We start from the raw sequence: 72,089 nt of genomic DNA on the forward strand, positions 1-72,089 counted from the left end.
CCCTCCCGTCAGCAGAGCAGAGCCCGGTGAGGGCCACTGGGCCTGGGACCAGCTGACACCACACCACCACACTCAACAGGCCAACAGTGCAACTTTTGTTGCAAACTATCTTCCCTCCCAACTTGAACAGACAGTGAGCTTTTCTGTTTAGCAGCTGGCTTTGACGCTTCACCTCTACCACTCCTTGTTCTTCTTTTGGGGGACACAGCCATGTTTGTACTGTAGTCTCTCTATGAGTTGTGGCAGTTGGGAAATAACAAACAACAATAAGATGGATGAATTATATCGGCACGTTGATTTCCGTAGCTCTTTCTAGTTGTGTTCAGAAGCGTTCCCATTCTGAAGTTGCAAGTAGTTAGTTTGTAATGTCACAAAAAACGTTTTAAGGCTCTAAATTCATAATTGATATATTTTCACTTCTTATAGTTTAGCTTCACAAATCGTGGACAGATGGACCACACACATTTGTAATTTTGATCTTATAAGCTAGCTAGCATGTCAGCACAACAACCAACATGTTTATTGTAAGTTTGCTTAAGTTTTTGACTTTATACAATTCATACATTGCTTCTGATGTCACTCCCCTACGTCTTACAAAGGCATGCTGTATCAAAGATGGTGGATCTCTACTGGATTTCTAATGGAGTGCAATTCCAACTGAAACTTAACCTACAGTGTTGCCAGCGTTTATATGAATTTATAAACTGGGTGGCTCCAGCCCAGAATGCTGATAGGCTGACAGCCGTGGTATATCAGACCGTATACCGCAGATATGACAAAACATTTATTTGTACTGCTCTAATTACATTGGTGACCAGTTTATAATAGCAATAAGGCACCTCAGGGGTCGGTGGTATATGGCCAATATACCGTGGCTAAGGTCTGTATCCAGACACTCTTTGATGCGTTGTAAGAACAGCCCTTAGCTGTGGTCTATTGGCCATATACCACACCCCCTTGGGCCTTATTGCCTAAGTAAGCTCTAGTGTAATTCTTTTCCCGGAACTGTTTCCATCAGGAGTGTGACACTAGAATCAAGACTTGAGACATACAGAATCAACAACCTCTGCGTCGTCAAGACAGTTGCTTTATGAGAAGGTGCTTTGTAATGTATTAACCGTGGAAGGTGCTAAAGGTAGACTCAGAGATAGGATGTAGATGCTGAAAGTAAACGGAATATTGGGTCAAATTCCGCAAACAACTTAGAGCGATGAAGCGCTAGCCTCAACTTCTCCCCCGTTTTGGTGCCCTGGCTACCATACTGTGAACAGTGTGAAGCGAACCCATGCACATGCACAAATACTGTGTGTCTGTGAGAGCGAAGTCTAACATCTCGCTCATCTCAATACTGTATCTGCGGTGCTGCTCGTGTCAACTCCATTTAGCTGAGTCTACCTTTAACCCACAGTTAGTCCACAGTTAGCCATTGTTATGTAAATGCCAGCTGAAAGGTACCAGTGGCCTGGCCTTGGCCCTAAGTCAGAACAGATCCACTGAGGCCATTGCCCACTGGGACACTGAAGCCATGCCGTGGAGCTGGGAAACACAAGCCACAGTGTGTTTCAACCTCATAAGCCTTTTTGGTAAATCTCTGGTGGAAATTCGCCATAATAGTCTCCGCCTACTACTGTGACTGGTTGGAGGGAACTTCCTCTGACCTTTGATACCTCCATCATAGAACACTCTGCAATCCTTATAGTTTATAGTTATACCTGTTCAAGACATGCTCTGGAACTTTGGCGGCTAATTAGTATTTTTTAAACCTGCCACTTTGGGCTGGATGTGTCAACGTGTCGTTCATAAATGCCTAATCTATGAGCAGAATTACTGTTTTGCCTCAATTAGACACAAAATCAGTAGTTTGAAAGCCACAGTTTCTCTGGAAGCTGTCCTGCAGCATTTTCCCTATGTTTATCCCACGTGGGGCAGCCTCTTAGCAATTCGAATTCTAATCAATGAGCTTCAGTCCCTCGCCATTTGAGTGACAGCTAGCAAGATGCACACACACAAAAGAGCGAGAGAGAGCCATACACAGTATAGCATTTTCATATCTGAATCTCTTTAAGGAATTAAGAGGTTATTATAAGTGCACGTGAAGAGGTTTCAGCCATTGGAAAGACACGTTTGTTACTTGTTAGGCAGTGTTTGAGGAAAAGGTCTAGTACTTATACTGACATCAGATTTATAGTCTACAATAAATCTTCTGTAGACATCTTACCATAGACGACTGGCGGGCTACACCGTGATTCTAAATCCTAGAATGGATTGAGAACCTCCAGCTTCAGACTCTTGCTGTTAATAGCTAAAACCTGGAACTGAATCGCGTCCCTCTGTATTCACTTGTGAGATGGCAGTGGCTGTTGTGAAGTGAGTGGTGGTGAGAGCCACATACGCATTATAGGAGGAAATTGTGAAGCCACATCTAGATTCCGGGTGTGATACAGTACATGTGGGAATGACTAACTAATTGCATCAGGCTGTTAGCTTTTGAAAAAAATAAAAAATAAACATCTACGTGCTATACTTTATCTTGTCAATCAGATGCCTGGAGAGGGAGAGGTGACCGATTACTTGAAATAATCATTAATCAATATTGTACATGCTCATTAATTAATGGTAATTAATGCCTCTTAAGATATCATGACAAGGACAATATTAAAATGATCAAACTGCTTAATTACTGTCATAATAAGCTATAATGGGTAATGTGCTTTATGGGCATGGAGAAGCTGATCACTCATGTTATTGTGGGAATCAATGGGATACTTCTATAGCTTTAGATGTGATGTGACATAGTGCCACTGATTAACCTGCCTACTTTGTCTAGAACGTAGAGTGCACATTTCCAATAATTTCATACAAAAGCATTCTAAACCATTTGGCAAATCTCAAATCTTCTTCCTGGATGAAAACGCAAACGAGGAGAGAGGGAAAAAACATCTCTCTGACGACGAGAACAGAAACAGCAAGAAGTTCTAACAAGGAAAAGCCTGCCAGGTGGCGAACTGGCTGCACCAGCAGAACGCACAATCTGTCTGGCTTCTCCTTCCAAACCATTGACAGCTGCCGTCACCAGCCTCGTACACTCACACTCAGTAGCTCCTCAGCCTCTCTACCCATCCCTCTTTAGTGTTTCCTGCTAACCCCAGAGACAGGGTCACCTGGCCCTCATGGATGGCCGTCTGGGGGCCCTGCTGGCCCCCTGGAGACCTGCCTGTGGTTGGGTGTGGGGCCCAATGTTGGGGCCACGACTCACAGAGGACCTGGTCCTGCATGCCCATGTTATTATATATACAAAGCAAAAGGAGGCCTTTGATCTGCAAACATAGCTTCTTCTCTAAAATGAAACACCTGCAGACCAAATGAGATGCATGGTATAGAATAGATTGTTTGGTGGAATCCATGATTTAATTCAATTTCATCATGAAAACTGAATCCACAATTATCATAAATGTCGCTTGTTGTTTGTCCATTTTGTAAAAATGATAGAAACCCCCCAATATAGAGTGCAAGCTTAGCCATAGAGAGCACACAGGCAACAAAAAAAAATACAGTTTTCCAGAAAGCTAGCATTGCAACTGGGCCTAAAAATAAAACCTTGGCAAAGTTATTCTGATCCCTTATTGGTCCCATAGTTTGATTTCACATTTAGCATTTTGCATTCCCCTCCGCGTAAACATTTCATTCTTCTCCTCCTGCGGTACAATGAGACTTGAGTGACTTTGGCAGCAGATTTTGGATCGGTGCTCCTGAATCCACCAGTGTATGTTATCAGCAGGTAAACAAGCTTTCGAACAAAGCCATAATGGAACTGCAAGCGGCATAAAGAGGCTCATCTCAAAAGCTATACAACCCATCAAAGCTGGTGTCATTTCCTCAACACTGCCACTGCAGCTGGAAAACGCATGGCTGTTAGTTACAGTTTAAATGACTATCTATTTTCAGACACTCCAAAACTATTTGTATAGATTTTTTACTTGTCAGTTACTAAGCAGCCAGATTACCCCAATAAAACAACAGATATTTAATGTTTACTGGCTTCTTTGCTGTTTTGTTTCGGGGGAGGAGGAAATGGAAAAATGGTGTCATGCACTGAAATCAATGGGATTTAGTGTTGTGTGTGGTATTTGAATAATTATTCTTATTTGCAACTGGAATAGTTCACTCTATATTTGAGAGGATTACATACAATTCTGAACTGAATGTGAAAATTACTTAAGGAGCACGTCAAATGCATATAGTATACTTTTTTATACTTTCTGTTGCACTCAAGATAAGAAAGAAATCTTGTTAACCACACGTTAGAATGTTACTTACCAACTTTTGCCTCATATTTGCCTTTAGGGCACAGCACAGCTACTCAACTATAAACCTACGCACTGTCTCTTCCTAGTGAGTGCAGGAGCCCCAAAACCTCAGCTTTCCTATGGTGAGTTATCTCTACGGTAGTAATTACGTACAAAACTATGCCATCAGAAGTACATTTGCAGTAGCAACACAGTAAATAGCAGTGTTGAATGACAAAATATCCATATTTATGTGAATATATGTTACTAAATGGTGACAGTGTTTTTTCTTCCTATGTGGTGGGTAGAAAATGTAGGATCCAGATATTGCTGCTTACTCCCTCATATTTCTCGCTCATTTCATCAGGTATTAAATCTGCACCTGTCTGGGTTTGTGCCTGTAGTCGAATGAAAGAAGGGACAATAAAGGAGAAGATAGGAGACATGCCTGTTTGATGATCATTCTGTTTAGGTGAAGTTCTCTGCTTGGTCTCTCCAGTCTCTGACAGCAGATGTATAACCTAATCTCTTTCCCTAACCCCATTCTTATATCATGAATAGGGGAAAATTTGATGGCATTAAGTCTATTTACTCCTTGGTTTGCAGTTTCAGCCTTTGCGATGCCACTGGTTCTTCTCCAACAGACCCGTTTCATTTAGATTTTGAAGAAATAAGATTGCTATAATGCATTCCCATTCATTTACCCATTTTGAGTTCATGCATATATTTACTCAGTGAATAATACTTGTTTATTTGCTGCCCCTCTATCTAATTTACAGTGTCAAAGATGCAAGAAAATCACATTCAACTTATGTATGATCTTGAAATAGAGAGACGAGTAACAAAGGGTAGAATCTAACAGTCTAAATATGACATTCATTGTGCGTGCTCTCTTTCACTTCATCTTTTTGATATGTCACTATAACTACAACATTAGAGTGTTTGAATCGCATCTGATGACAAGTACATAAAAGCCTGGAGGAAATAATTCTTCATATATGCCATTTAAAAGCAGGGGTAGTTGGTTATCCCTTGCATTTTACAGTTTGGAGTATCTTTGATGATTATTATTGTTCTTTCATACATGAGCAGAGTCAAGAGGAGATGCTTCTTTCAAATCAACTTGTTGCGCTGATGGTATTATTAAAGAGACCAATTCCATATGACAAGCTGCTACTATGTTATGCATAGGTAACATTCAGAGTATGATGCATGCGGCAGCGTAGCCTGCTGGTTAGAGCATTGGACTAGTAAGTGAAATGTTGCAAGTTCGAATCCCCGAGCTGACAAGGTACAAATCTGTCGTTCTGCCCCTGAACAAGGCAGTTAACCCACTGTTCCTAGGCTGTCATTGAAAATAAGAATTTGTTGTTAACTGACTTGCCTAGTTAAATAAAAAATGTAGCTATCTAAGGTTCTTTCTTGTATGTTTTTGGAAAAACAGGTTGTACATTTACTGCAGTTGTATAGTTTTACAAACAACTCTCAAAGTTCCTGCATTGCAGTCATTTTCTCTTCGTTCATATTGCTGTGGCCGACTAAATACTGTAGTAGACAACCACGGTCTCCTTCCTGCCTTCAAATGCCTCTCCACATACAGAGAACAATCTGGTTTTCAGACAGACAACACTTTCTTCCCTGCTAGCTACTTTGAGCTCCTCATTCGCCTTACAACTACTTGTGAGTTGTTGAATATTTTGTATGGTATAGCTCTATTCTGATGCATTTGGAGCAGCACAAGGCCTATTGACTTGAATAAAGGATAGGCCTATTTGGGGTAATAGTTTAGCTGATGTGTTGAGACACATTTGAGCGAGGTATCAGTCAAACTGATACTGATGGAACGACACTGAACAAAAAACTAAACGCAACATGTAAAGTGTTGGTCCCATGTTTCATAAGCTGAAATGAAAGATCACAGATTTTTTTTTTTAAACAAAAACCTTTCTCTCAAATTTATTTACATCCCTGTTGTTGAGCATTTCTCCTTTGCCAAGATAATTCATCCACCTGACAGGTCTGGCATATCAAGAAGCTGATTAAACAGCATGATCATCACACAGGTGCACTTTGTGCTGGGGACAATAAAATACCACTTTAAAATTAGCAGTTTTGTCATACAACACAATGCCACAGATGTCTCAAGTTTTGAGGGAGCGTGCAATTGGCATGCCGACTGCAGGAATGTCCACCAGAGCTGTTGCCAGAGAATGTCATTTGAGAGAATTTGGCAGTACGTCCCACCGGCCTCACAACCTCCACATCCGGCTTCTTCACCTGTCGTCCTCACCAGGGTCTTGACCTGACTGCAGTTCGGCATTGTAACCTACTTTAGTGGGCAAATGCTCACCTTTGATGGACACTGGCACGCTGTGATTCTACTGCACTGTTGGAGCTAGGAACACAAGCATTTCGCTACACCCGCAATAACATCTGCTAAACATGTGTATGTGACCAATAAGAAATGGTGCTGTGTAGGCGAGCGGTTTGCTGATCTCAACATTGTGAACAGAGTGCCCCATGGTGGCGGTGGGGTTATGGTAAAGGTAGGAATAAGCTACAGACAACACAATTTCATTTTAATCGATGGAAATATGAATGCACAGAAATACCGTGACGAGAACCTAAGGCCAATTGTCGTGCCATTCATCCACCGGCATCACCTCGTGTTACAGCATGATAATGCACGGCCCCATGTCACAAGGATCTGTACACAATTCCTGGAAGCTGAAAACAGCCCAGTTCTTCCATGGCCTGCATACTCAGACATGTCACCCATTGAGCATGTTTGGGATGCTCTGGATCGACGAGTACGACAGCGTGTTCCAGTTCCCACCAATATCCAGAAACTTCATACAGACTTTGAAAAGAAGTGGGACAACATTCCACAGGCCACAACCAACAGCCTGACCAACTCTATGCGAAGGAGATGTGTCACGCTGCATGAGGCAAATGGTGGTCACACCAGACACTGACCGGTTTGTATCAAGGTACAGTATCTATAACCAACAGATGCATATCTGTATTCCCAGTCATGTGAAATCCATAGATTAGGGCCTATTGCATTTATTTCAATTGACTGATTTCTTTATATGAACTGTAACTCAGTAAAATCTTTGAAGGTGTTGCATGTTGCATTCATATTTTAGTTTTTGTTCAGTGTAGTTTGAGTACAATCCTAAACCGCTGAATGTTAACATGGCAATGCTAAAATCCAATTGAGCCTGATGAGAGCGACTCCCTCCATGCCATGCTCAGAGGGGGGTCGTAAACATTTACACTAAGAGCCTATCCAGTGCACATGGTTGGTGTGTGCCAGGCCACCACGGTATCATCGAATGCTGTGTCTAGAGTCGCATATTTTCTCATTCAGGCCCGTCCTGAAAAAAATTGTAGGAATCACACCATCAATTTATGAAGAAGCCGTCCAAATGTGACAACAGGCTTATGCTTAATGGAGAAAATAGAGCTAAACATTGTTAAAACACCCCTAGACCCACATGGTTAGGGAGAGCTGCGATGCACCCTACTGTGATCTGGGAAAGTGATGTTGGTGTGCTTCCTCCTCCATGAGGGCCGCACCGTTCTTCCTGATTTGAAGCCTTTTTGAAGTCTGTTTCCTGCCATAGCATGCCAACACTACAACCACATTAGCTAATGCTTTCCACAAAAGGAAGAAATTCTAAATCAAATAAGATTTATTTCTTTATAGCTTGTGCGAACTTACATGGATTTACAAACCAACGATTTCGGAAACAACCGCTATTATCAAAATGTTACATATTTTCTTTTGTCTATTTGTACATTTTAAATTGAGCATACTGGGGGTGGGGGCGCTACACCATTCCATTAAAAATAAATCAATAGCAGTAAAGAGCCTTTTTCTTTGGTCTCTTAACGTTCAATGTTTTTGGTGTAGTACAATGAAAATCTCTAATTAAATGTTCTTAGATAGTGAGCATAGATATTGGCCTACTATATTTCTTGAAGAGCCAACAGGCCTGGTTTTTAAACAGGCAGGTGGTCACGGAGCATATTGAATGACTTGATTGTCCTTGAACTACAGAAGCAGCATTTCCTCCTATGTCCTTAATTAACAGCATTCCAAAGGCAGGCTCGGCTCAGTGACATGATTTACATAAATTAGTGTCCACTGAAATCCCCATATGCAGGTCATTGAGGTATATTCGATATATGATACTCTCTCCAATGCTGCACTTTGAGGTGTTGCTCATCGTGTTAAATGTGTCATATTTTTATGAAATATATTTTTTTTACTATTTTCCATATCTGTCCTGGCTTTACATCTTATATGTGTATATTTTGTAAACCACCAATGCTTTGTATGGGCAAGTATGTCAGTTGTGTAACTGCTATGTTGAAATAACTAAGTGCAGTAAAGTTATTTGGGATCAATCCTTTATTGTTTCAAAACTCTAAATTATTTTACAATACAGTCCTTTATTGTTACTTCCGTGATTTGAATGATGGGTAATGTACAATGTCATCCAATAATGAAACACAGTCAAACAAAGTATTCCTTTCTATATATCAATATTCTATGATAGCGGGAAGTTTTGCGCTGTTCGTTTTTTCTGTATTTATTTTATTTAATAGCACAATTCCTTCCCTTTTGAATGAACAAAAAGCATTGTTTTTGGAAAGTGCATTGTCAATGATTGCAATGATGACTGCTTTCGTCAGTCAGCCAAAATGTACATTTCAGTATTAACTGAGGGCCATACTGCGTCATGAGTAACAAACAGCATTGACTACACTTCCAACTACAACATTTATCTGGATAAGTAAAATCAAAGAAAATATATCAATATGCATGCCATGAACATTCATCCATAAACATTTACAATAAATGTATATTTTCATTTGAATTATATTGCTGATAATGATGAAGTATTTTCCACAAAGAGGACAAATGCTGATAATGAATGAGAACTAAATATATAAACATTCAAATAGTTTTTGTTCAATTAACACACAGGTATTAATGCTTTCTGACAGTGTTTAGGGCCATGCCCTAATAAAGAAATTGCGTTTGGTCCACAACAACAAATACTCTAGATTAAAAAGAAAGAGGGGGTTGGATGAGATGTTGAACTGAAGGCCAAAATAATACCATGATTATGATCTTTCTTTTCATTTTCAAGCTGATAAGAGGTCTATAAATGATGTATGATGTGAGTGTTTAAAACTTTATGCAATATAAATATACATTTCAGCTCATAACTTGGCTGTACTATACTTTCTTGTTCCACGGAACAGCTTTCACCCTGTAGAACTTGGTGCCCAAAGGAACTTTGAACCGGTTTTGAGCCTAAGGTGGGAAACATACACAACATACACGCTCTTAGAAAGTCACCCTTTGATTGTTCATTATTTTATTTCAATTATTGATTACTTGATCTCCTTTAATGACCATCTATATTAAGAAAAGCTACTGTGCTCTACTGCTAGACTATTACAATTCATTACCTATATACTACTATACTTTACCTTTTTCGCCTGGCAATATTCTTTCTCCATAACTTTTCCAAGAACCCACGGCCGTCTCGAGGCTCCTGATGCTGAAGTAAACATAGGATCTGTCAGTGATCGACACAATAAAACCAATGCTCAGTACACAAACTTTGACACGGGTTACTCAAAATCACTTATCTGTCCAAGTTAATAAATTCAACAGTATATACAGTTTGTAAAGAGATACCTGCTTGTTTTTGCACATAACTTGCTCAACAGAACCACATTACACAATAACTTAGTATAATTGTCTATTATATACAACAAAAGTGAAATTGTACATTTTTGTATATTATAACTTTATTCTATAATAACTTAATGGTTTTTAAGAATTGAGGCCTAGAATTAAAAGCCGATGGTGATTTTCTGACCTGGTTTGAGGTCCAATGCCGTGAGGGACTCAGAGTGGAGAAAGTACAGGGTGGGACCCACGGTGAATAGCACATAGTTGTCATGCCTTTCATCTAGGATGATCAGAACCAAGTCGCCAACCTGGAAACTGAAACGGACACAGCGGTCAACCTTCACACAAAATGGTGCTAGATTCTATATACAACAAAAAAAATGAACCCGATATTTAGAGATTAAATACAAATAAAATACTTTGATTTGCTAGAGAAAACGTACAACCACTGAGTCTATATACACTATACATCAGCACTTTTGTGTGTCAATCTTCGTATGCTTACTCTCTGATGGCAATTTTCTCAGAATGCCGTGATGACACCGAGGACATGCTTTGAGACATCTACAAAGAGAGAACGGCAATGGTTGTTAAGAGTGAGATGATAATCTTCTTGACACTGCTGGTCATGGATGCGTTCCTGGCCAAAATGTATACTGACTGATCTTTGCATAGCAGCCATCAATAGTACCGTATGTCGTGCGCCGTGAAATGCACTTGCTGGAACGGACACATATTGGCATGCATTGTTATGCTTTTGTTTAAGTATGTGAGCAATAGTGCTGCAATATGTCAAACTGCCTGTATAATTGTTTTGATGCCCCTTTATCAGAAGGTTTTTGATAGAGGAAGTTACTGTTGCAGCTCAGAAAGCTCCTAGGTCTGCTGAACAGGGATAGAAGCATTGATGCTATTGCCATCTAGTGGTAGTGGGGTAAAATAGCTTGGGGTACACTGACAAAGCCTGTCAAAAGCTAAATGAATTATATCGGCCTATACACCGAGTGTATAAAACATTAGGAACACCTTCCGAATATTGAGTTGCCCCCCATTTAGCCCTCAGAACAGCCTTGATTTGTCAGGGCATGGACTCTACAAGGTTTCGAAAGCGTTCCACAGGGATGCTATCACATGTTGAATCCAATGCTTCCCACAGTTGTGTCAAGTTGGCTGGTAGTGGAGCTCTAATCCTAATAGCTTGTTCCATCTCCTCCCACAGATACACAACTGAATTGAGATCTGGTGACTGGGCAGGCCACTGCAGTAAGCTGAATTCACTTTCATGTTCGCAGAACCATTCCTGTACAATCCTAGCATTATGGGCATGGGGCATTATCCTGCTAAAAAATTCACTGCTGTCATGAAGGGATGCACATGATTAGCAATGATGTTCAGACTTCCTGTGGCTTTCAAACTTTTATCAAGGGGCCCAATGTGTGCCATGAAAACACACCATCACACCCCCACCACCAGTCTGCAACGATGTCACGCGGTATGACGGATGCATGTACTCGTGGTTTTCTCCATACCCTAGTCATCCAATCAACATGAAACAGCAGGAACGGGGACGCAATTTTTAGTTTTTTGCTGAAAGAAGTGGAACTGTGTAAGGTCATCAGCTGCCATACCCCATTCATGTCAAAGCACGACGAGTTATGAATTATTTTATGGGTCTTTGTGCACCAATGTTGTACTGGACTGTCAGTTGACTAACTGTAGCCCGTCTGTTGCTCAGCACAATTCGTGTCAGCCTCCTTTGTCCTCTTCCATCAATGACAGCTGGATGTCCTTTGGGTGGTGGACCATTCTTGATACACATGGGAAACTGTTGAGTGTGAAAAACCCAGCAGCGTTGCAGTTCTTGACACACTCAAACTGGTGCACCTGGCACCTACTACCATACCCCCTTCAAAGGCACTTAAATATTTTGTCTTGCCCATTCCCCCTCTTAATGGGACACAAACACAATCCATGTCTCAATTGCCTCAAGGCCTAAAAATCCTTCTTTAAAATCGGTCTCCTCTTCAACTACACTGATTGAAGTGGATTTAACAGGTGACCTCAATAAGGGTTCATAGCTTTCACCTGGATTCACCTGGTCAGTCTGTCATGGAAAGAGCAGGTGTTCCTAATGTTTTATACACTCAGTGTATATCTAGAAGTAAACAATACACATGGTAACCATGTGAAAAACGAATGTAAAAAAAACATGTTCATTTTTTGGGGGGGGGGGGGGGGGGGCTAGAATGGTTGGCTTAAACAATCACATGATATTAAAATCAACATTTCCTCCTCCTCTAATCAGCCATCAAAGTTAACAAAAACCTACCAGTCTTTGACTGAGGCGCTTGTTTTCTTCTTCCTTCATATGTAAAGTCTGAAATATGACAGAAGATGTTACAGCTCAAGTCAAATTCTATAACAATCCAACCCCAACTTCATCAGGTTCCATTTCGATGTCACAGAGGCGTCTACTCACCCTCTCAAGTAACAGTATCCGCTGTTTCTCCTCCGACATCATCAGGATGTTATCGCTGATAAAGAGACAAAGGGCCAATAATCAGACCAATTTGGCGACAGCTTTTAACACATTTGACATTCATTCAAACAAATAGTTACTCTGAAAAAAAAAAAAAAAGATTCAAGAAGCATGAATATGAATTTAAAGTGACTTTTGTTTGAGATGGCAATGATGACTGCTAGCCTGCACAACTGTTAACAGAAAAACAATATAACTTACATTTCCCAATCCTAGCCTCCCTCGCTCTGTTATTTGTCCTCACTTTGTCCATCCATGTCTGGCCATCTCAAACAAGCACTTTCAACATTCCTTTTTAATCTTTTACACATTAAAACTGACAACATTCTTTGAAAGATTAGAACTTATATTCATAATTTATCTTCATTATCCAATAAGGAGCACCTTCAAAGTACTCACTGTCCTCAGTTCCACCAAATATGTCTCCATACTATATATGTTTAAACAATATTTTGCCAAAGTATACCTGTCAAAGCTTATTTCTATAAAATGACAGATTCATTGTGATGGGAGGGGGTTCTTCTGAAACACTGTTTATTGGACTGTTTATGTTTGGGGGATGCTTACTGCACAGTCACCATGCTGGCCTCCACAGCCGAGTCCACTCTGTCGTCCTCTCTGGTGGCAGCCACAGAGGCCAGTCTGTCTGGGTCAGGGAAGAGCTCTGAGGAGCAGGCTCCAGCCCCAACCTCAACTTCAGTCCCAGGTCCAGGAAATGCTCCAGGTCCAAGTCTAGCCCCGGCTCCAGTGGGCTCTAGAGCTAAGGGGTTAGGGCTGTAGGAGGCAGAGGATACCAGGGCTGTGCCGCGCAGCCGGTTCAGCTCCTCCTCCAACTGCTTCTTCTCCTGCATGACGATGGCCCGGTCCTCAGACAGCATCTCTATCAGACCTGAAGACACAAAATGAACATATCAGGATACATTTTGAATTTTTACCTTTATTTAACTAGGCAAGTCAGTTAAGAACAAATTCTTATTTTCAATGGCGGTCTAGGAACAATGCCTTAGTTCAGGGTCAGAAAATCACCTAACTGCCTTGTTCAGGGGCAGAACGACAGATTTTTTTACCTTGTCAGCTCGGGGATTCGATCTTGTAACCTTTCGGTTACTAGTCCAACGCTCTAACCACTAGGCTACCTGCTCTAACCACTAGGCTAATGAATGAACTGCAGCACGACTTACTTTCCATACAAACAACAAAATAACCTCTGAAAACAATAACAGCATAGAAAATGCTATCTAGTTCCACCACATCCAGCCCATTAAGTGTTCAAAAGGCAGAAATCATTCTGTTCTCTCATAGTGTCCTAGCTGTACGTGACTGTCGTGTACCTTTGTCCTTCTCCTGCTGCTGGGTAACCTTCCGCAGCTCCTCTGTCAGGTCACTGATGATCTGTTCCTTTTTCAGCTTCTCTCTCATCAGAACAGTGTTGAAGTTAGTCTGGGGAGGGAGGAGGGGGACATGAAGGCTTTCAGACACCTCCCAGGCAATAGAGCAGCAGTAAAACACAACGAGGCAGTCACAGAGGACAAAGAACTACCAGACAGGAGACAATTGCGGCTGAGTGAGTCAATTGAGGGTTGAGTCACGGCTCAGAACAACAGACCTCAATCAAGCCTGCTCGCTTTACCATAAGATCTTAGGCTTGGAGGATCACAGGGTTTTAGGCTGGTAGGATAACCTATGATAATACTAATTTATGGAAAAAAGTTACATTTCGTAGTAAATGTTTATATTTGTGGTGCCGTTTTCAATTTGAGAGGCAAAACATTGTGTTCTAACAAATTCCTCCAAGAGGGTCACATAGCCACCTGTATCACATTCCCATTTGGACTGCTCACCAGTAAGATGAGGTCATGAGAACACTGTGTGCTATAATTATGACATACACACACACTGCCTCACAGACCTGATTTCATTTAGGGTCTGACTAAGGCTGCCTCATGGGCACATAGTGGTAGTAGTGAGGTAATGGAGTATTTTTGGCATTTCAGTTGTTGGTCACTTGTAGTCAGTTTGTTTGCAGTTGCCAGTGAATCACAATTAGACCGCCTTAGAAGAAAGGTAATGGGACAAATGCTAAAAAGCTCAAACATTTAGCTAAACACTCAGCTAGAAGCTAAAAAAAAAAATAATGTAGGAAAACCAACTACAGTACAAAGTATAGGAAGTACATTATAGTGCATCTCGATATGGTGCTGCTACTAGATTCAGTGCTGGTCAATATTGACAGAAGAACCCTCTGAATAGGATGTGAGGACTAATCCAACACTGACCTGTTGTTCTGCGATGAGGGAGGTCTTGAGGTTCTGCATCTCCTCGTCCTTCCTCCTCTCCAGGAGCTCCAGCTGGGTGTGCAGGGAGGCTGTCTCCTGCTGCAGATGCTCCTGCAAGGCAGAGTCCAGGGAGAGAGGAGCTCCTGCTTCGGATCCCCGACCCTCTGTCTGCACCTTCGACAACCCTGCCTCTCTGCAGCACACACACAGAGATAGAAAGAGACATAAGTAACAGAGACAAGTCACACACAGTAGACATCAGGTAGGTTAACAGGTCAAATTAAATACTCTTCACAAGTTAGTTTAGGTATGATTCTTGGGCTAAGAAAGTTCCTGGTGAGTTTTTGTCTCGTCTCAGTGCCCATCATTTTATGTTCCCTTTAAATATCCGACAGCATGCAAGCTTGACAAAGCATGCAGTACATGTTATGGTTTACTTAAGTGTTCACCTCTGGGCCTTTTTCAGTGTATACTAAATAGCTATTTTCAGTGTATACTAAAGCTAATTGAAGTCAACACAAGTCTGTGTCATCTGAACTCAGTCGGGGTCTCAACTTACTGTTGAGTTAGAACGCACAAGGGAACATTTCTAATTTGGTTGTGTATCAGTTTTTCCTCTTATGTTAGTCTCTAGCTAGGTCTCCATTCATTTGGCAACCGATTTTCATTCAAATATTCTCAAATCTAGTGGGCAAAATCTAATTTGCAGCTGGGCTGGAATTATACATTATGGCTTTTCTCTTGCGTTTCAAAGATGGTACAAAAAAATACAAAACGTTTTTTTTTCTTCTTCTTTGTATTATCTTTTACCAGATCTATTGTTATATTTTCCTACATTCCATTCACATTTCCACAAACTTCAGAGTGCTTCATTTCAAATGGTACCAAGAATATACATATCCTTGCCCCAGGGCCTGAGTTACAGGCAGTTAGATTTGGGTATGTCCTTTTAGGCCAAAAAAAAAGAAAAGACAAAAATAAAAAAGGGGGCGGATCCTAAAGAGGTTAAGTTTGAAGTACCGAATAAAAATTTAAAAGTTAAGTGTTTCCATCGCATTTTAAACACTACCGATAGTTTTGTCACAAAAAAACCTTTGCGTTAAATAGCAAATGTGCCTACTCTGGTCGCAGATGCTGTGCGGGCAGGCTAGTCTACATGATGAGTTTATAATGGATATTTTTACTTGACAAATGGCAGGCAAGCATCGATTATCGTGTCATCAGAATAAGACCCTCGATATTTATTTTTTTAAAAGGAGCATCAAGTTCATCAACATACACTTTCACCACCCTGTGAAGATCATAACTTATTTCATATGTAGCCTAATAAACTGCATTTCCCGAGTCGTAGCGGGAGGATCACACACCATATCATAGACCCTCCAAGTTGGCCTCGATATGATGGTTATTATATCAATATTTGCACATAAAAGGCATTTTCACTGCCGTTTCTTGCATAATTAATCTTACAGACAAATAGATCCCACCATGTCGAACAAATAAATTCTGTCGGCATTTATAAAATTGTACCGAAACTTTCTGTTTCCATCACAGCTGTCGTGATTTTTGTATTTTTCATATGCAGTATTACTTTACTCGCATAAAAACTGTGGATGGAAACATGGTTAGTGACAGTCACTCAATTAGCCCATGTCAGCTAACATTTTGTAGATTGGTAAATTAGTCTAGCCAGCTATCTAAACTAAACTTGTAATCATGGACGAATCATCAACCGGTGTCCCCCCATTGATTTTGTTAGTCACTCTCACTCAGATATCCTATATAAAAAAAAAAATGTAAACATTTCTCTCCACCCTATGGCAAAATGTGTAGAATGACAGGAAATTAGCTATTAAACAAGACATTTTTCACTCCAGCGTATGGCAAAATTTGGAGAATGGACTGAAATTAGCTATAAAATTGCTAAATTATCTCTCAGCCCAATGGCAAAATGTGTAGAATGAACTCTAAAACTAGGCATCTTGTTCGTTACAAGGCTGATTAAATGTTTATTACAAATCACAGTTATCTGTTACCTGGTAACAGTGGTACATGCGTCTCTCTTACCTTTCTGAGGATTGTCTTTCCTGAAGCTCATTTTCAAGTTGTCTAATTTTGTCTAGAAGTCTTTTCTCCATCTCCTCCTTTTGTTGCTCAAAGTCTTTGAAGGCATCTGGTACTGCAGCCTTCAAGGACTCCTCTTTCTCCAAACGTTCCTGGGCTGCTTGGGTGTCCTGCTCTAATCTTTTGGTGAGCAGATCATTTTCTGTCTGCAAATCGCAGATAACAGTCCTCAAGTGTTGCTCCTGCTCCTCAAACCTCCTCTGCTGCACTTCCTTATCGTTGAGCAGTGCTGCCGTCTGCAGGTCGAGGTCTAGTTGGAGGTTCTGCAGCTGTTCTGCATGGCTCCTTCCTGCATCCTGGGCCTGCTGCTGCAGGGTGGTCAGCTCGCTGCGGTGCTGGTTCCTCTCTTCCTCGTGCCTTCCCACCAGCTCCGAGATGCACTGGTCTTTCTCCATGCGCATCAGCATCCGGAGCTCGGCCAGGCCCTTCTCGTACTCTTCGTTCTTAGCTTGCAGCTGCCCATTGACCTGAACTAGCTCTTCGTTGAGGGACTGGGTCTCTGCCTCTACAGTGGCCTTCCTCACATTGGCTTCTTGCTGCCCCTGCTTGGCCTCCTCGTAGAGCAGCCTCACAACCTCCATCTCTGACTCCTTCAGGGCCAGCTCCACCTCCAGCTTGCAGCGTAGGTCAGCCAGCTCGGTTGCCCGGGCCTCCAGATCCCTCAGCTGGCCGTCCCTCTCTGTCAGAGAGGCGGCGTGGCGGTCTGCGACCTCACTCAGCTTGACCCTGTTCACCGTTGCCAGGCACTCCATGGCCTCCTGGTTCTCCCGGGCCAGGGTGTCTAGCTGGGCCTGGTGCTGCTGCCTCATCCTCTCCTCCAGCTCCTGCAGGTGGGACTGCTCGGCCCCCTCCAGCTCCTGGCGGATCTTCTGCTGGCCGCGCTCGATCTCAATGTGGAGTGTCTCCAGCTGGCTGTACAGGGAGTCTCTGGAGGCAGCAACAGTCAGCACCTCTTGGGCCTGATCGCTGATCTTCTGCTCCAGGACCCTGAGCCTCTGAGTGTGTCCGCTCTCCGCCTCGGTCCAGCGCTGCCTCTCAGCCTCGAGCTGGGTCAGCTCCTTCTCCTTGCGCTCCAGCAGCCCCTCCAGCTCCAGCATGGCCCGCTGCACGTCTTTCACGATGTTCCGGTTCACCCGGTTCTCCTCCGTCAGGGCCTGAAGTTGCTTCTTGTGGTCCTGCTGCACAGAGAGGAGCTCGGCCTGGTGCTGCTCCCTCAGCTCCTCCTCCTCCCTCTTACGGATGGTGTCCACCATGTTGCGCACGTCAATGGTCATGGTCTTCAGGGCGAAGCCAAAGTCTCGCTGCTCCTTCAGCACCAGGCCTCTGAAGCGGTACAGGTCATCCTTGACGCTCCGCAAGTTGGCCTGGGACTCCTCGGCAGCAGAGCAGTACTTCTCGATGCTCAGCTTCAGCATAGCCACCTTGGAGTTTTCCCTCTCTAAGGTGGTGGTGTCATGCATGCGCTTGCTGTCGATGGCGTTGATGACCGACGAGTACAGCGACTCCACCATCATCTCTGGGCTGGTGGGGTCGCTGATGGGGGTGGGCGAGTTTTCGATCACAAACTCGTTGACCGCCGACAAGAAGTCTGACTCGGGGCTCTCAGCCAGGGAGTCCAGGTCCAGGGAGCCAGCCTGCTGCAGGACGGGGTCCATGTTGGGGTGGCCAATTGTCTCGAAGTCAAAAGTTTGGGCATCGATGCTGTCCGGGGACAGGTCCTCCAGGGCGGTGGGGCCAGGGAGGGGCTGGCAGGGGGGCCCCGGGAGACTGAGAGAAGAGGGGGTCTTGGAGGAGGAAGTCCCTGGGGTGCTGTCGGACCGTGGGGTAACCGCTGCCGTGGATCTCTGAGCACTCTGGCTGCACGACCCCTAGAGGAACAGAAATAAGAAGGGGAGTGAGTGGAGAATATGCAATAAAGGGACAGTGTTTAGTGTGCTTTTAGATAGCTGCCATTCCATATTCCACTGTAATTTGTTATTACCCTTTGTTCGCTCAGTAAATCGGTGATAGTTTGAGACATCTCGTCCACACTTGCAGCTTGAGAAGCAAGGACCAACTGCTGAAGCATCTCCACATGCAGATGCAAAGGCTCAAAATCACACAGTGTTGGAACCCTGGGGGAAAGAAACATGGGACTAACTTTAATCAATACGAAATGGACAGTCTCCCAGGGCTATTGCACTGAATATTGCAACAGAGAATACAGCCAAGTGCTCACAAGTAAACTAATCATACAGGTAGTAGGCCTGTTACAAGTTGGGATGCACACTGGAAATGATTATATTACTCAAATAATATCCTGACATTTTTTCAGATATCCGGATAGTAGAAATTCGAGAAAGAACGATTTTTGGGCTATTCACTCTCATAATGAAGCAAATGCACATGCCAGAGGTAAACAGTGGACATGATGCTTTTCTCAGGTAGTTTGGCTAACAGCGAAAGAGAAGTCTGATTTTCACCACGATATAACGGATTCTCTTCCAAAAAGGTTTTCTGTTGAGTGTTTCTCATTGATCTATGTCAGGTATTGTGGAAACTCCATTAGGTGAGCGCCTGTAATTGCTATTTGAAGTGTGGGAAAAAGCATACCGGTGTCAGGGCAGCCTTGAGGGCAGTAACTCAACGCACCGTAATAGAAACTACATTAACCCATTACACGCGTGGGAATTGGCCTATAGGGATAGGGCTAAATTTTAAAAAAAATCTTACAGAAGAAATATGAAAAGCATATGACTGTGGGAAAATTATTAGACCAAAGGCGAGGACAACAGTTCACCTGACACAAGACTGAATCCAAAACGTAACACTGTTGATTTTATGTGAATTTTAAATTTATGTAAGTTTCACCGCATTTGTAGATAACGAAATCTGAAAATACTATGGATACATTCCACAGCAGGTTGGTGGCACCTTAATTGGGGAGGACGGGCTCGTGGTAATGGCTGAAGCGGATTAAGTGGGATGATATAAACTACATCAAACATGTCTTCCATGTGTTTAATGCCATTCACGCCGTTTCAGCCATTATTATGAGCCATCCTCCCCTCAGCAGCCTCCACTGATACATTCAGTAACATGATAAAAATGTTCCTGGAAAATGTCAGGTAGGTGCAACATAAGACAAAAAAAATGACAAGGGTTTGAGTGAGAGGACTAACTGCTGTCTCCAAGTGGCCATACTCCTCTCCAAAGTGGACACAGTTCCTAAGTCATTTCAATGCACTTTTATGACTAAAAAGAGTCTTCAAATGTACGGTCCTTTTTTGAGCTCTCTCAGCTGTGCCATTGAGGAACTAGAGAGCAGACTTGTAGTTGTTTGGACCACAACCCTGCATTCCCACCTTCACACAATTACTGTTGTTGTTTACACAATGCAAAAACGGTCCATTATAAATTGCAATCTGGGTCAGGTGGGCATCATTTGAAAGCCTGTTCTACTGCCAACATAGCTAAACTATAAAATACGATATTACAGTGTTCGGCTTTAACAATGAAATTCAGGGAAACAGATAATTTTGGTGCGCATAGAAAGGAGTGATGAGTGCATAGAGGTGCGTGAGCAGGAGAGAATTTTCTTCACAAGAGACAAACGGGCTCATTCTGTTCAGAACAACCAAGGGTATGGCGCCATGTCATCTTGTAACTGTACATCAAACAGTAATAATAAACGTTGACAATGTACATGACATGAGTTTTTGATATGGAAATACGAAGTGCACATTTGGACTCAGTGTTTGGCATCAAAGCAGTATTTACTATAATCCTCAACATCTCATCTTTAAAAAATACATAGTCCTCTTCATTTACAGCATTTCCAAACTCAGACAAAACATTTGCTAAAATTGCCCAATTAAGCGGGAGGGATGGAGGCAACTTCTTGCCTCGCTAGGTGCTCAAGTTCAGAATGGCTGTCAGTCAAAGTCCATACAGCGCTGTGAAGTGCAGAGCTCTGACGTCATGTAACGCATGTTACTGTACAGCCACTGAGTTCCAATTTAGGTGTTTATCAGAGCACAAATCTGCCATTTTCAATATGTATAGGGGTACGAGTGTAAAGGTTTAAAAGTTTGTTTTATTAAATGTACAATTTAAAATGTCATGGCATAAGGTGAGGGAAAAAGTATTTGATCCCCTGCTGATTTTGTATGTTTGCCCACTGACAAAGAAATGATCCGTCTATAATTTTAATGGTAGGTTTATTTGAACAGTGAGAGACAGAATAACAACAAAAAAATCCAGAAAAACGCATGTCAAAAATGTTATAAAATGATTTGCATTTTAATGAGGGAAATAAGTATTTGACCCCTCTGCAAAACATGACTTAGTACTTGGTGGCAAAACCCTTGTTGGCAATCACAGAGGTCAGACGTTTCTTGTAGTCGGCCACCAGGTTTGCACACATCTCAGGAGGGATTTTGTCCCACTCCTCTTTGCAGATCTTCTCCAAGTCATTAAGGTTTCGAGGCTGACGTTTGGCACCTCGAACCTTCAGCTCCCTCCACAGATTTTCTATGGGATTAAGGTCTGGAGACTGGCTAGGCCACTTCAGGACCTTAATGTGCTTCTTCTTGAGCCACTGTGTTTTGGGTCATTGTCATGCTGGAATAACCATCCACGACCCATTTTCAATGCCCTGGCTGAGGGAAGGAGGTTCTCACCCAAGATTTGACGGTACATGGCCCCGTCCATCGTCCCTTTGATGCGGTGAAGTTGTCCTGTCCCCTTAGCAGAAAAACACCCCCAAAGCATAATGTTTCCACCTCCATGTTTGACGGTGGGGATGATGTTCTTGGGGTCATAGGCAGCATTCCTCCTCCTCCAAACACAGCAAGTTGAGTTGATGCCAAAGAGCTCCATTTTGGTCTCATCTGACCACAACACTTTCACCCAGTTGTCCTCTGAATCATTCAGATGTTCTTTGGCAAACTTCAGACGGGCATGTATATGTGTTTTCTTGAGCAGGGGGACCTTGCGGGCGCTGCAGGATTTCAGTCCTTCACGGCGTAGTGTGTTACCAATTGTTTTCTTGGTGACTATGGTCCCAGCTGCCTTGAGATTATTGACAAGATCCTCCCGTGTAGTTCTGGGCTGATTCCTCACCGTTCTCATGATCATTACAACTCCACGAGGTGAGATCTTGCATGGAGCCCCAGGCCGAGGGAAATTGACAGTTCTTTTGTGTTTCTTCCATTTGCGAATAATCACACCAACTGTTGTCACCTTCTCACCAAGCTGCTTGGCGATGGTCTTGTAGCCCATTCCAGCCTTGTGTAGGTCTACAATCTTGTCCCTGACATCCTTGGAGAGCTCTTTGATCTTGGCCATGGTGGAGAGTTTGGAATCTGATTGATTGATTGCTTCTGTGGACAGGTGTCTTTTATACAGGTAACAAGCTGAGATTAGGAGCACTCCCTTTAAGAGTGTGCTCCTAATCTCAGCTCGTTACCTGCATAAAAGACACCTGGGAGCCAGAAATCTTTCTGATTGAGAGGGGGTCAAATACTTATTTCCCTCATTAAAATGCAAATCAATTTATAACATTTTTGACATGTGTTTTTCTGGATTTTTTGGTTATTATTCTGTCTCTCACTGTTCAAATAAACCTACCATTAAAATTATAGACTGGTAATTTCTTTGTCAGTGGGCAAACGTACAAAATCAGCAGGGGATCAAATACTTTTTTCCCCTCACTGTATCCTTGTAGGTAAAAATGTCATTACAAGACATGGTTATTTCTTTACTATGCACATGAGGGAAACCATGGCCTACCTGAGGAAAGGCTGCACCTCTGTAGGACAACAGGTCTTTAAGTACTGCAGGTCACCAAGGGAAATATCTGGAAGCTCAAAGTCAAACTTTCTGGGCTTTCTTGTCTACACAATAAAAGAAAGAGACAACAAAAACAAGAGAGAGATGGGTTGGATTATAATATTTTGGAAATGAAATAGACATTCATAGTACACAGTAAGTGACTGACTACTTACGCAAAATGAAGTGGGGGGCCATGAGTCAAGTCCTCTAAACAACCGATTTCGGAGAAAAGATTTCCCTGCAAAGAGGATCACAAAGCTCAGCTGTTGGGTTTGAATTAATGTATGTTCATTTCAGAGGGGATACTTGTTTAAAAAAAAATAAAAAAAATTCACCAAATAGGACTTTTAAAAACTGGAACTTACTGAACAACTTGCCAAACGTTTCCCTTTTATACTTCTCAGTCTCATAGAGATGCTTTCCATCCTTCACCAGAGCACAGGCCCACTGAGAAGAGAGATAACAGAAGAGCACAATTGACACCATTTTTCATCCAATTGTTTGAAGAGGTTGAGGCTTGTGTTACAGTAGGTCTGCATGTAGGGACTGAAGAGAGACGTGGGTTGGCCTTGGGTTTTGAAAAGGGGTCATGAGTGGGTCCTGTGCTCTGACTGACCTCTCTGTAGTGGCCGATGAAGAGCTTCCTGCGGACCACCTCAACCACAGCCAGGCAGTACATCTGAGGCACGGTGCTGAGGGCGTCCACCACCCGGACTCTCTCCATCAGCTCGGTCAGCAGCCTCAGCAGGGCCTGCAGCTTCTCCCCATCCTGGTCCGCGTGCAGCATCACGTAGCAGCACCATCTACATTCACAGTGGTTAGGGTCAGTGTTAGCTTAGCTTGCATATATAGAAAAGTGATTTACATGGCTTGTACATGACCACTTATTGGAGTGATTTTGAATTTATTGGAGTGATTTTGGTTTGCTGCATTGCTCAAAGGAATAAAGATGACCCAAGAGAGACACAGAAATAAGAAATGAGAGGAATTAACAGATGCCTTACTTGAGACGAACTTGTAGGTTGTTCGCCAGCTCCTGTTTGGCAGTGGTGCACTTCTGTTTGATGTCCAGCAGCTTCCTGTGGTTGGTCAGCATGATCATCAGCTGATTGGCGTGACTGAGACACAGGTCAGGCAGCACGGACGTATCCTTCAGGTTCTCAGCACGCTTCTGATTGGCCAGAAATCCCTAATAGCCAACAGATAGACAAGTGAGTTTAGTTTTATATATTTCATTCACACATTTTCAGCTGGATTGCATTATACAGTACATCATACAGTATGTGAATGAATAGGCACATTTTGTACAGTGTGTTATTCACCATTGATATTACATCATTTAGATGTAACACCTTATTTTGCCTACCTGAGCAAGTTCCTTCTGTTCATTGACCAACTTTTTACAGCTCGCTATCATTTGGTCTAGAGCGTATAACCTGTCCTCAAGTCCTTTGATGGCTTTCATGTTCTGATTATCCAGTTTGGCAATCGTGTCTCGACATTCCGCTAAGAATGGTTGAATGACCCGTGGGTCGAGCTGAAACAGAAAGGACATTTACATTATGGTTCCATTTTGTCTGTGTTTCTTTGCATTTTATAACCAAGAAATATCACTGAATAGACTCTCATGAAATAAATTTACACCCAATGTTGATACATTTAGTAGTCATGGCAAGGCCACTGACAGAGACCAATTCAGCCACACAGAAACAAAGAGACAAACACAACAGAGAAGACAGACAGAAACATACAACAGCGACTCACCCTATTGATGGAGTCAAAGCATTTCCTCACGACTGATTCAACGTCATTGGGCCTGTCTTGAACGTTGATCCAGTCCAGCAGTGTGACGTTGAAGGACAGGGGGTTGACCCTCTCTGGAGAGTCTGCCTCTTGCAGGGCTGCCCTCAGCCCACTACTGTCCGTCATCTCACTGCTTTCCTGGCCTTCGGCGGTGTCGGGCGAGCACCCAGCCCCCGGAGCAGAGAACGATGCAGGTAGCTTGGTGGGGGTGGGGCAGAGCACCGAGTCGGTGGACTTCTCCTCCACGGTCTCGTCAGAGTCCTTGTTTGGAGTGGAGCAGGACTTCTCTATGCATTCTTTGTAGCTGTGGCGGGTCAGACACTCCAGCAGGGGGATCTTGGCCATGACTGAAACTGCTGTCCCCAGTCTAAAAAAGTACATGTCAAATGTCAGTTCACACCCATAGAATTTAGATCTTTGGATACCGCTCACATGTGGCACGGTATTTGGATACAGATTAATTAAGGCAAGTGTGGCACAGAGGAGAGAGATAGGAAACGTAATTAGCTGATGATTCCACACGTGCCAGTGTGGTACGCCACACACCTGCAAAAAACTCTAACCTGAAAAGGCACATTATCTCAGAGAAATATGTATTTAACCTGAATAATTAATTGAAATTTAACCTATTGACTGTACTGTCACAGCAGGACAATCCTTCCATATATTTGTTTCATTCATTCCCCACCCACCCCTTTCAAATTGCACTGAACTTAATATTTATGCAGGGGGTCACTTACCTTGTCAGTTTCAATTTGATATCCTCAAAGTCTTGTTGATAATTAATGTACGCCGTGTCAAATTTCCACAGTAGCTTCTGATAAGACAGGGTGCAGTCATCCAGGTTGGCCATGATGGCAGCCCAACCTTGGTGTTGGAGGTGTTCATCGTGAACCAGGCGTTCGCAGAAAGAGCAAAGTTTCTTGGCGACTTCAAACATTTCCTGGAGAAGCAAAAGAACGGTATTCAGAAGTTAGAACACACTAGAAATTACAAAACAATCATAAGTTCCATTAGCTTTCCTTTTCACATTACATTATCATATCCTATTTAATGTTGTAGCATGATGAAACAAGGTACAGCAACATTGATGGCTTATTTTGAGAAAGTAGGTTCTGCACCAGAACAAACAAAACAGTTACCACAGCAAGTTGTGTTCGCGAGGCAACGGTGTGAAAGACTGCTGGCATCATTAGTGACTCCTCCACCTTGAGCTCCATCTCATTCTCAATAGAGAAGGTGGTTTTAGGGATCGTCGGAGCCCGGTCACACAAAATCATCTCTTTGTTGAACAGGAATATGGGGTTGGTGTCCTGGGCAAAAAAAACAATCTGTCAAGGCACTTGAACACGTCTGGAATAACAACGTTTTCTTTTTTTCAACATCTTGTACAGTGGCTTCAGAAAACTGTCACCAAAATTGTTTACGTCAAAACCACCTCATTTATGCAACACAATCGTTATAAAAAAACAAACAATCATTCCAAATGATGCAAACTTACAGTGCCGGCACTGTAGCTGCAGACTCTCCTCTCTGCAACCATACACTCCCCTCCATTGACAACCAGAACTTGATGCTGGGTTGCAATCTTGTATTTGACCTGGATGGCATGTTTGAGGTCCAACACTCTGCAAGAACACATGTAGGCTATATGATCAAATTCAGACAACTTTTTGATTTCAGCATAAATTACATTTTCTGTTGAGACTGAGATAAATTCAAAATGGATGTAGGTAATCTGAAATATTAAATAATTGGCTCTTACGTTTGGACAGCAAGCTCTGTGTCAAATGCCAGAGTGCTTCCATTGTTGACCTGGAACACATACAACTTCATGTTGAATCCTCCAGCGATCGTCACACTCCTTTATCTTGATCATTTAGTCATTCAACACCATCCTGTGTAAGACAAAAAAGGTACAATAAGTATTGACTTTTGGTTGTGACTGTATACTATTCCCTACTGGAAGCTACAAGGTCCACCAAATACATTTATTGACACATAAACCACATCTAACGTTAAGTGGCCTGTATCACATAAGGCTTATCCAAAACATAAACAATCAAACATACTTGTTACAAAAGACTTTGGAATAATTTGCCATTTACCTAACTAACGTGTAACTTCTAGCTACATGAGATTGTATACACGTGTTTTAGCAATGTATTTCAATATTTTCAAAAGTGAGAACTGAAAAGCAGCCACACACGTGGGGCTTCTAGCCTAAACTAGTTACTTGAACTCAACCATATACGTTTTACTCCAATTTTAGAGCAGCTGGCTAATTGTAACATTAATATATAGACGTTGCTGCTTTGCCCAGCAAAATGATTCTCAGGAAAAATGTAAATGGACACACTCACTATAATATATAGGCAGTCAAGTGCTGTAGCTAACGTTACAGGCTGAGTCATGTTGGCTATTAAATTAGCTAGGTTAGGTAACAAGCTAGCAAAAGCTAACGTCGGCGAACTAGCATTCTAAGTCAGCTGTTCACGTTGTAAACAAGAGAACGCCTTTCTCACCTTGAAACTTGGCTAAACACTATCACAAACAATGGCTAGCTGACAGCTAAATTAGATAATTTAATGACATTCTGCTGTTTGGTCGGCCCCAACACAACACACGTAAAAGTATTGGGAAATACGCCCTATGTCAATGAATGCGCTGTAGCAATCTAACGTTCGTTGGCTAGTTATCGAATGTGGCAAGTACCTGCGGGGAAAGCTAACGTTAGCTAATGGACACTGTCGGTGGATAGAAAGCTTTAGTTCGCTAGTACTTTATGTGCTTGCGTAACTTAACGTTAGACCATTAACTAGCTAGTACTAGCCAGCTAGCTAACGTTAACTAGATGGACAAAGGAAAGACGATAAAGGGACATGCAAATATAACATACATCGATTACTATCGACATAACTAGCTGGTTAACGAATTAACTAATACATGTCTAGTTTAAATCATTTAGTTTCCTCTGACAGTTTTAATAGCTGGCTAGACTAAAGCAGTTTCTCATCAACTTAGGTAACGTTAGCTAGTTTAGCTAACTAGCCATATTTTTCTTGTAAGTTTACACCCATGACAGTGAAGCCGTCAGTATTTACAAAAATGTAATTTCATATGACTGACATGTCTAGCAATGAGAAACCAATTCTTACCGTTGTTGTTTACTCCAATCCTTTCCCCCGCCTTGGCGAGCTAGCTGGCTAACTTGGTTTAGCTTGAATGGCATAGCGCAAACGCTAGCTAGTTTTAGAAAACTAGCCGAAAATGTTGTTACTTAGCTATGATGTATGATTATCTAGTCTTTAATGTAGCTGACTCAATCTTAGTTTTTACGGTCGATTCATATTGCTATCTACACATCTTTCTGGTTTCTCATTTCGCTTGTCACTGATCTATGTTCTTCGCCATGGGTTGTGTAACACCAGCTAATGTTTATTTCAAGTAGCTAGCAAGCTAACACCCTATTCTGCAGCTAGCTGTGTTTTGTTGTTGTGCTCATCGTCACTGCACAGCGAGGTGCATTCTGGGAGAAGAACAAGTAATGGCTGTGTTTTGGTGCAACATGGAAGGGGTGTGGTTTGTCCAAATGCAGTAGAGAAGGGCCCATAATAGTACAAAGGATACAATAGTATTTTTTAAAATTAATTATTAATTAATTAACCCACCAAATTGAACATCCAACGACAAACATTTCGCTACACCCACAATAACATCTGCTAAATGTGTAGGTGACCAATCCAATTGGATTTGATTTGAACACATATGGCATTGAATGTAGAGAGAGATTGATGCACTCACTCTCTACCTCTACTTGAAACCAGACATCCATGCAGCATTAGCATGCATGAAAAAAAATGCATCACTGGAGTATAATTGCAATCAACATTTCAAGTAGTAAAGCATTGGCTTTACTTTCATTCACCAATGGGCCTATGTACCAAGAATTTGACCTGGTGAAATGGTGCTGACCACAACAATCATAATTTACTGACAGAATATATAGACAAAGAATTTTCACAAAATACACATACTAAAGATACAGAAAAATCTGAAGAAGTGCACACAATTTTAAAGAAATATAAAAAATAAATTAACCCATCCTCTTCGCATGTATGGCGTCGTGTGGGCGAGCGGTTTGCTGATGTCAACGTTGTGAACAGAGCGCCCCATGGTGACAGGGGAGGGTTATGGTATGGGCAGGCATAAACGACGGATGACGAACACAATTGCATTTTATCGATGGCAATTTGAATGCGCAGAGATACCGTGACGAGATCCTGAGGCCCATTGTTGTGCCATTCATCTGCCGCCATCACCTCATGTTTCAGCATGATAATGCACAGCCCCATGTCGCAAGGATCTGTCCACAATTTCTGAAAGCTGAAAATGTCCTAGTTCTTCCATGGCCTGCATACTCAGCAGACATGTTTGGGATGCTCTGGATGGACGTGTACGACAGTGTGTTCCAGTTCCCACCCATATCCAGCAACTTCGCACAGCCATTGAAGAGGGGTGGAACAACATTCCACAGGCCACAATCAATAGCCTGATCAACTTTATGCGAAGGAGATGTGTCACACTGCGTGAGGCAAATGGTGGCCACACCAGATACTGACTGGTTTTCAGATCCATGCCCCTACCTTTTTTGAAAAGGTGTCTGCGACCAACAAATGCATATCCGTATGTTCCAAATGCACTATTTTTTTAAAATTTGTTTATGCCCCTGTTAGTGAGCATTTCTCCTTTGCCAAAGTAATCCATCCACATGACAGGTGTGTCATATCAAGAAGCTGATTAAACAGTATGACCAAATCAAATGTTATTGGTCACGTACATGTGATTAGCAGATGTTATTGCGAAATGCTTGTGCTTCTAGCTCCGACAGTGAAATAATATCTTACAAGTAATATCTAACAAATAACACAACATATACCCAATATACACAAATCTAAGTAGGAATGAATTAGGACTATATACATATGGACGAGAGATGTCAGAGCAGAACAGAATAATATACACTTGAACACTATAGATAAACAGTATATACATATGAGATGAGTAATGCAAGATATGTAAACATTATCAAGTGACTAAGATTCTGTAGAATATTATAGAATACAGTATTTACGTATGCGATGAGTAATGCCAGATATGTAAACATTTTTAAAGTGACTAGTGTTCCATTCCTTAAAGTGGCCAGTGATTCCTAGTCTATGCCTATACTGTAGGCAGCAGCATCTAATGTGCTAGTGATGGCTGTTTAACAGATCATTACACAGGTGCACCTTGAGCTGGGGACAATAAAAGGCCACAAAAATGTGCAGTTTTGTCACACAACACAATGCCACAGGTGTCTCAAGTTTTGAGGGAGCATGCAATTGGCATGCTGACTACAGGAATGTTCACCAGAGTTGTTGTCTACCATAACCCACCTCCAACTTTGTTTAGAGAATTTGGCAGTACATCTAACTGGCCTCACAACAGCAGACTGATTTCCTTATATGAACTGTAACTCAGTAAATCGTTGAAATTGTTACATGTTGCATTTATATTTCTGTTCAGTATACATAGGGGCAATACTAGAATAAATGGTTCTGCCTCTTCGCAGAAAAATCGGAGAAAAATCTGAGATTGTTGTATGCCCAATATACACTGCTCAAAAAAATAAAGGGAACACTTAAACAACACAATGTAACTCCAAGTCAATCACACTTCTGTGAAATCAAACTGTCCACTTAGGAAGCAAAAATGATTGACAATACATTTCACATGCTGTTGTGCAAATGGAATAGACAACAGGTGGAAATTATAGGCAATTAGCAAGACACCCCCAATAAAGGAGTGGTTCTGCAGGTGGGGACCACAGACCACTTCTCAGTTCCTATGCTTCCTGGCTGATGTTTTGGTCACTTTTGAATGCTGGCGGTGCTTTCACTCTAGTGGTAGCATGAGACGGAGTCTACAACCCACACAAGTGGCTCAGGTAGTGCAGCTCATCCAGGATGGCACATCAATGCGAGCTGTGGCAAGAAGGTTTGCTGTGTCTGTCAGCGTAGTGTCCAGAGCATGGAGGCGCTACCAAGAGACAGGCCAGTACATCAGGAGACGTGGAGGAGGCCGTAGGAGGGCAACAATCCAGCAGCAGGACCGCTACCTCCGCCTTTGTGCAAGAAGGGGCAGGAGAAGCACTGCCAGAGCCCTGCAAAATGACCTCCAGCAGGCCACAAATGTGCATGTGTCTGCTCAAACAGTCAGAAACAGACTCCATGAGGGTGGTATGAGGGCCCGACGTCCACAGGTGGAGGTTGTGCTTACAGCCCAACACCATGCAGGACGTTTGGCATTTGCCAGAGAACACCAAGATTGGCAAATTCGCCACTGGCGCCCTGTGCTCTTCACAGATGAAAGCAGGTTCACACTGAGCACGTGACAGACGTGACAGAGTCTGGAGACGCCGTGGAGAACGTTCTGCTGCCTGCAACATCCTCCAGCATGACCGGTTTGGCGGTGGGTCAGTCATGGTGTTGGGGTGGCACTTCTTTGGGGGGCCGCACAGCCCTCCATGTGCTCGCCAGAGGTAGCCTGACTGCCATTAGGTACCGAGATGAGATCCTCAGACCCCTTGTGAGACCATATGCTGGTGCGGTTGGCCCTGGGTTCCTCCTAATGCAAGACAATGCTAGACCTCATGTGGTTGGAGTGTGTCAGCAGTTCCTGCAAGAGGAAGGCATTGATGCTATGCACTGGCCCGCCCGTTCCCCAGACCTGAATCCAATTGAGCACATCTGGGACATCATGTCTCGCTCCATCCACCAACGCCACGTTGCACCACAGACTGTCCAGGAGTTGGCGGATGCTTTAGTCCAGGTCTGGGAGGAGATCCCTCAGGAGACCATCCGCCACCTCATCAGGAGCATGCCCAGGTGTTGTAGGGAGGTCATACAGGCACGTGGAGGCCACACACACTACTGAGCCTCATTTTGACTTGTTTTAAGGACATTACATCAAAGTTGGATCAGCCTGTAGTGTGGTTTTCCACTTTAATTTTGAGTGTGACTCCAAATCCAGACCTCCATGGGTTGATAAATTGGATTTCCATTGATTATTTTTGTGTGATTTTGTTGTCAGCACATTCAACTATGTAAAGAAAAAAGTATTTAATAAGATTATTTCTTTCATTCAGATCTAGGACGTGTTGTTTAAGTGTTCCCTTTATTTTTTTGAGCAGTATATATAACATTCTATTGGTGAAAAATCATTTTGCATAATAATTTAAATTGAAAACCTTGAAGTGTTGAATCAAGTGTTGTTTTTTGTATCAGGTCATATACCGTGCCACTGAATTGGTACATCGAGAAAATCTCTTCCCAGCTATTTTGCAGCCTCTATGGCACAGTTGTCAAAAATGGTCCTCATATGAATCTGGTATATTTGTCTATTTATGCCCATCTTTTTCAGCAAATTTTTGTCTTTAATATATGGCAGGGCAAATAAGTTCCCTACCTTTTCCCTCTTCCACTTGCCTCTTCCATTTTTGTGGTAATGCTGCAATCAGTGGGTTGTAACTTTGAATTGAACAAACATTCCCATATATTTTAGATAGATGTATATGTGACATACCACCATTCCTATTCATAATATAATTAATACAAACCAACATTATAAACCTTTTTTCATTTTTTTCAGTAATCAGTATAATGACAAAAAGGCAATTTTTCAACAAAGGATGAGCCTTTCTTAATAATCTACTGGAGAACCAGTTCGGGTTTAAATATAACTTATGTATGAGTGAAGCTTTTAGTGAGAGGTTTAGCTTCTTTAATATTTTATTATTTCAGCCCCCCAAACTCATATTGATTATATAAATAGGCATGTTTCATTTTGTCTGGTTTAGCATTTCAAATAAAGTGAAATATTTTTTGCTCATATGATTTTTAAAAACGAGCCGTCTGAAGTAGGCAACACCATAAATAAGTAAGTAAACTGTGATAAGAACAAAGAGTGAATCAATGGGATTTTTTACATAAATAGACAGATATTTACTTCACCATCACTGCATTTTATTGGTAACCTACAAGGTAGTGTCAAAACGTTGTCTTTTAACGATCTGATTCTTAATATGGTACACTTACCATATTTGGGTTTTAGCCCAGAGAGGCTAGAAAAGTGATCTAGATCTTCAATGAGACCGTGCAGGGATCCAGATTGTGGACTAAAGAAGAAAATTGTGTCATTGGCATATATTGACACTTTGTTTTTAACCCCTGGATTTCTAACCCCTTCATGTTCTTGTTGGATCTGATTTTAATAGCTAGCATTTTGATGGCCTTAACAAAGAGTTATGGTGACAATGGACAGTCTTGTTTTACTCCTCTTGACAGCTCAATACTTTCTGAGAAGTAACCATTATTTACTATTTTACACCTGGGGTTGCTGTATATAACTTTAACCCATTCTATACAGTAAGAGATTCACCAAAATTAAAATAGTCTAATTCTAGTCGTACTTTATCAAAAGCCTTTTCAAAATCTGCTATGAAGACCAGGCATGGTTTCTTTGATGTTTCATAACATTTACATTTACATTTAAGTCATTTAGCAGACGATCTTATCCAGAGCGACTTACAAATTGGTGCATTCACCTTATGATATCCAGCGGAACAACCACTTTACAATAGTGCATCTAAATCTTTTAGGGGGGGGGGGGGGGGTTAGAAGGATTACTTTATCCTATCCTAGGTATTCCTTAAAGAGGTGGGGTTTCAGGTGTCTCCGGAAGGTGGTGATTGACTCCGCTGTCATAACGTTCAATTGTTTCAAGTAGTTGTTATATATTATCTCCAATATATTGTCCCTGTAAAAAAACCTGTGCTATGCATTTACGCAGGATTTTCACACCACAACATGTAAGAAGCCTCCAGATTTTTATTTGGACTGGATCTTTATACCTACCACCTGGGTCCTGTTTCAGTAGTAATGGTATCAGACCTTCTTGCAGAGTATCTGATAGTCTACCATTTTTATAGGTGTAGTTAAAACATGCCAATGATGGATCTTTCATTACCTCAATAAAGGTCTTATATACCTCTACTGGTATACCATTGGGTGTTTTCAATATACATTTCCAGCCCAGGTGCAGTGTATGGGCAAAGTTTTAGACTGATCCATTGCAGTTCTGTTCAAAAGTTTGTGTCAAAACTGCCCAAATATGCCTAATTTGTTTATTAATAACTTTTTATGTTCAAAATTGTGCACTCACCTCAAACAATAGCCTTAAATTCTTTCACAAGAATTTAAGCTTTCTGCAATATCAAATATGTCTATGTCCTGGTAAATTTTCTTGTTACCTACAACCTCATGCTAATCGCATTAGCCTGCGTTAGCTCAACCGTTCCGTGGAAGGGACACCGATTCCGAATAAGTTTTTAAGAACAAATTGTCATCCAGTAGGTTTGATAAAAATTTCCAGTAACAGTTTACTTGACATAACCAAGTCACAATATGGCATAACAGCTGACATAACTTGTCATAACCTGTCATAATATGGTCATGACTAATATATTTAGACCTGTTGTAAATATTTTGCGTTTTTTTATGGCTGGTTATGACACGTACATAAGAGTGTCAAAACCCACAAAACCTACCACACAAGGCAAAACATTAAATTACACCATAGCCTATTTGTCAACAGTATGTTAGTATAACATTTCCTTAAATTGATCATATTGATGACAGATATTTACATACCTATTCCAATGCTCTGTTTCTGATTACTTGGATGAATGTAGGTGTCACACCCTGATCTGTTTCACCTGTCTTTGCGCTTGTCTCCATCCCCCTCCAGGTGTCACCAATCTTCCCTTTTATCCCCAGTGTATTTATACCTGTGTTCTCTGTTTGTCTGTTGCCAGTTCGTTTTGTTTTGTGAAACCTGCCAGTGGTTTTCCCCTTGCCCCTGTCTGTTCTAGTTTTTCCCGGTTTTGACCATTCTCCCTACCCTGAGCCTGCCTGTCATTCTGTACCTTGCCACACCACACTGGATTATTGACCTCTGCCTGCTCTGACCCTGAGACTGCCTGCCGTTCTGGACCTTTTGCACCCTATCTGGATTACTGACCTCTGCCTGTCCTTGACCTATCGTTTTGCCTGCCCCTGTACTAGTAATACACTTTTGTTACTTCGAGACTGTCTGCATCTGGGTCTTACCTGAAATGTGATAGTACGAAATGGCCATGACTGACCCAGCATACTTGGACCAGCTCCGCAACGCCATCTCCTCTCAAGGAGCCACCATTGGAAGGCACGAGATGTGGCTTCGTGGTCTCATGGAAGGGTTCCAGACCTTGCCCGAACGCCATGACCAAGCATTGAACACATTGGTGGAGCAATTCCGCGAGTTGTCTGTTAGGCAGCCTACCACTACTGTAACCTCCCAGCCCCTCAGTAACCTGGTTGTTAGCAGCGCCACCTCCCCGGTCACTCCGGTTTCCCGGGAACCCAGTTTACCTCCTCTGAAACGTTTCGATGGAGAGTTGGGCACCTGTCGTGCGTTTCTCGCTCAGTGTTCCCTCATCAAGCTGCAGCCCTCCTCCATTGCCTCGGACCACGCTAAGATAGGATAGCAAACCTCATCACACTGATGTCCGGGAGGGCTCTCGCCTGGGTTACGTCAGTATGGTAACAACAGTTGGCCGTATGCTTCAGTCTGGAGGAGTTCGTGGCGGAGGTAAAGATTTTGATGCTCCATCATCTGGGAGAGAGCCTGCCCAGAAGTTACTCTAGCTTCAGCAAGACTCCGGCAGTGTGGCAGACTATGCGGTGGATTTCCGCACGTTGGCATGAAACAGTCGAAATCTCTCCGGGTACTCATCGACTCTGGGGCCGATTAGAGCTTTATGGACTCTCTCTGGCTTCTGAGCTGGACATCCCCACTCTGCCGCTCTCCATTCCCATGGATGTTAGAGCACAGGACAGGTACTATATAGGCGGCAGCGTAGCCTAGTGTTTAGAGCGTTGGACTAGTAACCGAAAGGTTGCAAGATCAAATCCCCGAGCTGACAAGGTACAAATCTGTCGTTCTGCCCCTGAACAAGGCAGATAACCCACTGTTCCTAGGCCTTCATTGAAAATAAGAATTTGTTCTTAACTGACTTGCCTAGTTAAAAAAAAAATGTTTTACCTTTATTTAATATAGGCCAGGTCACCCCCAATACCACCCCCATCAACATATGTGTGTCAGGGAACCACAGCGAGACGATCCAATTCCTGCTCATTAAGTCTCCTCAGGTTCCCGTGGTATTGGGATTCTTCTGGCTGTGCTCCAGGCTCTGGTTAATGATGTTCATCTTCATCTACCTCAATGACATCCTCATCTTCTCCCTGCTCCGCCAAAAACACGTGCTCTACGTCTGACAGGTTCTCCAACACCTCCTGGAGAACCAGCTTTTTGTAAAAGCATTGAAGTGCAAATTCCATAAATCCACTACCACCTTTCTGGGTTACATCATCACTGCAGGGAATGTACAGATGGATCCCGGAAAGATGAGAGCAGTGGTGGATTGGCACCAGCCTACGTCCAGGGTGCAGCTGCAACGTTTCCTGGGATTGTCCAACTTTTATCGCCGCTCTATCCGGGGTTACAGCACCCTGGCTTCCCCCTGTCTGCACACCTCTCCCAAGATTTCGTTCACGTGGTCCCCAGCTGCTGACCAGACATTCCGTGATCTCAAACATCGCTTCACCACAGCTCACATCTTGGTTCATCCTGACCCATCCTGCCAGTTTGTGGTGGAGGCCGATGCTTCGGACGTCGGAGCGGGGGCTGTCCTATCCCAGCATACTGCCCTGGACCTCAAGTTACATCCCTGCACCTTCTTCTTCCACCAACTCAACGCCATGGAGAGGAACTATGATGTGGGGAACTGTGAGCTTCTCGTGGTGAAGATGGCATTGGAGTAGTGGAGGCACTGCCTGGAGGGGGTGGAACATCTGCTCATTGTGTGGACCGACCACAATAACCTGAAATATCTCTGCAACGCCAACCACCTCAATTCCAGGCAAGCTAGGTGGGCCCTGCTGTTCAACCAGTTCAACTTCTCCCTCTCATACTGGCCGGGATCCAAGAATGTTAAGCCGGATGCGCTATCATGCCGCTATAGCCCCACGACTTCAACCCCGGAACCCGAGACCATCCTTCCCACCTCATGCCTGGCGACGGCACTAAGCTGGGGAATAGGGAAGTATGTTCACAGCCGAACCCCGGATATCCGGATATCCGCTCCTCAGTCCTGGAGTGGGCCCACTCCTCCAGGCTTGCCAGCCACCCGGGCTCCCGGTTGACCCTGGCCTTTGTGCGACAACGCTTTTGGTGGCCTACCATGGTTCCTGACGTCTCCGTGTTTGTCGCCGCATACACGATCTGTGGATGGAACAAGACACCCCGGCAAGCTCCGGCTGGTCACCTTCAACCTCTGCCTGTCGCTCACCTTCCCTGGTCTCACATATCCCTGGACTTTGTCACGGGTCTCCCCCCGTCTGATGGCAACACCACCAATCCTGACCTTAGTGGATTGGTTTTCCAAAGCCACCAACTTCATTCCTCTCCCCAAGCTACCCTCTGCCAAAGGGACGGCCCAGCTCATGGTGCAGCACGTCTTCCGGATCCATGGACTGCCAGTGGACATGGTCTCCGACCGGGGTCCTCAGTTCTCATCCCAGTTCTGGAAGGCGTTCTGCACACTTATTCGGTCGTCGGCCAGCCTGTCCTCCGATCTCCACCCCATTTCAATGGCAGTCGGAGCAAGCCAACCAAGAACTTGAGACGACTCTGCGCTGCCTGGTCTCCGCCAACCACACCACCTGGAGCCTGCAACTAGTGTGGGGTCGAATACATCTGCAACACTCTTCCTTTCTCTCTCTATCGCCCTTTGAGTGTTCCCTGGCATATCAACCCCCGCTCTTCCCTGAACAGGAGGAAGAGGTCGGCATACCTTCAGCCCAGATGTCTGTCCGCCGCTGTAGTTGTACCTGAAAGAGAGCCCGGTCGGCCCCCCTCAAGACCACTTCCAGGTATCGACGACAAGCGGATCGCCAACGGACCCCGGCTCTGTCTTGGGCAGAAAGTATGGCTGCTCACCTGGGATCTGCCCTCGGGGTATATTCCCGCAAACTCTTCCCACGGTTTATCGGCCCTTTCCTCATCTCCAATGTCATTAACCCCTCTGCTGTTCGTCTTCTATTGCCCTGTACCCTTCGTATACATCCCACTTTTCATGTTTCCAGAATTAAACCCATGTCTCACAGCCCTTTGTCTCCTGTTTCCAGGCCCACCCCTCTCCCCCGTCTCATTGGCGGCCAACCAGCATACACAGTGTGGTGTCTCCTGAAGGTTCGACCTCGGGGCAGGGGGTTCCAGTACCTGGTTGACTGGGAGGGTTATGGCCCGGAGGAGAGGTGCTGGGTCCCCGCTAGGGACATCCTGGACCCAGCCTGCCTGCCGTTCTGTACCTTGCTACACCACACTGGATTATTGACCCCTGCCTGCTCTGACCCTGAGATTGCCTGCCGTTCTGGACCTTTTGCACCCCATCTGGATTATTGACCTCTGCCTGCCCTTGACCTGTCATTTTGCCTGCCCCTGTACTAGTAATACACTTTTGTTATTCGAGACTGTCTGCATCTGGGTCTTACCTGAAACGGGATAGTAGGACCAGATTTCAGGAGCAGGACAAGACACCCTCTTTTTGACTGATGACTAATATAAGGGCTTGTACATGATAGGCCTATCTGGCTTTTAGAATTATGATGGTCATAATGCTTCTTGACAGTGTCATAAAGTGTATTTTCTTAGTCCAAGTAGTGATACATGATGGTCATAATGCTTCTTGACAGTGTCATAATGTGACTTTTCTTAGTCCAAGTAAAGTAACACAGGATGGACATAATGGTTTATGACAGTCATAAAGTATTTTCTACAAGTTATTTAAAATATGATGAAAAAAGCATGACTGTGAAGAATTCATTGCAATAACATCAAAGTACTTACGAATCAAACTTTCAAACTAAAGGAAACTTCTTGGCAGGGAAAAACCTATTTGAATAAATGTGGGTTTTGACACTTTGATTGGTGTAGCGAAATACTTGTGCTTCTAGTTCCGACAGTGCAATCTCCATAGACAAACATTGGCAGTAGAATGGCCTTACTCAGTGACTTTCAATGTGGCACCGTCATAGGATGCCACCTTTCCAATAAGTCAGTTTGGCAAATATCTGCCTTGCTAGAGCTGCTCCGGTCAACTGTAAGTGCTGTTATTGTGAAGGGGAAACGTCTAGGTGCAACAACGGTTCAGCCGCGAAGTGGTAGGCCACACAAGCTCACAAAACGGGAGTGCTAAAGCAAGTAGCACGTAAAAATCGTCTGTCCTTGGTTGCAAAACTCACTACCGAGTTCCAAACTGCCTCTGGAACCAACATCAGCACAACAACTGTTTGTGGGGAGCTTAATGAAATGGGTTTCCATGACCGAGCAGCTGTACACACGCCTAAGATCACCATGCACAATGCCAAGGGTCGGCTGGAGTGACGTAAAGCTCGCTGCCATTGGACTCTGGAGCAGTGGAAACGCGTACTCTGGATTGAAGCGATCACGCTTCATCATCTGGCAGTCCGATGGACGAATCTGGGTTTCGCGGATGCCAGAAGAACGATACCTGCCCCAATGCATAGTGCCAACTGTAAAGTTTAGTGGAGCTAGAATAATGGTCTGGGGCTGTTTTTCATGATTCGGACTAGGCCCCTTAGTTCCAGTGAAGGGAAATCTTAATGCTATAGCATACAATGACATTCTAGATGATTCTGTGCTTCCAACTTTGTGATGACAGTTTAGTGAATAAAGCGAGGTCCATACAGAAATGGTTTGTCGAGATGGGTGTGGAACAACTTGACTGGCCTGCTCAGAGCCCCCACATCAAGTCCATCTAACACCTTTGGGATGAATTGGAACGCTGACTGCGAGCCAGGCCTAATCGCTCATCAGTGCCTGACCTCACTAATGCTCTTGTGGCTGAATGGAAGCAAGTCCCCGCAGCAATGTTCCAATATCTAGTCGAAAGCCTTCCCAGAAGATTTTGGAATGAGATGTTCGACGAGAAGGTGTCCACATACTTTTGGTCATGTAGTGTATGTTACAACAGGTGTAAATATATGGGTCATGACAGTGTTATGACCATATTATGACAGGTTATGACAAGTTATGTCAGTCATTATGACATAGTTAACGTGTTACTGTATGACACTGGGTGTCAAGTAAAGTGTTACTAAATGTCCAATATCCATGCCCATGCGGAAATTCTGTTAGAGTTATGTGGAGGCCAATTAGATGCTGGTCCGATCACATTCAGTCTCCTATGAATACTTTTTAAACTTATGATGCCAGCAAGAATGACACAAGGAAGTAGTCAAGACGGCTAGCTTGATTAAGCCTCCTCCATGTATATCTCACTAGGTCAGGATTTTTCAGCCTCCATATATCCACTAGTTCTAATGTATCCATGATATGCTATGCATGATCTCCTTAAAAGCGCATGAGGGTGATAGTTTGTAGTGTGAATAATTTCCTCCACGGTCCTTTGAGGTACTTAAAACCGTATTATAATCTCCCAAAAAATAGATGAATTTGTTACTTGTGAGCTCAATAGATTATTATATATCTTTTTTAAGAAGTGTGGATCATCACTATTTGGACCATATAGATGAATTATTAAAATCTGTTTTTGGTCCAATATAATATTTAAAAGGATCTATCTTCCTTGAGGATCTGTTTGCACAATCGGATCAAAATGATTGTTAATTAATATAATCACCCCTTTTGAGTTTCTTTGCCCAAGACAAACATATATTTCTCCCTCCCAGTCCTTTTTCCACACAACCTCATCTATAGTTGAAAAGTGAGTTTCCCTGGAAAAGATCGATATTATATTCTTTATCTTTCGCCAGGTAAAAATGTATCTTCTTTTTTTATGATCTGCTAAGCCATTACAATTGTAACTGGCTATACTTATTTCCCCACTTACCATAATGAGTTTCAGTTATACTTACCACAATCAATGTTTGTAAACTTACCATCAAAAAGCACCATGATGATTGAGTACAAGTACACACTCTGTCAAGGTTGTTGTAGCAAGGAGCGGACCAAAGTGCAGTGTGTGTGTCGTTCCACATTTTATTTTCACTGTGAAACTTTGCAATACATACACCAACAAAAACAACAAACCGTGACGCAGAGTAGAAACATACACTAACTCAGAAACAATCTCCCACAAACCCAGGTGGAAAAAAACTCTACTTAAGTATGATCTCCAATTAGAGACAACGAGGACCAGCTGCCTCAAATTGGAGATCATCCCAAACAAAACCCAACATAGAAATACAAAACTAGAACTTGACAACATAGAAAAACTAAACTAGAAAACCCCCCTGTCACGCCCTGACCTACTCTACCATAGAAAATAACAGCTTTCTAAGGTCAGGACGTGACAGTACCCCCCCCCCCCCCCAAAGGTGCGGACTCCGAACGCACCAAAACAACAAAATAACCCCAAAAAATTGAGGGTTAGGGAAGGTGACAAATGTCTATGGCGGCTCTGGTGCAGTAGGCAGAACCTTCTCATCCTGCGGATCCTCCAACAGAGGAGGCAGCTCCGGTTCGGGGCGTAGCCCCCGTTCCGCCTGCTGATCCCTCTGCTTTTGTGCCACCGGACCGTGGATCGTCGTCGGAGGAACCGGACCGTACATCATTGCAGGAGGCTCTGTACTGCAGACCGCCGCTGGAGGTTCCGGGCTGCGGGCCGTCGCTGAAGACTCCGGGCTGCGGGCCGTCGCTGAAGACTCCGGGCTGCGGGCCGTCGCTGGAGGGTCCGGACTGCGGGCCGTCTCAGGAGGTTCCGGACTGCGGGCCGTCTCAGGAGGTTCCGGACTGCGGGCCGTCTCAGGAGGTTCCGGACTGCGGGCCGTCTCAGGAGGTTCCGGACTGCGGGCCGTCTCAGGAGGTTCCGGACTGCGGGCCGTCTCACGAGGTTCCGGACTGCGGGCCGGAGGAACTGTCGCCGGAAGCGCTGGACTGGGAACTGTCGCCGGAAGCGCTGGACTGGGAACTGTCGCCGGAAGCGCTGGACTGGGAACTGTCGCCGGAAGCGCTGGACTGGGAACTGTCGCCGGAAGCGCTGGACTGGGAACTGTCGCCGGAAGCGCTGGACTGGGAACTGTCGCCGGAAGCGCTGGACTGGGAACTGTCGCCGGAAGCTCTGGACTGGGAATGCGCACTGGAGGCTTGATGCGTGGGGCTGGCACAGGTGGTGCCAGACTGGTAACACGCACCTCAGGGCGAGTGTGGGGAGCAGGAACAGGGCGTACCAGGCTGGATAGACTCACTGGAGGCCTGGTACGTGGGGCAGGCACAGGATATACTGGGCTGTGGAGGCGTACTGGAGGTCTCGAGCAAAGAGCTGGCACAACCCGTCCTGGCTGGATGCTCAACCTAGCCCGACAAATGCAGGGCGCGGGCACAGATCGCACGGAGCTGTGAATGCGCACTGGCAACACAGTGCGCGTCACCTCATAACACGGTGCTTGCTTCTTCACTCGCTCCCCACGGTAAGCACGGCGAGTTGGCTCAGGTCTCCACCCTGACTCTGCCAATCTCAACATAGAAATACAAACCCAACATAGAAATACAAAACTAGAACCTGACAACATAGAAAAACTAAACTAGAAAAAAAACCTGTCACGCGCTGACCTACTCTACCATAGAAAATAACAGCTTTCTAAGGTCAGGACGTGACACACCTAGTGAAGGTCCAGGCAGAAGCTGCTCTTGACAAATACCACCCAGCCTACACGTAGTCATACTGTTTGCCATCTGACAATACAATTCAGGATAGGTTATTTACAATAAAACATTTGACAAATAACTAGAGGGGCTTTTACAAGGCTTATATGATTGGGAAAGTAGTAGTCATATTAGCATTTACTGGTAACTAGCAGTCATATACTGAGTTGTAGACCATATTAACTATCATTTCAATCAACAATAAAAATCTACAAAGGGTGAGAAGCCCTGAAATAAACAGACAAGAAGGCTTATACCAGCAAATATGGTCAGTTCTGTGGTGCAGCCAGACTGTGGATGGACGGTGATGTCAGAGACTGTGTTGCTTTGATGACCCAGGAGATGTAAAGCACAGGTGTTGCTGCGGTTGATTAGGCAGGCTGGGAGAGAACATTTCAATGTATTTAATTTGCCTTCCAGCAATTTGAGCTCATTATAACGTATCTTTGCAGCCGTCCACTGGTAATGAGCAGTATCTGTCCAAAATGTGAAATATACTATTAAACTATTCAAATATATACATATACTATTTTGCATGATGGCACATGGTTTTGATATTATTTGTTATCGGACTTATATCAATGTGATAGGCGAACTTGATACATTACTGTAATGACAAATGTAGCTGTTTTTTTCAACGCATATTTGTTTAGTACATCTATCGATGTAAAGGATTTTGTGGATTAACATGCCTCAATATTTCATCTGGGTTTCATCTATTTATATAGTATTTGTAGCATTAGGGATTAAATATGATGACACATAATTGATTGCGTAGCTAATGCGAAACGATAGAACTTTTGTTTTGGTCAATGTTTCTGAGAAGTCCCTGATTATGGAGGCACAGCTGAGAAAGTATAAAACCATGCGCCTTACCCCTGCACAGGTGAGAGTTTTTTTTATCCTGGAGGTGTGTCGAGGCTGTGTGATGTCGTTGCTGTTCTGTGTCTGTTTGACTATTTTAAGGGCCTTGTGTAATGGCCGTCGTAGGAAGTGGACCAAGGCGCAGCAGGTTGAATGCTCATTTTTAACATTTATTGAACACTTAAACAAAACCAAGACCACGAACTGCCGACAAACAGTAATGCAAAATCAACCTCCCACAATTCCCATAACAAAACACACCCCTATACATAGGACCTTCAATCAGAGGCAACGAGGAACAGCTGCCTCCAATTGAAGGCCCAATCCCAATAAACTAAACATAGAACTAAACACCCTAGATCTAACATAGAAATACACAACATAGAACCTAACCAAAAATCCCGGACTAATCTAAACAAACACCCCTCTACCAAACACATAGACAAACAAACCCCGAACCACATAAAACAAACACCCCCTGCCACGTCCTGACCAAACTAAAATAACAAATAACCCCTTTACTGGTCAGGACGTGACACCATGCAGTCTTTTAGAAGAAATGTTTGGGGTGTGGTCGAATATTATGAGAAGGTATGTGTAGAATTTTGTTATCAGTGTTTCTATATTTACATTGTACAATAATCCAAGATTTTAAGGCCTATTGTTTGAACGTTATGCCACTGCAATAATGTATTTTGTTTGCAGTTTATTCAAGTACTAATGAACCCATCCTCAAGTAAACTAAGGTGATTGTTTTACATTTTGTATACCTAGATTTAAATGAATTAAAATGCAATATTTACTGTTTATTTCTAAATCTCTTTTATTTGATCAGAAATATTGATTGTTCATGTTTACTCAGTAGTCTGAGATTTTGATCAGTTTATTAGTGTACTGGGTCAGAAACCATTGTTGCACTGTTGTGAGGTAACCCTCCAGCAGAAGCAGAACTGAGAACATCATGAGTAGCCTATTCCATCTTGTCTATGCTTTCTACAGTTACCTATTACTACAAGCAAACTTAAACCCCAGTCCTTTAATAAACTTTGCTTGTATATCTGCTTCAGACTGTTGCAATATACATAGCCTAGAACTTGTTGTTAGTTCTATATTGAACAATATTGTATCAGTTATACAGTAGTACTATTTTCTTTGGATTGTATTGTAGGCTACACAGTACTCATTCTACAATAGTTTCTCAGAGCAGGGTGTAATTATCAGAATATCCAGCAGATAGAGCTCATGTATAAAAACATTTACAAAACATTTACAAAAAAAGCAGATTGTTGGATATCATTGACCTACCTATGTAATAACTAGATTTCTTTGCCACTTAATGTAAAGTGTGACTAAATATTGGACCCTGGTCTATGTATGTTGCACCATTGCCATTACCATTGCAAATTCATAGAAGTCAGTTGGGAACTTAACCCACCCGCTCTATCCCATTCAACTGGGTACACAGAATAGAGCTCCTTCAGGCTTTACAGGTGCCGTCATAAACTAGAGTTCCCCACTTAATTAATAAAAGGTTCCAATTCATACTTCATATTAATGGCTGGAAATGGAAGAACACATTAAACATTTAACAGTCAAGTTTGGACACTTGAAGACCTTTTAAACAGGGACTAAAGTCCTCTTGAATTTGAATAATTAGTCTCCATTCCTACAGGGGGAACAATGAAGATCAATAATTCAGAGAGGTTTCATACAGTATATATTGCCTCAGCAGGCCTTTTTGTTCTGTGCCAATTAACCCCTGCTGATGATTCTGTATTCACGTCAGCTCTCAGTGTCCTGGAGCATGCTCCAGGAGGCTCCCCCGGAAACACCGGGAGGAAGAGGAAGGAGTACAACAGAGACTCTCTTCATCTACTGAGACCATAAATACCATGGTAGGTGGAAATGGGAGCAAACTCATAGTCTATAAATATATTGTGCACGTATTTGTGTTCGTACGCGCCTACGTGTGTGTGTGTGTGTGTGTGTGTGTGTGTGTGTGTGCATGTGTGTTTTTATGTAAGTAAGCTACATATACTGTATGTGCTCGGCAAAAATGCCTAGCACATACAGTATATATACAGAAAGCGCTTAACACTGGCTTAACCATAGAGTCATTTTCAGTAAAATCTGTTAATACGTGGCCTAAATATAAAATCACAGATAATGGAATATGATGTATTGAATATACATACATACAGTAACATACATACACACCATATCACCATGCTACCAGATCTCACCCTCAGTCAGAGAGCAGGTGGTTGGAAGGAAGTTAGTTTTGGACTGTTGTAGTCCTGACAGCTGGTTATGGAAGTTGGCCAATGCCAGAGAGGAAAACCCTGCCGACTAGCTACTCATATCCCTCATTGGTTGGATGAGATTGCACTCCATAATAGTCATGCCAATAATGCCATCTGCCATCAGGATATAAATGGGTATAAGAGGAATGGGCTGCAAGGTTTCTATGTGATACTGATATGTACAGAATGTACAGAAATATGCTGATTAGGGCTGTGCCGATTACTTGATAAGTATTTTTATACAGGCATGTCACACACAGTTTATAGACCAGATGCACTGCATAACGTTTTATTTCAGTTTTGAGAGTCATATGCTTGAAAATGGGATTAAAAAGAAGATAAAAAAATCTCTCTATATCCACTCATATTCTCTACAATTTAGTTATCCCCCTCTCTTCCCTCCTCATGCCACATTGATCAGATCATACTATACTGCTAACACAATTGTATCCCAAACATGTGAGTGTAATGATGTGTTTAGATTAGAATGTGGTTGAAAGAGTTCCAGATTTAGTCACCAGATGGTGGCAGAAGTCTGTGTCTAACCCATAGTTTGGCTCTACTTTCGGCTCTACCACGGCTATGATGGGTTTTGCACAACTTCTGTCATTTTTACAAATATCAATGGAAAAGTATGTCTGTTATCCTCATACACTAACCTTACTCTAAACTTTTGTGGTAACTAGAATAATGGGGATCATTATTCAATCAAACATAACCAGGTCTCCTAACTGAAAAATCTATAATGAATGTGTGAATTTATACACACTCGGACCCAAAAAATGCATAATGCTTTCAGCGTTTGCTTTTCAGGGCACAGCCCACGAATACCTCGCTGTCGCATTTGCGCTAGCACTAGCTCCCCGAACATTCAGCAAATGTGTAGAGGCAGCTCTCACACCCCTCAGAAACAATGGGCTGAGAGTCTCTGCCTACATAGATGATTACCTGCTATGCTCCCCATCCCAGGAGCAAGCGGTATGAGACACAGCTTCCCTTCTAACCCACCTCTCAGAGCTGGGGTTATAGATCAATCAGATAAAGAGCAGAGTTTGGTGCAAACACACAGAATACAATACCTCGGATTAATTCCGGATTCTCTCTTTTACCAGGCAACACTCTTGGACGACCACACCGCGTAGTTCAGACAGTGCCTCTCCCTGATCCACAGGGGTTGCTCGGTCAGGCTCAGGACATGTCTCAGAGTGCTGGGGTTAACAGTGTCCACCATCTCAGTAGTACCTCTTCGCCTACTGAGCAGTGGCGACCCTTCATTCAGGGCTCTGCCCCACCTGTTTTGACACCCACATTTTTTGCAACAACAAAAAAAAAATATAGATATATACTGCTCAAAAAAATAAAGGGAACACTTAAACAACACATCCTAGATCTGAATGAAAGAAATAATCTTATTAAATCACACAAAAATAATCAATGGAAATCCAATTTATCAACCCATGGAGGTCTGGATTTGGAGTCACACTCAAAATTAAAGTGGAAAACCACACTACAGGCTGATCCAACTTTGATGTAATGTCATTAAAAGAAGTCAAAATGAGGCTCAGTAGTGTGTGTGGCCTCCACGTGCCTGTATGACCTCCCTACAACGCCTGGGCATGCTCCTGATGAGGTGGCCAACTCCTGGACAGTCTGTGGTGCAACGTGGCGTTGGTGGATGGAGTGAGACATGATGTCCCAGATGTGCTCAATTGCGGGCGGGCCGGCAGGCGGGCCAGTCCATAGCATCAATGCCTTCCTCTTGCAGGAACTGCTGACACACCCCAGCCACATGAGGTCTAGCATTGTCTTGTTGCACCCTCGACAACTACTATGATTATTATTATTTGACAATGCTGGTCATTTATGAACATTTGAACATCTTGGCCATGTTCTGTTATAATCTCCGCCCGGGACACAGCCAGAGGAGGACTGGCCACCCCTCATGGGCTGGTTCCTCTCTAGGTTTCTTCCTGGGTTTTGGCCTTTCTGGGGAGTTTTTCCTGGTCGCCGTGCTTCTACACCTGCGTTGCTTGCTGTTTGGGATTTTGGGCTGGGTTTCTGTACAGCACTTTGGGATATCGGCTGATATAAAAAGGGCTATATAAATACATTTGATTTGATTACGAGGAACCCAGGGCCAACCGCACCAGCATATGGTCTCACAAGGGGTCTGAGGATCTCATCTCGGTACCTAATGGCAGTCAGGCTACCTCTGGCGAGCACATGGAGGGCTGTGCGGCCCCCCAAAGAAATGCCACCCCACACCATGACTGACCCACCGCCAAACCGGTCATGCTGGAGGATGTTGCAGGCAGCAGAACATTCTCCACGGCGTCTCCAGACTCTGTCACGTCTGTCACGTGCTCAGTGTGAACCTGCTTTCATCTGTGAAGAGCACAGGGCGCCAGTGGCGAATTTGCCAATCTTGGTGTTCTCTGGCAAATGCCAAACGTCCTGCACGGTGTTGGGCTGTAAGCACAACCCCCACCTGTGGACGTCGAGCCCTCATACCACCCTCATGGAGTCTGTTTCTGACCGTTTGAGCAGACACATGCACATTTGTGGCCTGCTGGAGGTCATTTTGCAGGGCTCTGGCAGTGCTTCTCCTGCTCCTCCTTGCACAAAGGCGAAGGTAGCGGTCCTGCTGCTGGGTTGTTGCCCTCCTACGGCCTCCTCCACATCTCCTGATGTACTGGCCTGTCTCCTGGTAGCGCCTCCATGCTCTGGACACTACGCTGACAGACACGGCAAACCTTCTTGCCACAGCTCGCATTGATGTGCCATCCTGGATGAGCTGCACTACCTGAGCCACTTGTGTGGGTTGTAGACTCCGTCTCATGCTACCACTAGAGTGAAAGCACCGCCAGCATTCAAAAGTGACCAAAACATCAGCCAGGAAGCATAGGAACTGAGAAGTGGTCTGTGGTCCCCACCTGCAGAACCACTCCTTTATTGGGGGTGTCTTGCTAATTGCCTATAATTTCCACCTGTTGTCTATTCCATTTGCACAACAGCATGTGAAATTTATTGTCAATCAGTGTTGCTTCCTAAGTGGACAGTTTGATTTCACAGAAGTGTGATTGACTTCGAGTTACATTGTGTTGTTTAAGTGTTCCCTTTATTTTTTGAGCAGTGTATATATATATATTTCTCTTGTGCTTGCCTGTTTTGCATGTTATTTTGGCATTAATACGAGTCACATATCAGTTTGCAAACAATGTATAAAATATATACGTATATCATTGAGTTAATAAAGCCGAATACAAACATGTTCTCTTTTTTGTTTTCTTGAGTAAGGCAGCTCCATAATGCAGGTGTTTCAGCCTAGCTCAGTGCTTTCTGTGGTGGTGGGGCAAGCCAGCAGAAAATAGGAGCATTGCGCTGTGATTGGCTCAGTGTTCTGTCACTCATTGGGACACTACATCACCGCCAAGTGTAAGTCCTTCGTAGGGAGGCGTTAGTTACGTTAGTAGTGCCCTTCCAAGAAGGCTCAAGGTCATTGGCCACGGATAAAATGACGTCAAATCACGTAATATGTACAGTAGCTTTGATTGGACTGATCATATCAACATCTTACCTTCAAAATCTTAGCTAGCAGTCATCATCATGAATCAAGTCAACAATCTACTGGAAAATCTTTTTTAAACCTTGTTATAGGAAGAGAAATAATGAAGAGAAATTATAGATAAGACGTTTCAGTGTTCATCTGCCATTGGACTTAAACATTACACAACAAGTTGGAAATCGCAAATTCAACAATGAGTGATTTGGAAGGAATCGGTGACAGTGGCTAACTGCAAGCATTGCAACTGGGATGTCAGGAATAAGCAAGCTCAGACTGGAAAAATATGTTTTGAATGATCATCCAATTTGGAATTGTAAATCCGGCCTCTTTTTCTTTGATGACAAATTATGTATACTGTAACTGAGAAAGTAATACAAAGTGAATGTTGTGTAGTAACCAGCCCATGTGCTTCACCCTAACAATTTGGTCTATTTTCACCTCTTAATTTCGCCTACTGTTTTGACTCGGTGGTGCACATGCAGCCTATAACCTTTTTTTGAGAAGTGTAATCATCGAATATTGTAAGAGCTTTCATTGTCTGCTTTCATGCTCCCTTTATTTATCCTACGGTTCTGACTTGCTGTACAGGGAGAACACTGTAAGAACGGCCCATGTTCTGAATTCTGTCGCTGTACATTTCAAAAGTGCTGAAGAAATAGTTACACTATCTACGTCCGTCCTGCCTCGCTCATTATTGTCTTAATCGAAATTGCAGATGGCCTCTTATCTGCTTGTTGTCCCCTTATGCCATAGTTTGTACATCTCAATTGTCAGTAGAAACCACATTTGTTTAAGCAAGACAGCCATATCAGCTATGTTTTTTTAAAAGGCAGTAAATGAGGCTGAAGGAACTGTTTCACTGCCAGACAATAGCTAGGTGTAGCAGTGGTAAGGTGTTGGGACTGCTGTTGGGACTCTGCTGTTGGGACAGCTTTATGTAGGCCCTAACAGTTTGTGGGAACCGTTTGTCACCGTTATAGTGCAATGAATGTATTGTTTAGTGTTGTGTTGTGTAGTGGCTTTGCTGGCGTGCATCCCACAAGATTTAAATGCTAAAATTCCACTACTACTGAGGATGAGAGACTTCCAGCACTGGGTGTCTGCCCATTGCCTGTGTACATTGCGTCACCTCAATCGTCAGATAATGTGACCTCTGCTTGTCCCTCGGCTCTTTGTCACTGGAAGAGCCTCTTGATCTTCGTTTCTGGCAGTCCCATATGGATAGTGGCAACGAGGAAGGTGGTGATGACACATCACTCACAGGCTGGGGCGCAGTTCACGAAGGGAATGCAATAAACGGAGTGGAGACCCCACAACTCCACATTACTCACATAAATTACCTCAAATTGCTGACAGTGTTTCTTTCGCTGAGACACTTTCGACCCTCCCTTTGGAATTGTTACGTCTTGATCAGAACGGATAATACGACTGTGGTGGCTTACATCAACCGCCGGGGTGGCACTCGCTCCCTGCGCTTACACAGACTATCCGTAAAGATTATTCTGTTGAGCAGAGCATACCTACTTTCACTACGTGTGACTCATGTCCCACGCATAATAAACGTAGGAGCGGACTTATTGTCCAGAGGGAATCCCCATCACCAGGAATGGAGACTCCATCCCCAAGTGCTGAAACAGTTCTTCTCCTCTAAGCCTCATACTCCCCACTCTAGTCTGAGTGAGTGAGCTGCATGCAGTCGTGTGAAGTACTTAAGTAAAAATACTTGAAAGTACTACTTAAGTAGTTTTTTACTAGTACTTCACTAGTACTTTACTTTAGAATTTATATTTTTGACAACTTTTACTTTTACTCCACTACATTCCTAAAGAAAATAATGTACTTTCTACTCCATGCATTTTCCCTGACACCCTATAGCACTCGTTACAATTTGAATGCTTAGCAGGACAGGAAAATGGTCTAATTCACGTACTTAAAGAGAAAATCCCTGGTCGTCCCTATTGCATCTGATCTGGCGGTCTCACTAAACACAAATGCTTCGTTTGTAAATAATGTCTGAGTGTTGGAGTGTGCCGATGGCTATCCGTAAATCTAAAAAACAAGAAAATCGCAGCATCTGGTTTTCTGGATATAAGGAATTTGTAACGATTTATATTTTTACCTTTACTTTTGATACTTAAGTATATTTTAGCAATTACATTTACTTTTGATACTTAAGTATATTTAAACCAAATACTTTTTTACTTAAGTAGGATTTTAGTGGGTGACATTCACTTTTACTTGAGTCATTTTCTATAAAGGTATCTTTACTTTTACTCAAGTATGAAAATTGGGCACTTTTTCCACCACTGGCTGCATGCACTGTCAGTTCACCATTTCTGCCTACAGTTTGCCCAGGGTTTTTCCAAAGTTTCCTTGTTGCCCAACCCGCCTTTATTCTTAAGGTCAGAGGTAATGACAATTGTCTCGGCTTGGAGCTTGTGGCTTTCCACCTGTCGACCTTTCCCTTATATGGAAGAAGAGCGTCTCCACCGTTTCTGTCCAGTACACGCATTGCACATTTACTATGATAGAACGAGAGCTTTGCCGAAGAGCGACCAACTCTTTGTGTGCTGGTCACCGCCCTGCAAGTTATCACATTGGATTCTGGAAGCTATTATACTGAACAAAAATATTACTCAACATGTAAAGTCTTGGTCCCATGTTTCATGAGCTGAAATAAAAGATCCCCAAAATGTTCGTAACACACAAAAAAACGTATTTCTCTCGAAGTTTGTGCACACATTTCTTTACATCCCTGTTAGTGAGCATTTCTCATTTGCCAAGATAATCCTTCCACCTGACAGGTATGGCATATCAAGAAGCTGAGGAAACATCAAGATCATTACACAGCTGCACCTTGTGCTGGGGACAATAAAAGGCCACTCCAAAATGTGCAGTTTTGTCACACAACATAATGCCAAAATGTCTCAAGTTTTGAGGGCGTTTGCAATTGGCATGCTCACTGCAGGAATGTCCACTAGAGCTGTTGACAGATAATTGAATGTTCATGTCTCTACCATAAGCCGCCTCCAACGTCGTTTTAAAGAATTTGGCACTACTTCCAACCGGCCTCACAACCGCAGACCACATGTAATCACTCCAGCCCAGGACCTCCACATCCGGCTTCTTCACCTGCCAGGATCGTCTGAGACCAGCCACCCAGACAGCTGATGAAACTTTGGGTTTGCACAACCGAAGATTTTCTGCACAAACTGTCAGAAACCTTTTCATGGAAGCTCATCTGCATGCTCGTCATCCTCATCCGAGTCTTGACCTGACTGCAGTTCGGCGTCGTAACCGACTTCAGTGGGCAAATGCTCACCTTCGATGGCCACTGGCATTCTGGAGAAGTGTGCTCTTCACAGATCAATCTCGGTTTCAACTGTACCGGGCAGATGACGGGTATGGCATCTTGTGGTCAAGCGGTTTGCTGATGTCATAGTTGTGAACCCAAGGTGCCAGTGGAGATATGATATGGGCATGCATAAGCAATGGACAACGAACAGTTGCATTTTAATTTGAATGCACAGAGATACCGTGACGAGATCCTGAGGCCCGTTGTTGTGCCATTCATCCACCGCCATCACATCATGTTTCAGCAGCTGAAAATGTCCCAGTTCTTCCATGGCCTGCATGCAGGCTCGTGCGGTGGAGGAGATCTTTGTGGGCTATACTCAGCCTTGTCTCAGGGTAGTAAGTTGGTGGTCTGTTGACCCCTCTAGTGGTATGGGGGCTGTGCTTTGGCAAAGTGGGTGGGGTTATATCCTGGCTGGCTCGCTCTGTCCGGAGTATCGTCGGACGGGGTCACAGTGTCCCCTGACACACCCCTGTCTCAGCATCCAGTATCTATAATGCAATAGTCTATGTGCCAGGGGGCTAGGGTTAGTCTGTTATATCTGGTGTAATTCTCCTGTCTTATCTGGTGTCCTGTATGTAAAGTATGCTCCCTCTAAGTATGCTCCCACTTCTATATCACCCTTTCACCCTTTCGTCCCAGAGGACCTGAGCCCTAGGACCATGCCTCAGGACTACCTGGAAGTCCCGAGTCCACCTGGTCGTACTGCTGCTCCAGTTTCAACTGTTCTGCCTCCGGCTGTGGAAGCCTGACGTCGTTCGCTCTCGCTCTCTCTCTCTCTCTCTCTCTCTCTCTCTACCGCACCTGCTGTCTCAACCTCTGAATGCTCGGCTATGAAAAGCTAACTGACATTTAGTCCTGAGGTACTGACCTGTTGTACCTTCTGCAACCACTGTGATTATTATTTGACCCTGCTGGTCATCTATTAACTTTGACCATATTGAAGAAAAATCTGGCCTTAATGGCCATGTACTCTTATAATCTCCACCCAGCTCTGCCAGAAGAGAACTGGCCACCCCTTGGAGCCTGGCTCCTCTCTAGGTTTCTTCCTAGGTTCCCTAGGAGTTTTTCCTAGCCACCGTGCTTATACATCTGCATTGCTTGCTGTATGAGGTTTTAGGCTGGGTTTCTGTATAGCACTTTGTGACATCTGCTGATGTAAAAAAGGCTTTATAAATACATTTGATTGATTAATTGATGTCACCCATTGAGTATGTTTGGGATGCTCTGGATTGACGTGTATGACAGCGTGTTCCAGTTCCCGCCAATATCCAGCAACTTTGCACAGCTATTGAAGAGGAGTGGTCAACATTCCACAGGCCACAATCAACAATCAACAGCCTAATCAACTCTATGCTAAGGATAGGGTCACATCAGATACTGACTGGTTTTCTGATCGACACCCCTACCTTTCTGATCGACACCCCTACGTATGTGTGACCAACAGATGCATATCTGTATTCCCAGTCATGCCAAATCCATAGATTAGGGCCTCATTAATTTATTTAAATTGACTGACTTCCTTATATGAACTGTAACTCAGTAAAATCTGTTGCATCTTGCATTTATATTTTTGTGTAGTAGCAAGGGGTTACCCTCAACAGGATCGGTGGGTCCCTCACGGGACATTTGAGCTAACGTAGGCTAATGTGATTAGTATGAGGTTGTAAGTAACAAGAACATTTCCCAGGCCACAGACATATCTGACATCGGCAGAAAGCTTAAATTCTTGTTAATCTAACTGCACTGTCCAATTTACAGTAGCTATTACAGTGAAAGAATACCATGATATTGTTTGAGGAGAGTGCACAGTTATTGTCACGACTTCCGCCGAAGTCGGTCCCTCACCTTGTTCGGGCGGCGTTCGGCGGTCGACGTCACCGACCTTCTAGCCATCGCCAATCCACTTTTCATTTTCCATTGGTTTCATCACACCTGGTTCCAATTCCATCAATTACATGTTGTGTATTTAACCCTCTGTTCCCCCCCCCATGTCCTTGTCCGTAATTGTTTGTTGTCAGTGCTTGTGCACGTTATGTTCTGGTGTGCGTCGGGTTATGTACCCATTTATTTTATTGTTCTGTATCTGGTGGGTTTTGATGATTAAACTTAGTTTTGCTCTCATGCGTCTGACTTCTCTACCACCAGTACGCACCCCTGACAGTTATGAACTAATGTGTTATATTCTCCTACATTAATTTCACATTCCCATTAACTTCAAAGTGTTTCTTTTCAAATGGTATCAAGAATATCCATATCTTTGTTTCAGGGCCTGAGCTAAAGGCGGATAGATTTGGGTATGTCATTTTAGGTGAAAATTGAAAAAAAGGGACGGATCTTTATTAACAATATTAAGACATTTCTGTTCTACTAATGCTGTGTTTATTTAAAGGGATGGTTCCACTCTAGCTCCCTGCAGCTGGTTTAGATGTATAGTCAATGACACGGGGTGGCTTGGGATAGAGATAAACTTGAGGAACAAAATAGATCTGTACTGTTACAAAATCCTTTTCTGTCTCTGAGTAACTTGGTCACGCGGCACACGAGACAAAGAGCCTCTGAGAGTGACCATAGTTCTTTGATCCACCCTGTTCTTTTCATAATCTTTCAAGGGCACAACTGTGGAGATATGAGGTGATCAGAGGCTGACTTGAGCACTGTTAACAATTCTATGAGCAGAAAGTAGTAACGTTATCACTTATTTGTGCGCTATGAACTCTAACAACACATAGCCACAACAAGAAAACAAGGTGACTTATGATTCCCTGATCTGCCGGGAGGGGTGCAACCAGCCATGACTAAGCATTTGTAGGTCTGCTACAAAATACCCTGTATTCTCTGTATGATTTTAAGTTCTCGGTCTTACACTCACGTGTGGGATCGACCAGCTCCGTTATTGCAATTCGTATAATAAAGATTGACTGTTTGAAGAAATAACAAAGTCTCTCTCACTTGATTAGAATTTCCACAACAATATGCACATTCTATAGATACTGTATATATATATATATATATATATATATATATATATATATATATATATATATATATATATATACCATTTTCTACATTTACTACAAATCAGCCCTAATTACATTTTCTATTCTGTTTCTAAAGGCAAAAAATGTGCTTCTCTTGGGAATTGATGTGAAAAAGTTGCCTTGATCATCTGAATGCTCAGTTTTACATTGTGCCATTGAAATTCACTCTTAAGGCAATGCAAAATGTATAAAACATCTGACTCAAAGTGGTAATCTTATGCATGGCAAACCTAGATGAAATAACATTGTTTCATTACACACCATTCACTATTCATGTATGTACAGTGCATTCGGAAATAATTCAGACCCCTTGACTTTTTCCACATTTTGTTACGTTACAGCCTTATTCTAAACTGGATTAAATTGTTGTTGTTTTTCCTCATCGATCTACAGACATTACCTCATAATGACAAAGCAAAAACTGTTTTTTAGAAACTATTACAGATTTATAAAAATATATAAATAAATCACATTTACATAAGTATTCAGACTCTTTACTCAGTACTTTGTTGAAGCACCTTTGGCAGTGATTACAGCTTAGAGTCTTCTTGGGTATGACGCTTCAAGCTTGGCACACCTGTACGTGGGGAGTTCCTCCCATTCTTCTCTGCAGAACCTCTTAAGTTCTGTCAGGTTGGATGGGAAGTGTCACTGCACAGGTATTTTCAGGTCTCTCCAGAGATGTTCGATCGGGTTCAAGTCCGGGCTGTGACTGGGCCACTCAAGGACATTCAGAGACTTGTCCCGAAGCCACTCCTGCATTGTCTCGGCTGTGTGCTTAGGGTCTTTGTCCTGTTGGACAAAGTCTGAGGTCCTGAGCGCTCTGGAGCAGGTTTTCATCAAGGCTCTCTGTGTACTTTGCTCTGTTTATCCTTTCCTCAATCCTGACTTGTCTCCCAGTCCCTGTCGCTGAAAAACATCCCCACAGGATGATGCTGCCACCACCATGCTTCACCATAGGGATGGTGCCAGGTTTCCTCCAGACGTGACGCTTGGTCAGTCAAAAGAGTTCAATCTTGGTTTCATCAGACCAGAGAGTCTTGTTTCTCATGGTCTGAGAGTCCTTTAGGTGCCTTTTGGCAAACTCCAAGCAGGCTGTCATGTGCCTTTTACTGAGAAGTGGCTTCCGTCTGGCCACTCTACCATAAAGTCCTGATTGGTGGAGTGCTGCAGAGATGGTTGATCTTCTGGACATTTCTCCCATCTCCACAGAGGAACTCTGGAACTCTGGAGTGACCATTGGGTTCTTGGTCACCTCCCTGACCAAGGCCTTTCTCCCCCGATTGCTCAGTTTGGCCGGGCGGCCAGTTCTAGGAAGAGTCTTGCTGATTCCAAACTTCTTCCATTTAAGAATGAGGGAGGCCACTGTGTTCTTGGGGAACTTCCATGCTGCAGACATTTTTTGGTACCCTTCCCCAGATCTGTGCCTCAACACAATCCTGTTTCGGATCTCTGTGGACAATTCCTTCGACCTCATGGCTTGGTTTTTGCTCTGACATGCACTGTCAACTGTGGGACCTTATAAAGACAAGTGTGTGCCTTTCCAAATCATGCCAAATCAATTTAATTTACCACAACTGGACTCCTTGGCTAGGGTCAGTCTGTTATATCTGGAGTATTTCTCCTGTGTTATCCAGTGTCCTGTGTGAATTTAAGTATGCTCTCTCTAATTCTCTCGCTTTCTCACTCTTTCTCTTTCTTTCTTTCTTTCTTTCTTTCTTTCTTTCTTTCTTTCTTTCTTTCTTTCTTTCTTTCTTTCTTTCTTTCTTTCTTTCTTTCTTTCTCTCTCGGAGGACCTGAGCCCTAGGACCATGCCTAGGACTACCTGGACCTGATGACTCTTTGCTGTCCCCAGTCCACCTGGCCGTGCTGCTGCTCCAGTTTCAACTGTTCTGCCTGCGGCTATGGAACCCTCACCTGTTCACCGGACGTGCTACCTGTCCCAGAGCTGCTGTTTTCAACTTTCTAGAGACAGCAGGAGCGGTAGAGATACACTGAATGATCGGCTATGAAAAGCCAACTGACATTTACTCCTGAGGTGCTGACCTGTTGCACTCTCGACAACCACTGTGATTATTATTATTTCACCCTGCTGGTCATCTATGAACATTTGAACATCTTGGCCATGTTCTGTTATAATCTCCACCCAGCACAGCCAGAAGAGGACTGGCCACCCCTCATAGCCTGGTTCCTCTTTAGGTTTCTTCCTAGGTTCTGGCCTTTCTAGGGAGCTTTTCCTAGCCACCGGGCTTCTACGCCTGCATTGCTTGCTGTTTGGGGTTTTGGGCGGGGTTTCTGTACAGCACTTTGTGACATCAGCTGACGTAAGAAGGGCTTTATAAATAAATTAGATTTGATTTGATTGCCCCAGTTGTTAGTGTTACAGATGTGAGAATAGAAACATCTAAGTCTCGTGTCATCACAAAGAGGAACTTTAAAAACTTCAGTGAACAGGCTTTTTTACATGATCTTTATTTTAGTGACCTTGATTGTATTTCAGCTATCCCTGAACCTAACTTAGCTTCCAGCCTTTTTTCAGATGTCTTCAATACTATTGTGAATAATCATGGTCCATTAAAAAAAATGAAGGGTTAAAGGTAGGTCGAATGCCTGGTACACCCCCGAGGTATCAGAAGTCATTCATAAAAGAGATGATGCTTGGGTCAAGGCAAGGAACACAGGCTTAGTCCCGGACTGGCAAGCTTTTAAGCAACTGAGGAATCATTGTGTAAGACAAATCAGAAAGGCTAAATCTGATTATTATGTATCCGCTCTTTCGGATTGTAATGGGAACCTGGCTAAATTCTGGAATACTGTCAAATCCCTGAAGGGTTCTACTTCCTCCTCTCTGCCACAACAAATTAATTCAGACACCGGACTCATTACAGGAAAAATTGTCATCATTGATGCATTTAATCACCATTTTATTTAAGCAGGCTATCTCTTTGAAAGAACTTCTAAGCCTATTCACCATGATACTGGGCTGGATGCTGATAAGGGAAACTTGCTGAATGATCAGAGAAATTATAGTCAAAGCTTTTCTTTTAGGCTATTTACAGAAAAAAAGTCCTGGATGATTTGCTAGCAAAAGACAACAAGAAATCCACAGGGGCCGACCAATTGGATCCTGGTCTGCTTAAGTGTGCAGCGCCCATCATTGTTGGCTCAATAACCCACATTTTTTAGTTAACATTGTTATCAGGACATATTCCAAAAGTATGGAAATCAGCTCTTATCCTGCCACTCCATAAGGGTGGGGATAGTAGTGATGTTAATAATTGTTACCCCATTACAAGGCTTCCGTGTCTAGCTAAGATTCTACAATCCTTGGTAAATGTACAACCTTGCTCTTTTTTATCTGAGAAATGTATTTTGATGTAAACCAATCATGGTTTAGGCCTGGGCACAGCACTATTACAGCAACCACTTTAGTTGTTAATGATCCTTCAATGCTTTAGACACTAAAATGAAATGTGCTGCTTTGTATGTGGACCTTTCAAAAGCTTTTGATAATGTTGATCATGCTATTTTATTGAATAAGTTGTCCTCAATAGGTCTGAGCTCTGACGCCTGTTTATGGTTTCAGGATGATCTTAGTGACAGAACCCCCTCCATCGTGATTGATAGGGTTAAATCTGATTCTGATGGGGTCGATTTTGGGACCTGTTCTGTTCACTATTTATATAAACACCATTGGTCAATCTGTAAAAAAAGATTAAACTTCATCTATATACAGATGATGCTATTATATATGCTATTGGCCAAAACTACAGTCAGATGTAATACGTAGCTATGCAGGAATCCACTGCTGATTTACAACTTAAAAACGGGCAAAATAAAATACATGTTGTTTTTAATCTTGCGTAAGAATGCTTCAGATAAACTACATGTTAACTCATTAGATGGTTTTCCAATTGAACGTGTTCCCGCATCTACAGTAAATACTTAGACATTTGGATTGATATGGATTTGACGTTTAAAAGGTATTCCGACCCCTTGACTTTTTCCACATTTTGTTACGTTACAGCCTCATTCTAAAATGGATTAAATTGTTTTCCCCTAACATCAATCTACACACAATACCCCATAATGACAAAGCAAAACCTTTTTTTTTTTTTTAAATTTCCAAAAAAAATAGTCCGGGCTGTGGCTGGGCCACTCAAGAACATTCAGAGACTTGCTCGCTAACAGGGATATAAACAAATTTCTGCACATAATTTGAGAGAAATAAGCTTTTTGTGCATATGGAAAAAGCATTTTTTGTTGTTGTTGTGTATAATGTGTATATTTGTGTTGTATGGTGCAGGGCACATTTTAAAAATAGACTTAAGTCTCAATATGTATTCCCTGGTAAATAAAAAAGTCAAATAGTTGTTTCTTCCATGTAGTCATGGCTCTATTTAATGCTATGAGTTTTCCAGCCTCTGTTCTGGACCTGGGGGCTGTGAAGAGACCTCTGGCTGCAAGTCTTGTGTGGTACCGATGAGTGTCAGAACTGTGTGCCAACATCTTGAACAGATAGTTTGGTACCATTAACCCAACAATACCTCAACTTTGAGCCAGGAGAGATTGACATGCATACCACTGACATTCGCCCTCTGTGTACATCTAAGTGCAATACGTGCTGCTCTGTTGTGGACCAACTGCAATTTTCCTATGTCCTTCTTTGCAGCACATGACCACACAACTGAGCAGTAGTCCAGGTGAGACAAAACTCCTAACTTTAACCCTAACCTTAACCCCTTACCCCTAGAGCTAGCTAACATTAGCGTTAGCCACCTAGCTAACATATCATACGTTTAGCAAATTAGTTAAAATATTTTACGTTTTGCAAATTCGTAACATAATGTACGATTTGCAATTTGTAACATATTGTCCCGAATTGCAACTCGCGGCATGTCATACGAAATGGATGACGGACATCCACAAATTAATACATACCATACAAAATGTAAAATATCATACTAAATGGATATCTCGGAGTTATGTACAGAATAAAGCGAAATGCTCTATTGTATTATTCAGTAATAGATCTAGATGAGGTTTAGGGTTGAGTGGTGAGGGATTTGTCCCCAAAAATTATTATTTTAGTGTTTGAGATATTTAACACCAGCCTATTGCTAGCTACCCATTCTAAAACTGACTGGAACTCTATGTTAAGGGTGTCAGTTATTTATTTTACTATCGTAGCTGACATGAATAAGGTTGAGTCGTCAGCGTACATAGACACACAGGCTTTATTCAAGGTCAGTGGAAGGTCATTATAAAAAACTATAAACAATAATGGCCCAAGCTGGCTGCCCTGCAGTACACCACACTCAAAAAAATGTGAATTAGAGAGGTTTCCATGAAAGAAAACCCATTGTGTTCTATTAGATAGGTAACCCTCAATCCATGATAAGGCAGAGGATGTAAATCTATAACACCAATGTACTGAAATCTAACAAAAAAGCTGCAGGCTGATTGGTCGGCTGTTGAACCATTAAAGGGTGCTATTCTTGGGCAGCGGTATAACCTTTGCCTCCCTCCAGGCCTGAAGGCACACAGCGTCTTCTAGGCTTAAATTGAAGACGTGGCAAACAGGAGTCGCAATGTATTCTGCAACCAAGCAATTTACTTATTTAAAGATAGAAAAAAAATCCTGCTTCCACACCAACTTTGCGGAACTCAAAGCTACAGTGCTTATCTTTCATTATTTGGTCCGTTATGCATGAATATGAAGGCTCAGCTTTTGTTGTTTGCTAATCTTGTCAACAAAAAAATGTATTAAAGGGGTTGGCAATATCAAAGGGTTTTGTTACAAACAAGCCATATTTTTTTTGCCTAGAATTTCATTTAAAGTACTTCAGAGCTTTTTACTATCATTCTTTATATAATTTATCTTTATTCCATGGTATAGTTTCTTCTTATTTTTGTTAAGTTTAGCGACGTGATTTCTCAGTTTAATGTATGTTTGCCAATCTGCTGTGTTTCAGACTTATTTGCTATTCCCTTTGCCTCATCCCTCTCAGCCATGCAGTTTTTCAATTCATCATCTATCCATGGGGATTTTTCAGCTATAGCAGTCAGTTTCTTGATTTATTGTCATGTATTCTTTCTCCAGACTCGCACACCACCCCACAACACACCTCCCCACTGCAGAATGGGTGTTTTACAGACAAACCAGTAGATGGCTCTTTCTCTTCCCTTGGAGTGAATTCTAACTAAGGATACCTAATGTCTCATAGGCCTATACCATTGTTCTGGCTGAAATACATTTGAATGAGAAATAGATGACATTTTTCAACTGTTTGAGAAATAATTTGATGGAAGCATCCTTTCTCATGTGATGTACTACTCCAGTTGTTGTAGCCTATACAGTATGTGAAGCAAATGTTTTTTTAAATATATTTTTATTTTATTTTACCTTTATTTAACCTTTATTTAGCCAATGTGGGTTGGGAGTATCCAATGGTATGTTTTTGATTTATTGTAATGGAATATCTCTCTGTTAAGCTGGTTAGTGTGTTTTGCTACCTCGTATCTATAAATATTCGAGTGTTCTGTATGTTTTTTTTTTACTTTAACACTGCTCACATCATTTCCTTAGAGAATCATGAGTTATTTTGTCCTTTCAGGGATAAGCATTAGAGGAAAGGGCCCTCCTCAGAGAATAGTCTGAACTCAATATATGAAAGCAGAAATTGTCTGTATGTCACATTTGGTTGTATGTTATATAGGTCAAAATAGGGTTGATTGTTTGGTATGGCTGACAAGATTTCCCTTATGGTATTGTGTCAAATGAAAGGATGAAAAATGTTGAAGAAACACAAAGATGATAACAACATTGTTTTTTAGGTAAACTGTAAGAGAGGAGACACCAGAACAACTGACAGCGGAGTGCATAACGTGTGTGTGTGGCCTATTGCGGAGGTGGTGCAAGGGAATATAGAAATATAGTATCCTACATAAAATGTATTAGAGTCATTTTTTTCCCCTTATCATCCCAATGATATGGTTGCGTAACTGTCAGGTAGGCTAGGTTATAAAAATTATGAGCACGTTGCTTTATTCTTCCTCCACATAAGCATCCAATCAAAGTACATCCTCCCCCATCTCAAGTAGACTACAATTACGTGATGGGTGACGTTACAAAATGCGGAGGAGGGCGCTGGGCAGGGACCACTTGGACCAAAGAGGACTCGACGTGATTTAATTTCAACGCAGAAACAACGGATTCAGTAGGCAGTGGACCCGGGCGTCTTGCCGAAGCCAAGCCCATTGTCTGCTTTTGACAGAGCAGTCAAGGAAAACCGTTCGATTAAATCACTAAAAGGGAGCGGATAGCCACGAAAAGGAGTATCTAGTGGTAGGTAGGCATTGCGGTTTGTGATTTACAGAAAAGGGCAGGACACGGCCAAAGCGCTTAGTACATAGCTTATAACGGAAAATGAACCACATCAAGTTTTAATAATATGAGTAAGAACCGCGTTGTGTTGCAATTGGCGACCAATTGATGCGTCTGTGCCGTCTCGTTTTCAGACCACTAGTTCCCGCGGACTCCTTTTGATCACATAATTTTGAAATCGTTACATCGGGTCTATTCATTTATTTTCCTATTGTAAAGAGTTATTTGTTCAAACCAAGATGAATTTCCAATCGGGGTCGGTGTCCGGTATCTCGCAGCAGTCCCAACCCGCCATGTCCACACCAGGCACGGTCCCAGCGCCCGTTCCGGTACCAGTACCCCAGTCCATCCCGTCCCAGTTCGGATCAGGATCATCCGGAGGCTCAGGGCAGGGTCAGTTCGGTTCGGGAACAGTATCGGGCCAGGCTTCCCAGGCCGGCCAACAAGGCAACCAGCAGTTTGTTTTGTCCAACTCGGCAGCCATCCGGGCTGAGATCCATCGGTTCGAATCGGTCCACCCGAACATTTACTCAATCTACGACCTGATCGAACGCATTGATGACCTGGCCCTCCAGAACCAGATCCGAGAACATGTGATCTCTATTGAAGGTGAGCAGCAGGGAAAGCATATATTGTGGTACACAGCAATTGTCACAAGTACTCGCAGTCAGCCCTAGTATTGTCGGTCATCTCCATGATGGGCAATAGCAACATTGTCGCCATGGAGGTAGCCTACAACTCTTTGTTTGGTGACAACAGTCTCACGTTCTGATACAGGCAGATACATTATTATATCTGGATTTGATATGCAAGATTTTTCTGTTGTCATTAGTGGTGAATATAAAAATGTTGCTCCTGAACCAGAACGGTGTTGAACCACCATTTCCTTTGCATTTATTTTTTATTGCTTCTCAGCACAACACAGAATATGGCTTAGTTGTGACATATAGTAGGCCTACACAGAGACATAGATGCCACAATTGACACAATAACAAGTCACTAAACAACACGTACAGAATGAGAATAACAACAAAAACATATGTGCATGGATACTTGCTGTACATTGCAATCTGAGTTCAATAGCCTACAGATTTGCGTAATGACGCCTCACTGCCAGCAGCACACACTAATTCTCTCAAATACAGGGCAGTATCCTGTATAACAGTAAGGGCACCTATTTCTTAGCATGCCACTCAAACCATTAACCTCCATATCACCTGTGAAATAGGGGGTTTTGATTCTGTCCAACACTATAAACTGTGCTGAGACTTAAAGAGATGTAGGGATTATGACAACTCACTTACACAAAGATCTAATGCACGTTTCCACCACCACCCTATCCATTTTCTAAATGGTTGAATTAGTCTCAATTGGCTTAAATCTTCATTTGGATTTAGAAACTAATTCGCACACTCATGTTTAAGGATTTAAGATAAAGGGCTGGTCTTAGCGGCGGCAAAGGCTTATCATAACAACAAGTGTTTATCAACGTATTTTGTTTCTTGCATAGGAGACTGAAAGAAAAAGTAGCCACATAGATCAAACCAGAGAGAGAGAGAGAGAGAGGAGAGAGAGAGAGAGAGAGAGAGAGAGAGAGAGAGAGAGAGAGAGAGAGAGAGAGAGAGAGAGAGAGAGAGAGAGAGAGAGAGAGAGAGAGAGAGAGAGAGAGAGAGAGAGAGAGAGAGAGAGAGAGAGAGAGAGAGAGAGAGAGTAGTGTGTGTGTGGTGAATAGTACCTGTAACATGAATCATTATGCATTGAAAGGACCTACATAGGTCAAGGTTTAAAGTCATTGTAAAATATATGAGGAACTGTGAACAAACCTATGATTCGGACCAGGCCCAAATCCCTGACACTCTGAGGAAGAACAGGCGGCATTATAGAGGCCGGCATGCGGGATACCCGATGAGACTACAGTATCAGTCAAAAGTTTGGACACACCTACTCATTCCAGGGTTTGTTTTTCTTTATTTTTACTATTTTCTACATTGTCTAATAGTAGTGAAGACATGAAATAACACATATGGAATCATGTACTATCCAAAAAAGTGTTAAACAAATCCAAATATATTATATATTTTAGATTCTTCAAAGTCGCCACCCTTTGCCTTGATGACAGTTTTGCACACTCTTGGCATTCTTTCAACGAGCTTCACCTGGAATGCTTTTCCAACAGTCTTGAAGGAGTTCCCACATATGCTGAGCACTTGTTGGCTGCTTTTCCTTCACTCTGCGGTCCAACTCATCCCAAACCATCTCAATTGGCCTGAGGTCGGGTGATTGTGGAAGGCAGGTCATCTGATGCAGTACTCCATCACTCTCCTTCTTGGTAAAATAGCCCTAACATAGCCTAGAGGTGTGTTGGGTCATTGTCCTGTTGAAAAACAAATGATAGTCCCACTAAGCGCAAACCAGATGGGATGGCATATCGCTGCAGAATGCTGTGGTAGCCATGCTGGTTAAGTGTGCCTTGATTTCTAAATTAATTACAGACAGTGTCACCAGCAAATCAGCCCCACACCATCACACCTCCTCCATGCTTCACGGTGGGAACCACACATGCGGTGATCATCCGTTCACCTACTCTGTGTCTCAGAAAGACACGGTGGTTGGAACCAAAAATCTCACATTTGGACACATCAGACCAAAGGACAAATTTCCACTGGTCTAATGTCCATTGCTCGTGTTTCTTGGCCCAAGCAAGTCTCTTCTTATTATTGGTGTCCTTTAGTAGTGGTTTCTTTGCAGCAATTCGACCATGAAGGCCTGATTCATGCAGTCTCCTCTGAACAGTTGATGTTGAGATGTGTCCGTTACTTGAATTCTGGGAAGCATTTTTTTTGGGCTGCAATTTCTGAGACTGGTAACTCTAATGAACTTATCCTCTGCAGCAGAGGTAACTCTGGGTCTTCCTTTCCTGTGGCGGTCCTCATGAGAGCCAGTTTCATCATATGACTTGATGGTTTTTGTGACTGCTCTTGAAGAAACTTTGACTGACCTTCATGTCTTAATGTAATGATATACTGTCGTTTCTCTTTGCTTATTTGAGCTGTTCTTTCCATAATATGGCACTTGGTATTTTATCAAATAGGGCTATCTTCTATATAACACCCCTACCATGTCACAGCAGAACTGATTGGCTCAAACGCATTAAGAAGGAAAGAAATTCCACACATTAACTTTTAACAAGTCACACCTGTTAATTGAAATGCATTCCAGGTGACTACCTCATGAAGCTGGTTGAGAGAATGCCAAGAGTGTGCAAAGCTGTCATCAGGGCAAAGGGTGGCTACTTTGATGAATCTCAAATATAAAATATATTTAGATTTGTTTAACACTTTTTTTGGTTACTACATGATTCCATTTGTGTTATTTCATAGTTTTGATGTCTTCACTATTATTCTACAATGTAAAAAATGAAGAAAAACCCTTGAATGAGTAAGAGTGTCAACTTTTTACTGGTACTGTACATATCCCAACTAGAAGCTATGGATTACAGTCAACATGCTCACTGAGCTAATGGCTCGAGCTGCTGCTTTCAAGGAGTGGGACACTAATGCGGACGGATCCTGCTAAGCGAGCCATTCCAGATGAGCTAAATTACTTCTATGCTATATTCAAGGCAAGCAACACTGAACCATGTATGAGAGCACCAGCTGTTCCGGATGACTATGTCATCACACTTTCTATGTAGGTAAGACCTTTAAACAGGTTGACATTCACAAGGCCGCAGGGCCAGATGGATTACCATGATGTGTCCTCGGAGCATTTGCTGGCAAGTGTCTTCACTGACATTTTCGACCTCTCCCAGACCGCCTAAAATACCTACATGTTTCAAGCTGATGACCATAGTCCTTGTGCCCAAGAATGCCAAATTAACCTGTTAAATGACTATTGCCCTGTAGCACTCACATTTGTAGCCATGAAATGTTTTGAAAGACTGGTCATGGCTCACCTCAACACAATCATCCCAGACATCCTGGACCCACTTCAATTCACATACAGCACCAACAGATCCACAGATGACGCAATCTCTATTGCACTCCCAATTGCCCTTTACCACCTGGATAAAATGAACACCTATGTGAGAATGCTGTTCATTGACTACAGCTCAGAGTTCAACTCCACAGTGCCCTCCAATATCATCACTAAATTAAGGACCCAAGGATTAAACACCCACCTCTGTAACTGGATTCTGGGCTTCCTGACAGGCCGCCCCCAGGTGGTGAGGTTAGGCAACAACACATTCACCATGCTGACCTTCAACACGAGGGCCTCCTCCGAGGTGTGTGCTTAGTCCCCTCCTGTACTCTCTGTTCACCATGACTGCATGACTGCGGACAACTCCAACACCATCATTTAAGTTTGCTGACGACACAATGTTGGTAGGCCTGATCACCGATGACGATGAGACGCCTTACAGCGTGGAGGTCAGAGACCTGGCAGTTTGGTGCCAGTACAACAACCTCTGCCTCAACGTCAGCAAGACAAAGGAGCTAATCGTGGACTACAGGAAACTGACTGCTGAGCACGCCCCCATTCACATCGATGGGGCTGTTGTGGAGTGGGCCGAGAGCTTCAAGTTCCTCTGTGTCCACATCGCTAAGGACCTCTCATGGTCCAAATACACCAACATAGTCGTGAATAGGGGACGACAACCACTCTGCCCCCTCAGGAGGCTGAAAAGATTTGGCATGGGCCCTCAGATCCTCAAGTTCTACAGCTGCACCATTGAGAGCATCTTGACTGGCTGAATCACCCCTTGGTATGGCAACTGCTTGGCATCCGACCGCAATACGCTATAGAGAGTACTGTGTACAGCCCAGTACATCACTGGGACAAAGCTCCCTGCCATCCAGGACCTCTATGCCAGGCGGTGTCAGAAGGCCCTAAAAATTGTCAGACTCCACACACCCAAGTCATAGACTGTTCTATCGTACGGCAAGCGCTAAGGCTCCTGAACAGCTTCTACCCTCAAGCCATTACATTTACATTTAAGTCATTTAGCAGACGCTCTTATCCAGAGCGACTTACAAATTGGTGCATTCACCTTATAATATCCAGTGGAACAACCACTTTACAATAGTGCATCTAAATCTTTTAAGGGGGGGTTAGAAGGATTACTTTATCCTATCCCAGCTATTCCTTAAAGAGGTGGGGTTTCAGGTGTCTCCGGAAGGTGGTGATTGACTCCGCTGTCCTGGTGTCGCAGCAGCCATAAGACTGCTGAAGAGTAAATCAAATGGCTATTTGCATTGACCCCCTTTTTTTGCACTGACTCTCTTGCACTGGCTCTATGTACACTCACTAGTCTCTACTGACATATTCAACACACACACACACACACACACACACACACACACACACACACACACACACACACACACACACACACACACACACACACACACATACACACACTACAAACGCTCACACATGCATATTGACACCACACAGACACTCTTTCACACACCCTGCTGCTACTATTTTTATCTATCCTGATTGGCTAGTCACTTTTACCCCTAACGACATCAAATCAAATTAAATTTTTCACATGTGCCAAATACAACAGATAAAATCAAATCAAAGTTTATTTGTCACATGCGCCGAATACAACAGGTACAGTGAAACCTTACAGTGAAACCTTACAGTGAAATGCTTACTTACAGGCTCTAACCAATAGTGCAAAAAAGGTATTAGGTGAACAATAGGTAAGTAAAGACATAAAACAACAGTAAAAAGACGAGCTATAAAAGTAGCGAGGCTACATACAGACACCGGTTAGTCAGGCTGATTGAGGTAGTATGTACATGTAGATATGGTTAAAGTGACTATTCATATATGATGAGCAGCAGCAGTGTAAAAACAGGGGTTGGGGGGGGAGGGGGGGGGGGGCACACAATGCAAATAGTCCGGGTAGCCATTTGATTACCTGTTCAGGAGTCTTATGGCTTGGGGATAAAAACTGTTGAGAAGCCTTTTTGTCCTAGACTTGGCACTCCGGTACCGCTTGCCTTGCGGTAGTAGAGAGAACAGTCTATGACTGGGGTGGCTGGGGTCTTTGACAATTTTTAGGGCCTTCGTCTGACACCGCCTGGTGTAGAGGTGCTGGATGGCAGGCAGCTTAGCCCCAGTGATGTACTGGGCCGTACGCACTAGAGGTCGACCGATTATGATTTTTCAACGCCGATACCGATTATTGGAGGACCAAATAAAGCCGATACCGATTCATCGGCCTTTAAATATATATATATATATATATATATATATATATATATATATATATATATATATGTGTGTGTATATGTTTTATTTGTAATAATGACAATTACAACAATACTGAGTGAACACTTTTATTTTAACTTAATATATCAATCAAATCAATTTAGCCTCAAATAAATAATGAAACATGTTCAATTTGGTTTTAATAGTGCAAAAACAAAGTGTTGGAGAAGAAAGTAAAAGTGCAATTTGTGCCATGTAAAAAAGCTAACATTTAAGTTCCTTGCTCAGAAAATGAGAACATATGAAAGCTGGTGGTTCCTTTTAACATGAGTCTTCAATATTCCCAGGTAAGAAGTTTTAGGTTGAGATTATTGTAGGAATTATAGGACTATTTCTCTCTATACCATTTGTATTTCATATACCTTTGACTATTGGATGTTCTTATAGGCACTTTAGTATTGCCAGTGTAACAGTATAGCTTCCATCCCTCTCCTCGCCCCTACCTGGGCTCGAACTAGGAACACATCGACAACAGCCACCCTCGAAGAATCATTACCCATCGCTCCACAAAAGCCGCGGCCCTTGCAGAGCAAGGGGAACAAATACTCCAAGTCTCAGAGCGAGTGACGTTTGAAACGCTATTAGCGCGCACCCCGCTAACTAGCTAGCCATTTCACATTGGTTACACCAGCCTAATCTTGGGAGTTGATAGGCTTGAAGTCATAAACAGCGCAATGCTTGAAGCATTGCGAAGAGCTGCTGGCAAACGCACGAAAGTGCTGTTTGAATGAATGCTTACGAGCGTGCTGCTGCCTCCCACCGCTCAGTCAGACTGCTCTATCAAATCATAGACTTAATTATAACATAATAACACACAGAAATACGAGCCTTAGATCATTAATATGGTCAAATCCGGAAACTGTCTTTTCAAAAATAAAAAGTTTATTCTTTCAGTGAAATACGGAACCGTTTTGTATTTTATCTAACGGGTGGCATCCATGAGTCTAAATATTCCTGTTACATTACACAACCTTCAATGTTATGTCATAATTATGTAAAATTCTGGCAAATTAGTTATGAGCTAGGCGGCCCAAACTGTTGCATATACCCGACTTTGCGTGCAATGAACGCAAGAGAAGTGACACAATTTCCCTAGTTTAATATTGCCTGCTAACATGAATTTCTTTTAACTAAATACGCAGGTTTAAAAATATATACTTCTGTCTATTGATTTTAAGAAAGGCATTGATGTTTATGGTTAGGTACATTCGTGCAACGATTGTGCTTTTTTCGCAAATGCGCTTTTGTTAAATCATCCCCCGTTTGGCGAAGTTGGCTGTCTTTGTTAGCAAGAAATAGTCTTCACAGTTCACAACGAGCCAGGCGGCCCAAACTGCTGCATATACCCTGACTCTGTTGCACAGAACGCAAGAGAAGTGACACAATTTCCCTAGTTAAAATAAATTCTTGTTAGCAGGCAATATTAACTAAATATGCAGGTTTAAAAATATATACTTGTGTATTGATTTTAAGAAAGGCGTTGATGTTTATGGTTAGGTACACATTGGTGCAACAACAGTGCTTTTTTCGCGAATGCGCTTGTTAAATCACCCGTTTGGCAAAGTAGGCTATGATTGAATGATAAATTAACAGGCACCGCATCGATTATATGCAACGCAGGACAAACTAGATAAACTAGTAATATCATCAACCATGTGTAGTTAACTAGTGATTATGTTAAGATTGATTGATTGTTTTTTATAAGATACGTTTAATGCTAGCTAGCACCTTACCTTGGCTCCTTGCTGCACTCGCATAACAGGTAGTCAGCCTGCCACGCAGTCTCCTCGTGGAGTGCAATGTAATCGGCCATGATCGGTGTCCAAAAATGCCGATTACCGATTGTTATGAAAACCTGAAATCGGCCCCAATTAATCGGCCATTCCGATTAATCGGTCGACCTCTAGTACGCACTACCCTCTGTAGTGCCTTGCAGTCAGAGGCCAAGCAATTGCTGTACCAGGCAGTGGTGCAACCAGTCAGGATGCTCTCGATGTTGCAGCTGTAGGACGTTTTGAGGATCTCAGGACCCATGCCAAATCTTTTTAGTTTCCTGAGGGGGAATAGGCTTTGTCGTGCCCTCTTCACGACTGTCTTGGTGTGTTTGGACCATGTTAGTTTGTTGGTGATGTGGACACCAAGGAACCTGAAGCTCTCAACCTGCTCCACTACAGCCCCGTCAATGAGAATGGGGGCGTGGCCGGTCCTCCTTTTCCTGTAGTCCACAATCATCTCCTTAGACTTGGTTACGTTGAGGGATAGGTTGTTATTCTGGCACCACCCGGTCAGGTCTCTGACCTGCTCCCTATAGGCTGTCTCGTCGTTGTCGGTGATCAGGCCTACCACTGTTGTGTCGTCTGCAAACTTAATGATGGTGTTGGAATCGTGCCTGACCATACAGTCGTGGGTGAACAGGGAGTACAGGAGGGAACTGAGCACGCACCCCTGTGGAGCGCCAGTGTTGAGGATCAGCGTGGCAGATGTGTTGCTACTTACCCTCACCACCTCGGGGTGGCCCGTCAGGAAGTCCAGGATCCAGTTGCAGAGGGAGGTGAGGTGGTTAGTCCCAGGATCCTTAGCTTAGTGATGAGCTTTGAGGGTACTATGGTGTTGAAAGGTGTCGACCTTACAGTGACATGCTTACTTACAAGCCCTTAACCATCATTGCAGTTTTAAGAAAATACCCTCCAAAAAGTAAGAGGTACATATTACCTCAACTACCTCGTACCCCCAGCACATTGACTCGGTACCAGTACTCGTTGTATATAGCCTCATTGTTATTTTGTGTTACTATTTCCTTTTTTTGTGTGTGGAAATGTTCTTACTTTTTAATTCTGCA

At 43.0% G+C, this 72,089-nt stretch overlaps 2 protein-coding genes across 3 annotated transcripts in view; one reads left to right on the top strand and one right to left on the bottom strand.

Moving 5' to 3' along the window:
* Positions 1–8,688: 8,688 nt before the first annotated feature.
* rb1cc1 (RB1-inducible coiled-coil 1) lies at positions 8,689–28,087 on the bottom strand. Of its 2 annotated transcripts, none has more exons than XM_014191162.3 (23): positions 27,720–28,087; positions 26,327–26,459; positions 26,063–26,189; positions 25,704–25,874; positions 25,302–25,504; positions 24,523–24,928; positions 24,125–24,295; positions 23,763–23,947; positions 23,375–23,561; positions 23,124–23,205; positions 22,932–22,996; positions 22,717–22,820; positions 18,926–19,058; positions 16,888–18,812; positions 14,821–15,013; positions 13,876–13,984; positions 13,112–13,433; positions 12,485–12,539; positions 12,335–12,382; positions 10,511–10,569; positions 10,193–10,320; positions 9,798–9,868; positions 8,689–9,618 (listed from the first exon to the last, which is right to left on the bottom strand). In XM_014191162.3, the coding sequence occupies exons 2-23, from the start codon at positions 26,395–26,397 to the stop codon at positions 9,541–9,543; spliced, it is 4,893 nt and encodes a 1,630-aa protein (XP_014046637.3). In that variant the 5' UTR covers positions 26,398–26,459; positions 27,720–28,087; the 3' UTR covers positions 8,689–9,540. The 2 variants fall into 2 exon arrangements, with proteins under 2 accessions (XP_014046637.3, XP_014046635.3); XM_014191160.3 differs by having other exon boundaries at positions 9,798–9,886.
* A 34,633-nt stretch (positions 28,088–62,720) lies between these two features.
* Positions 62,721–72,089, top strand: part of LOC106599824 (arf-GAP with GTPase, ANK repeat and PH domain-containing protein 3) — a 219,838-nt gene continuing 210,469 nt past the window's right edge. The window contains exon 1 of the mRNA XM_014191164.3: positions 62,721–63,574. Coding sequence (XP_014046639.1) covers positions 63,205–63,574 — 370 coding nt within the window. The 5' untranslated portion in view covers positions 62,721–63,204. The remainder of the gene's footprint in view (positions 63,575–72,089) is intronic.

Source organism: Salmo salar, chromosome 03, assembly GCF_965601325.2.
Source record: "Salmo salar chromosome 03, fSalSal1, whole genome shotgun sequence".
NCBI lineage: Eukaryota > Metazoa > Chordata > Actinopteri > Salmoniformes > Salmonidae > Salmo > Salmo salar.

Excerpts from the sequence above, each read along its gene's own strand:
- rb1cc1 (XM_014191160.3), bottom strand. The coding sequence starts at position 26,397 with ATGAAGTTGTATGTGTTCCAGGTCAACAATGGAAGCACTCTGGCATTT. Across the intron at positions 24,929-25,301 it reads ATCAAATTGAAACTGACAAG|ACTGGGGACAGCAGTTTCAG; the intron begins GTAAGTGACCCC and ends GTACTTTTTTAG. Across the intron at positions 22,997-23,123 it reads AACGTTTGGCAAGTTGTTCA|GGAAATCTTTTCTCCGAAAT; the intron begins GTAAGTTCCAGT and ends TCCTCTTTGCAG.